The sequence below is a fragment of the Lissotriton helveticus genome, chromosome 5_1 (assembly GCF_964261635.1).
Source record: "Lissotriton helveticus chromosome 5_1, aLisHel1.1, whole genome shotgun sequence".
Lineage (NCBI taxonomy): Eukaryota > Metazoa > Chordata > Amphibia > Caudata > Salamandridae > Lissotriton > Lissotriton helveticus.
This window is the reverse complement of record NC_136065.1, coordinates 1,017,922,654-1,017,994,742: the sequence shown is the minus strand read 5'-3', so window position 1 is coordinate 1,017,994,742 and position 72,089 is coordinate 1,017,922,654.

Genomic DNA, 72,089 nt, shown 5'->3' with positions numbered 1-72,089 from the left:
GAGGTGCAGGAATAACACATGATGCAAGAGAACACATTCAGAGGGGCAATAACCCTACAGTTGCGCAAAAACTCACATAAGCCACCACCTGTGGCAGTCCCTAGGCCAACTGGCCTTGATGGGGCTCGGCTGCCCGGTGTCCAATGTCAGGGCGCGCTGCCATGCAGCGCCAGTCCAAAAGTACAAAAAGCCTAAACGTGGCAGCTGCCCACAAAGTGCTGGGCAGCTGAGAAACAACAAAACTGCGCCAGGCCCCTCACTGGCCCTTCGGCGCCAACTGCGCCACTGCTGGAGCCACACAGGCTCTGCTACTGTAAATAGCCAAACGTTGGAGCTCTCAGGCTCTAAATAACTAGGGGCCCCTTAGAGCCTCCGTGGCTCTAAACACAACTGGGCCCGCTGGGGACGGGCAACGACAATCTGCCCCGATATGCCCCCTTCGTTGGAGTCCCTCGGACTCATGAACACGGAAATGCCCCCGGAGCCCTCTCAGGACTCGTGTCCACAGATGGGGCCTTTGGAGCATCAGGCTCTGCCGAAACGTTGGGGCGGCCCACTGCCAGCTGGGGCCGCCCTAGTGCTCTCGCCCCCGGTGCCACTCTCCGGCACCAACAACAGCCGCATCGAGCCCCCCCCAGCCCTTCCAACTCACCGGGCTGTCTCCGGGGCGGGGCTCCTCCGGGCGGCGGCTCTTCCTTGCTCGCGGTGGGGGCAGGCACCGACAATGTGCCTCGCGCCCCCTCCGCTACCGCTTCGCCATCCAGGGCTCCCTCAGCATGGGAGCCCTGCACCGGCGCCACCAGCCGCCATCTCCTGGGCGCCTTCTTCCTCTTCTCGGGCCCGGCGGTGATCACTTGGCCATTCTGCGGTCCCAAGGGCGGGGACCAATCCCGTTGCGGCGTTTGGGGAGAGCCCCCTGATGAGGTCACAGCTCCTCTCTCTCTCTGCAGGGCTCCCTCGGCACACGGGAGCCCTGCCTATCGGTCGCCTCGTCTCCTCGGGGCTCCCTCAGCCGAGAGGAGCCCCGCCACGGCCGCCATTGTCCGCGCCTTCCTTCCTCCTCTGACGCGCAGCTTCTTCGGCCAATCAGGTCGCGGCTCTCGGGGACAGGCCTCCTGCCACGGCCAAACAGAGCGCGGCTCCTGCCAAGGGACGGCCAATCAGGTCGCGGCCCCTTCGTGGCTTCGTCCACGGCCGGGCCCAGGCGCACGGCGGCTCCTGGGCACCTTCAGGCCCCCGGGCAGCGGCGATCACGGCGTGGGCAGCCGAAGTTAAATAAAGTTAAGAGTAAGCGAGGTAGGCACTCGCCAGGGCGGGCAAAGCGCCCCTCAGCGCAATAATCAAAATAAAGCGCTCTAAAGCGCTATTGTCCCAGCGAAGCGCTCACAGGCGCTGAAGAGGAAAAACACAGCGCTCCCAGCGCTAGAAGGGCAATAAAGCGCTCTCTCAGCGCTAGATGCAGATGAAGCGCTCCCTCAGCGCTACAGGGACAAGTCCAGCCAAGTCCTTCAGGGGATGCAGCAAAGTCCCTCCAGGGTAAAGCAAAGTCCCCCATCCTTCCAGGACAGGCAGAGGGGTCCCCCAGAGGTCCAGGCATCCAGGGGCTGGGCAGCGCCCGCCCCTGGTAGATTCCAGTCCGAAGTAAGAACAAGACAAGAACATTTTGGAAGGGGCAGAGCCCCTTCTTATACACAGAAAAAGCTTTGAAGCCGTTGTGTAAGCGAGCCCTAAGCTCTGGGTGTATCTGGTTTCCCTCTCCTGTCAGCCTCAGGTCAGAGGTGACAGGGGGCCATCAGGAGGGAGAGCCATCAGGGGTGGGCTGCCAGGCACGGCACGGCACCACCAGAGCTCTTTCCACTCCTTCCTAACAGCAGATGGGGGCCTTTCATCTACGGCTTGACTCAGACCCCCCTCCTCCAGACAGTCCCTCTACCAACAGGCCCAGGCATGCCTGGGCCAGGCCCATCAGCCAATCACGTGCTAGCAGACTCACTACACAATTATGCCAACTTCTAAAAGTGGCGCTTCTGGACTAGATACCGCCATGCCGCATACACCATTCTGCAGCATTCATTCTCACGAGTTCATACATATCAAACTCGCCCCTGCACTCCCCATGCATCAGGAATCTACCATGGGCATACATATTCCCCATTCATTCCTATGGGAGGGCAGGTCACTCACCATCCATACACAGAAAGCACACGCACTTTACACTGTACCACAGTGAAAAAGTGCGCAGAGGCCTACAATCACCAATCCAGGTTCCAAAAACGGGCTAGGAAAAAGCAAAAAGTCACGGGGTAAACCTGCCCAAAGGACCGGGTCCAACACATCCCCCTTCCAGCCAAAACGCAGGGTAGACCAATCACTACACTGATGGTCTTCAATGCTTTGGGCGACAAAACCACGGAGACGGGCCTGCAGGGCAGGGCCACCTTACAGTTTTTCGCCACTCTGAACCCAAAGGGATTTCCCTCAACAAAAGCTCTCTGACACAACTAGGATACCCCACTGGTACACACTAGTCATCCACAGCCAGGACCAGGCCCTAGGCCATCCAAAGATCACAGGTCCTAACCAATCCACAGAGTGGGGGCAGAAGCCCCCGGCACACAATAGCCAATCTCCACTCTCTCCCTCAGGGTAGCTACACTACCACTGATCCTACAACCTAGGGACCACACCCTCAGGCTGACTAGAAGTCACGGCAAGAATGCCCGATCCTACCTCTACTCCACCAATGTTAGAACTGGGGGTCTCTAGTTGGCAGAGGCAAGTACCTTAGACCAAGTAGGGACCCTTGCTTCCAGTCAGGGTGAAGGAATAACCCTCACAGGGAAGCACTCACCAGAACACAACTCTCCTACCAGATCAGGACCTCACACAGTCCCTCTTCAAGCAGGTGGGGGGACACAGCACACAGCAAAGTCCCCTTTCCTCTACCTTAGTGGAAACAACAAACTGCAGGCGGGCCCCAGAACACACAGCAAGGGCAGCCCCCTCGGTCTCTTCAGCTGATTCACTTTGGTAGAGTCCCTCTTGACCTAGAAGTTTCCTAATCTCCCAACCTAGGATTTACACCCTTAAGTTGCACCGGGGTCAGAAGTACACCGTCCTTCTGCACCCCCTTCCAGTTCCACTATCACAGGCACAGTATGTCTCAGGCTAGACAGAGCACATGCCAGCGGCGTAGCAGCGACACACTCTCCTCCCGTACTCCTTATCACAGGGTGATTCTCAGTATGTTCCAGGCTAGACAGAGCACACGCCAGCAGCGTATCAGCAACACACTTTCCTCCCACCGGGGTCAGAAGTAAGGACACCGTCCCTCTGCACCCCCCTCCAGAGTTCTGCACCCTCCCACCTTGGAGCGGTACCCCTGGAAGTCAACAACCGGTCAGGACACTGACTACAGATGCCCTTCCTTCCAGGTCAGGCTGAACCTGAACCTGGCCTCCCCCCTCCTCGGGGAATGACCTCCAGAGGCCCAAAAAATGGTCGAGCACTCTAGATGGTCAAATGCCCAGCGAACCAGGACTTCTGCACCCTCCACTTAGGAGCGGTACTGCCCACACCAGGACCGCCGGAGTTCTGGTTACAGACACTCCCCGTCCTCTAGACACAGAAAGATCCTCCTCAAATGACTTGTGAGTACAGCCTAGGCCCCTGACCTGGCGCTCCCTTAGGGAACCCTCCAGGCCCTGAGATAGGGTTTCGGGCCAACGTGGGACACACCGTCCCACACTCACTCCGCCTCCACTGAGACAGGACGTGAGCCCCTACACCCCTACCATCCTAATGGGACCTAGCTGGGCTACACATGAACCTCTTCACCTACACAGGATCATCAGATACACAAGCCACTACTTTTAGAATCACTCTCTAATGTCTCTGTAAGACATCTAGCACACCGCCAGACATCCACCTTCTTGTCCAATGCCTCTGCAGGACGTCCTGCACACCACCAGAGGTACACCTCACGTGCAAGCTCCTTAAAAAAAACCTCACACGAACTCCTCCAGTTCAAGACACCACTCATCCACACACTCCCCCTCCAGACTGGTGAGACAGTTCCTCACTGCCTCTGACTCTCAACCTGTCACTCTCTTACTGAGCACCAGGCACCATACTCTGGGAACTGGGAATGGGACTTCACGCACTGGACACATTTAAGCTGCCACCACTGGATCCTACCATACTGGGGAATCCAGACACACACACTACACTCAGGGAATAACCACCCTCCTGAGCAAGCAATTTCTCCTCCACCCTCCCTCTCTTCCATCTACCCACACAGGGACAGGAATAGGGATTGGACACTGGACCCAGCAAGGGATTCCTAACCTATGGGAACCTCCCCTATCTACTGGCGTCCCGCCCTGTCATTTTCTCTCATCTGCCACTTAACATAAAGCGCAGGAACACCATCTGAAAATGACACTTTTGAGGAAAAACAAAATCAGAAACAATAATCCCAAATATGTGACTATCTGAAAAACGCAGAGTTTTTGTAATGTAGCCAGTTGTCGCTATGGCACTGGGCAAACGCAAGTCCAAATCCCACCGCTGCCACCAATGTTGGAAACCGGCTATTTCTGGTAGGCTAAGGCTTATGCCAAAGCCAGGCAGAAACCACCATTCCAGTCAGGGCAAGGAAGTCACATGCCAAGATAACCCCTGCTCGCCCTCTAGGTAGCATGGCGCGGGCAGTCGAGGCTAAACTCGGAGGCGATGTGTAAAGCATTTGCGTCAGCGCACAACAGCAACAACATACTAGGTACACCACAAAAGAGACTCCACACCAGGTTATATTAAAATAACTTTTGTATTGTCAAAACATATCAGATAGAAATTACACATGTACATTGTGCCAACTGGCACGGCAATATTCACAAGGGATTATTTACAAGACAGGGCCACATGGGCCACTGTCTGAATCAACACTTTGCAGATATAGAAATACTTGTCAGAAATTAGAATAAAAGTATATAAACTTCACTGTAACACAAAGTAACAGTAATAGATCACATCCAGTAACTACTGGGAACAGGTAAGTACCACCTACGCAACCCTAAACTCCTTGGGAGACTGTCACGCAGGGGACCAGGACCTCACTAGGACCACCTGTACTAAAAAGAACAACCACCTAAGTATCACACAGCATTTAGGGGTCTAAGAAAGAACACATTACCCATGATGTATGAAACACATTCAGAGGAGTAGTAAAGAAAAACACATAATGCATAAACCTACACATTCAGCGGGGTTAAGAATAAGGCACATGATGCAATAAAATACATTCAGGGGTGCAGCGCAAGAAGACACATGATGACTAAACATTCAGAGGTGCAGCGCAGGAAAAGAAAGACACATAATGCATAAAAACATTCAGAGGTGCCAGAGCAATACAATAGCGCAAGAATCACATGATGTCTAAAAACATTCAGAGGTGCAGGAATAACACATGATGCAAGAGAACACATTCAGAGGGGCAATAACCCTACAGTTGCGCAAAAACTCACATAAGCCACCACCTGTGGCAGTCCCTAGGCCAACTGGCCTTGATGGGGCTCGGCTGCCCGGTGTCCAATGTCAGGGCGCGCTGCCATGCAGCGCCAGTCCAAAAGTACAAAAAGCCTAAACGTGGCAGCTGCCCACAAAGTGCTGGGCAGCTGAGAAACAACAAAACTGCGCCAGGGCCCTCACTGGCCCTTCGGCGCCAACTGCGCCACTGCTGGAGCCACACAGGCTCTGCTACTGTAAATAGCCAAACGTTGGAGCTCTCAGGCTCTAAATAACTAGGGGCCCCTTAGAGCCTCCGTGGCTCTAAACACAACTGGGCCCGCTGGGGACGGGCAACGACAATCTGCCCCGATATGCCCCCTTCGTTGGAGTCCCTCGGACTCATGAACACGGAAATGCCCCCGGAGCCCTCTCAGGACTCGTGTCCACAGATGGGGCCTTTGGAGCATCAGGCTCCGCCGAAACGTTGGGGCGGCCCACTGCCAGCTGGGGCCGCCCTAGTGCTCTCGCCCCCGGTGCCACTCTCCGGCACCAACAACAGCCGCATCGAGCCCCCCCCAGCCCTTCCAACTCACCGGGCTGTCTCCGGGGCGGGGCTCCTCCGGGCGGCGGCTCTTCCTCGCTCGCGGTGGGGGCAGGCACCGACAATGTGCCTCGCGCCCCCTCCGCTACCGCTCCGCCATCCAGGGCTCCCTCAGCATGGGAGCCCTGCACCGGCGCCACCAGCCGCCATCTCCTGGGCGCCTTCTTCCTCTTCTCGGGCCCGGCGGTGATCACTTGGCCATTCTGCGGTCCCAAGGGCGGGGACCAATCCCGTCGCGGCGTTTGGGGAGAGCCCCCTGATGAGGTCACAGCTCCTCTCTCTCTCTGCAGGGCTCCCTCGGCACACGGGAGCCCTGCCTATCGGTCGCCTCGTCTCCTCGGGGCTCCCTCAGCCGAGAGGAGCCCCGCCACGGCCGCCATTGTCCGCGCCTTCCTTCCTCCTCTGACGCGCAGCTTCTTCGGCCAATCAGGTCGCGGCTCTCGGGGACAGGCCTCCTGCCACGGCCAAACAGAGCGCGGCTCCTGCCAAGGGACGGCCAATCAGGTCGCGGCCCCTTCGTGGCTTCGTCCACGGCCGGGCCCAGGCGCACGGCGGCTCCTGGGCACCTTCAGGCCCCCGGGCAGCGGCGATCACGGCGTGGGCAGCCGAAGTTAAATAAAGTTAAGAGTAAGCGAGGTAGGCACTCGCCAGGGCGGGCAAAGCGCCCCTCAGCGCAATAATCAAAATAAAGCGCTCTAAAGCGCTATTGTCCCAGCAAAGCGCTCACAGGCGCTGAAGAGGAAAAACACAGCGCTCCCAGCGCTAGAAGTGCAATAAAGCGCTCTCTCAGCGCTAGATGCAGATGAAGCGCTCCCTCAGCGCTACAGGGACAAGTCCAGCCAAGTCCTTCAGGGGATGCAGCAAAGTCCCTCCAGGGTAAAGCAAAGTCCCCCATCCTTCCAGGACAGGCAGAGGGGTCCCCCAGAGGTCCAGGCATCCAGGGGCTGGGCAGCGCCCGCCCCTGGTAGATTCCAGTCCGAAGTAAGAACAAGACAAGAACATTTTGGAAGGGGCAGAGCCCCTTCTTATACACAGAAAAAGCTTTGAAGCCCTTTGAAGCCGTTGTGTAAGCGAGCCCTAAGCTCTGGGTGTATCTGGTTTCCCTCTCCTGTCAGCCTCAGGTCAGAGGTGACAGGGGGCCATCAGGAGGGAGAGCCATCAGGGGTGGGCTGCCAGGCACGGCACGGCACCACCAGAGCTCTTTCCACTCCTTCCTAACAGCAGATGGGGGCCTTTCATCTACGGCTTGACTCAGACCCCCCTCCTCCAGACAGTCCCTCTACCAACAGGCCCAGGCATGCCTGGGCCAGGCCCATCAGCCAATCACGTGCTAGCAGACTCACTACACAATTATGCCAACTTCTAAAAGTGGCGCTTCTGGACTAGATACCGCCATGCCGCATACACCATTCTGCAGCATTCATTCTCACGAGTTCATACATATCAAACTCGCCCCTGCACTCCCCATGCATCAGGAATCTACCATGGGCATACATATTCCCCATTCATTCCTATGGGAGGGCAGGCCACTCACCATCCATACACAGAAAGCACACGCACTTTACACTGTACCACAGTGAAAAAGTGCGCAGAGGCCTACAATCCCCAATCCAGGTTCCAAAAACGGGCTAGGAAAGAGCAAAAAGTCACGGGGTAAACCTGCCCAAAGGACCGGGTCCAACAGTGTTGCAATATTTAGCAATGCCAATAGCTCAAACTTAATTAATGCGAGACCTATTGCATTGCAAATGCTTATTTGGTTCTTTTTTTGCCTTGCTCCTAATGAGGTGAAGAGAGTTCAGAGGCTCTCCTTCAATTTCCTTACTATTTTGTATTTCTTTGAAAAACTAAGAGACAGCAGTGTTTCCAGCTGAAATGAATTCATGTTAAGGATTGAGTAATGGTTAGTCTGCCCTTTCAGGAGACCTTTGGATTTATTGGAGTTAAGTTGAAAGAAACTGGAATTGTATTTAATTTCTTTCATTAATGGAAACAATTCTTAAAGAGACTCAAGTTGCATTTCATTTCTTTCCTTTATGGAAACAATTATTTGGGGCTCACACTGTGTGAATAAACAGAGAGTCCAGGACAGTAATGAATTGAAAATAAAGTGCCACTTCTGAGGCTGTGTTTTGTTTGGAACAGTACAAACACGTTTTGAAAAAGAAAGATATTTTTCCTGGGGTTTACAGAAAAAGCTATGAGGAATGAAATAGCTTTTTACAACTCTGGAAATGCAATCACTATGAAGTATGGTTATGAGCTCTTGTAAGAGGAATATCAAGAGCCTTCAGACACAGAAGAATGAATTTGCTTTGTTTGTTTTGTTATTGCCAATTAACAGGGGATACCAATACAGTGAGGTTTTGTTCTCTTTCCCTATGAAGCACGGCAAGTGCTTTCTTCTGGTCGGTAAAACTCGATGTGAAATGTTCAAGGAATATTTTACCAAGGAACAAAAAGAGGAATATATTTATATTGTTCCAATTCTTGGTCTTGTGTTGTTTTTTTTGTTTTCACTGGATAATCATAATTCATATATCTTATTTTGAACAGACTTCCATGTTCCAGTTATATTTATCTACATACATATATGTTCTACAGACGTCACCGATGAAAGTTAGATTATTTTACAGGTATTTGCATAGGGAGAAATGATGAATATATGTAACTCTGAGATAAACTATCATTAATGGTGTTATTTGCTTCTAGGTCTCCTTCCCTGCTGTTCCCATCCTTTCCTTCCCCCGCTTAATCATCTCAAGATTCTGTGCTTTATCAGCAAGCAGAATTGAGGTGATTGGGAGGAAGCCCCTTTTTGCGCAGCAAACCTATCCCGTGTTGTCAGCAGGCTGACAGAAAGCCATGTTGGGTGGCTAGTCATTCTACTAAGTCCTGCAGGAGTGCCTTAGAAGAAAGTTTCTAAATCTCTGGTCCACAGACCTCTGGCGTTCTGCAACAATTATTCAGGGAGACCGTAACTGGTTAGAAAATTAAATATTATTATCAAATTAATAAAGTACATAGACATTAAAAAAATGGAAAAAAAAAGTTTTGAAATGCTCTCTAATGGTGAAGGGATTCAAAATTAGAAGCCAAAAATTAAGTTAAAATCCTTATCTTGATTCATGGGTACAGCACAAGGACAGTCAACTGAATCCAGTGTGGACGATTGTTGGCCTCAATTAAAGCAGCTCTGTTATTCACTGAAACGCATGCATCAGGAGCAAAAAAATACACAGTGGTATGTTAGGCTTAAGCATATTGCTTGCTCTTTTAGAAATTAAAATGTTAAGAGCCATGGCCGTAGGCCATTTGTCAGGGGGGAGAGGAAGCAGAAGGGTCAGCATGCAGTGGGAGATCTCCACAATCTTTTCGTGCACGGCCTGTAATTTTGTCATGTAACCTATGAAATAGTAGCTCATGTCGCAAAATGTCCAACGTGTGTAGTGACAGAGTGACCTGCCAGAAGAGATTAATTAGTTAGTATGTTATTTGTGACCCAACAGTTCAAAGGGGTCCCTATGCAATGAGTTAGAACTTTCTTTGTTGTGTCCATCACATTTCAATGTTTAACGACTGCAATTGTGATCACAATCCACTGATACTCCTCAATTCAAAAAACAATTAGGAAGGGGTGATGCCCCCTCTTAATTACAATTCAAAATGAGTCGCTAAATACCATATATATATTGTTATATAGATTGTGATTACAATTGCAGTTGTGAAAAATTTAATATTGTTGATATATATATAGTGTGAACAAGGCAAGTCAGCCCGAAACGCGTAGCTGTTTTTTCTGTGAATAAATGTATCATCTTCCTGTACCTGGCTGGTCCATCTCCTTCGTTGCTGGCGTGCTGATGTGGCTGCCCAAAGCGAAACTGCAAGGAGCTGATTTTCATATATATATTTATATATATATATATTGACGCTCAAAAACCTCCTGGTTACACAGGAAGAATGCAGCACTCGCAGTCCAAGAGTCAAGCAAAAACTTTAATCAAGGAGAACAGGTAAGCACAGACGCGTTTCGGCGTGAGCCTTCGTCAGTGTGTCACTAGTCAGTATCATGTGTCCCATTAAAATAAACAAAGTCTTGAGTACTGACATTGACATAAGCATAGGACTACACCTCCCTGTGGCCACTATGGGCGCCATATTGGAAGGGTGTTTTATCCAAGTAGGGAACTTATCTAATACAAACGTGACTGTTCTCACGTTAGAAAATAAAGCCGTGGATCGGCTAGTGTCCTATGTTATTAGGTACAATGCCATATTCACATGTGTATTTACAAACAAACAGTGCAAAATCTCAGCAAAAGTCATTAGACACATTAAAAGAATGCTGTTACCCTTCGTGTAGAGATCATTCACATTTCAATATTCTAATTCAGCATGAACAATGAGAGCTGTTATTCTATGGAATGCTGGACAGAAGGGTACTCCTACAGATTAGTAGGTCAGCAAAAAAGAAATCAATACAAGGTGTATATACACACAAAGGGAAAGCAGAAACACAAAGACAGAAAAGGCACCATCTGGTGGGTATGTAAGTTGATAGTAGTGCTAGTCAGAGAAAACCTCACACAATAGGTCATGATTTACATTAACTATTCCTATGCATGTATATACATGGATTGCTATCTACATATCTACACATTTACATTTTTCCACACCTATGGTAACCTAACACCATCTTCAGATGAGTATCACAGTTATTATTTTACTTAGAAAAGAAATTAGAAATCAACATTCAAAGTTCAAATTATCACAGAATTCAGAAATTCGATAATCTCGGTCGGGAACAGAACCAGGATTTAGGTAAAAATGGTAAAGCATCATAGAAAACATATTAGGAAAGCATTTTCAAACAATGCGTTCATTACAATGTGCCTCTTGTTGTTGGACTTACAACTAATGTACCAGACTTTCCAAACGGAGGTGAATTAACTCTTACTCCTACACTCTCACTTCCCCAGGTGGTATGCTAATTCCTCCCCGCTATTGAGTCCCCCCGGATGTTTCGTGGAAAGATCTATGATGTATCTGGACTCAAGTCTGCGGAGTCTCCTGAGTCTGTCTCCTCCTCTTACGTTAGATGGAACAATATCCAATCCAAAGAATCGGAGTAGATTACGATCTTTGCTGTGTTCTTCCGCAAAGTGCCGGGCAACCGGATATGAGGTGTCTACTTTCTCGATTGCCCGTTGATGCTCCAGGATCCTCAGTTTGAGTTCCTTAATAGTGCTGCCTATGTAGCGTAAGCCACAGGGGCAGACTAGACAGTAAACCACAAACTGGGAGCTACATGTAATAAAGTGCTTGATAGGCACTTTCTTACCGGTGTCAGGTATGTCAAAAGATAGTACCCGTTTGCTGCCACTACAAGCCTTGCAGTGGCCGCAAGGATAGAAGCCCGCCATCTGCTTCAGGGAATTAGTTTTGGGTGTCAGTTTCTCTAGATGACTGGAAACCAACATGTCACTGAGTGACCTGGCCCTGCTGAAAGTAATTAACGGATGAGCGGGTAGGTCATCTGCAAGTATGTTGTCTGTTTGCAAGATGTGCCAATTTTTATTCAGCATAGTTTTCAGATCCATAGCTCCCCTAGAGTATGGAGTTAGGAGTCTGAATTTACCATTTTTCTTGTTCGATTTTCTGTTCCTCCCCATTACAGGATCGTTAGTTGCCAAGAGTTCAGATCTTTTCATTTTCCTCACTTTTTTTAGGGTATTTTTGAGTAAGGTGTTACCATACCCCCTCATGGAAAATCTACTGACACATTCTGATGCGGCCGCCTCAAAATCAGAATCCTTAGAGCAGTTCCTGCGGATTCTTAATAGCTCTCCGTAGGGAATGCTGTTCTTGAGTTGGGTGGGATGGCTACTGCTGGCAAAAAGAGTCGAGTTGCCAGCAGTGTCCTTTCTGTGCAGTGTTGTATGCATCAAGTTGTTCTCAATGTACACCTCCAGGTCTAGGTACTCCGCTCTCACCGGACTAACCAGGCCTGAGAAGTGCAGACTGAGATCATTGTTGTTAAGAATTTTAATAAATTCTTTTGCTGAGTCCATACCTCCATCCCAAACAATAAACAAATTGTCAATGTAACGATACCAACATTTTACATGCCCTCTCTCTGTGCCTGCTGTGCAGCTCCTGGGCACCTGCCCCTCCCACCAGCCAACGAAAAGGTTCGCATAGCTGGGAGCGAAGCAGGTACCCATCGCCGTCCCTGATGTTTGTATATACAGCTGGTCCTCGAAGAGGAATATGTTGTTGGTTAAGCAGAATTCTGTGAACTCCAGGATCATTTCATTGTGGCATGCGTATTTCATTTGCCGTTGGCCCAGAGCATGCTTGATGGCTTCGAGACCCTGCCTATGGTCTATTCGTGTGTAAAGGCTAGTAATGTCTAAGACCATTAGCAGGTATCCAGAGTCCCATGTTAATTGCTGGATCTTGGTCAAGAAGTCTTTCGTGTCCCTTATATAAGATTTCAACTTGATTACTAAGGGAAACAGAGTATTATCCACGAAGCGTGACATGTTCTCGGTCAGGCTGCCAATAGATGAAATTATTGGGCGGCCTGGAGGGTTTTCCATGTCTTTGTGAAGTTTGGGGAGATGGTAAAAAGTTGGTAGCATGGGGGTGTGGTTCCTGAGAAAGAGATTTTCGTCCTTCCCGAGCATATTGTGGTTGTACCATTTTTGTACTAGAGCATCATATCTAGTAATGCTCGTTTGATATACAGCATTCGTGCACTTCTTGTAGAATTTTGTATCCGCAAGTTGCCTCAAAGCTTCAGTTCTGTATAGGTCTCTACTCATAAGAACTACGTTGCCCCCCTTGTCCGAGGGCTTGATCACTATGGTTTCATCGTTGACCAGGCCCTTCAGAGCTTGGCGTTGACATTCAGTGATGTTATTTATTGAAATTGGCGGTTGCAATTTTCTGTAAGTAGTCAGGTCTCTTTTCATGGCCTCTGTAAAGACATCTATCGCGTCCCAGGATGTTTGGGGTACAAAAGTCGATGCAGGTTTGAAAGAGCTTTCCTCTCTTTCTTGTTCGACCCCTTGGAGGACAGCCCGCTGTGCGATAGTCAGGTGTTCCTGTTGTTGGTCGGAATGCTGATCCAATCGTAAATCCTCCAATGCCTCGATCGCTGGCAAGTCTCTAACGCTAAGTATATCCATCTCATTCATTTTAGAGCCCTTCTTGATGTTTTTCAGATGTGGGCGCAGCTTAAAGTGTTTGTGAAGCTTCAGCTTCCTTGTGAATCGAAACAAGTCGATCCTTGTTTGGGTATACTCGAGGTCATTTGTGGGACAGAAAGTGAGACCCAGACTTAAAACTTCCAACTCTGCTTCCGTCAATTGTTTAGATGTTAAGTTCACTACAGTTAAGCTGGCTTGGTCGATGTTACTCTCAAGATTCACAGTTACTGCTTTTTGTTGTTGTTCATCTGACGGCTCGTCCATCGGGAGGTCCTTGTACTTCCTCTGCCTCCTTTTCCCGCCGCCTGCCCTCCTCGTCCTCCTCCTCTTGTTGATGTTGCTGTTACAGGTACATCTGCATCTGCACCTGTGTTTGCATCCACATCTGGTGGTTTGTTTTTTCCGCCCCTTAGCCAGGTACTCTTGATTATCTCGTACTCCTCCTGAAAAGGGGTCTTCTTTGGTAGGGCTTCTTGTACATTATGTACAGCATCCTGTGAATCCAAAACATTCTGCCTCCGTTGTTCATCTCCTGACTCGTTCTCAGTTAGGTCTGATTCCGACGTGGCAGGTTCACTTTCCGGCATACTGCACATTGTTGTAGTCATGGTTCTCTTTTGAAGAGCTTTACGGGGTGCATCAAACCTTTTTGCATAAGTTAGAACACGACCAGTAGCGTAATCGTTGGCATCGCGCTCATACTTCTCTTGTTTGCGCATTCTGATCTTTAGCTCATATTTTGCCAGTCTCGCTTTCATCTGGTCTCTCATTTGAGATATGGTTGTTTTTGTTCCCGTGTCAGTTTCTTTCTCTAGCTCCTCATTGATGGTATCAATTTCTTCCAACACTTTCCCCCTATCGCTCCAGGCATATTTTACTAAAATTTTCAATGTACCCTCGCAATAGGATGCTGTGTGGTCGAACCAGTCTGTGAGCAGTTGGGGGTCCGGGTGTTCATACGAGGGTACCGTGTGCCCTCTCAGCCCCCTCGGTACTCTCTTATCCTCGATATAGTTTGTTAGGCTTGTAGCCTCCCACCACTTGCGCACTTCACGCTCGTGCAGTTTTTCCAGCTTAATGAAAGTGTCTTTTAATTTACGTTCCTGTGTTGTTTCTGCAGGCGTAATCGTTTTACTCGCCGCTTTTGTTGGTGCTCCTTTGTGTTTAAACATATCCTTTGCCGCGTTCATTCGTTCTGTGTCAGAGAACATTTTGCCGCTTTTGCCCTTGTTAATGGGTCTTAGTGACAGGAATGGTTGCTTGTTTTAATGTATTTGTTCAGCAACCTCCGTGCTCGTTCCCCCCCGTTTTTGCTGCTCTCGGTACTGCTAACGTTCTGTTAAGCAATTGCTGCTACAAGCTCACCATTCATGCGTGAGACGGATGCAGAGAATCTGCTCACCGGCAAGATGATCTGACGTCAGGGGCCCCGGAACCAATCCAGCGCTGTCCTTCCGCACCGCCCTTGCCGGTCTGGTTGTAATCTTTTTCGTTTTCGTTATTTTCCAGCAGCTACTACGGTGCACGGCGTAACTCCTCCTCGGTAAACGCTCACTTCCCACGTGAAGCCGTGCACTCACGAACGGGTGCTGCTAGCGGTTCGCAGGAAAACCGCATAACATTGACGCTCAAAAACCTCCTGGTTACACAGGAAGAATGCAGCACTCGCAGTCCAAGAGTCAAGCAAAAACTTTAATCAAGGGGAACAGGTAAGCACAGACGCGTTTCGGCGTGAGCCTTCGTCAGTGTGTCACTAGTCAGTATCATGTGTCCCATTAAAATAAACAAAGTCTTGAGTACTGACATTGACATAAGCATAGGACTACACCTCCCTGTGGCCACTATGGGCGCCATATTGGAAGGGTGTTTTATCCAAGTAGGGAACTTATCTAATACAAATGTGACTGTTCTCACGTTAGAAAATATATATATATATATTTATATTTATATATATATATATTTATATTTATATATATATAGAATCACTGACATATTATCGAAAGACAGAATATCTACATACAAAAATATCGACACAAAAATATCGAAGTCAAAAATATCGGAGTTATATCTTCATAAAGGTAAGTACAAAAATATCGAAATTAAAAATATCGTTTTTTTAAATGTATTAATAATAATGTAAAAATACTTTAAAAATACATATAATTTTACAAATATTAAATAAAAACATTAAAACATATTTATAAAATTATACCTAATACATATACATTTAAAATAAATTAAAAACTCTACATATAAATTAATATATATACGTACTCCACATATTGCAACAGTAGGAAAATCGTTGGATAGCGCAGGGGTAAAAATTACTATTCCCACTCCAGAGGGTGCAACAGTAGGGAAAGCGTTGGATAGCGTAGGGGTTTAAATTACTATTCCCACTCCAGAGGGTGCAACAGTAGGGAAAGCGTTGGATAGCATGGGGGTAAAAATTACTTCCCACACTACTCCCCCTTTAACACACAACACACTACACATACAAAAAAACACAATTAATATAAATTTCAATTAATCAATTAATAACAATTAATATTAATAAATTGATGTAATTATAAATGAACTAATTAACACATATTAATTACTAATTACTTAACAATAAATACCAACAAATAAATACAATCTATTTAATTAATTACATTTAATTATATCACACCCTATCCCCCTATAAACACACAACCCACTACACATAAATAAATCACATCACTTAATCACTTAATAATTATTAATTACCAATTAATTATTAATTAACAATAACAAAAACATTAAATATATTAGCACATTAACTCTAATAATTTAATTTACTAATTAATATTTGATTACCAATTAATTAATTAACAATAACAAAAATGTATATATATTAAAACATTAACTCAAAATAATGCAATTAACTAATTAATATTAATTAATTACCAAATATGTATTAATTAAAAATATTTACAAAATATATAATAATTAATTAACTAATTATTATTAAATAATTATCAATTAATTATTAATTAAAAATGTTTACAAAAATATATTAATTAATTAATTATTATTAAATTACTTCCCACCCTATTCCCTATAAACCCACAACCCGCTCTGATACTAAAACGCAAAATGTAAACAAAATTACTATTTTTCAAACATACATTACAAGACATATTTAACAAACATATAAACAACATAATAAAATACATAACACTAAACAAAATTTCGATATTAGTAAATTTCGATATTAGTAACATACATACCTTAAAAAACGATATTCTGTCTGTCGATATTTTGGACATCGATATTCTATACCATCGAAATTAAAACATCGATATTATTGTATATCGATATTTTGTCTCACTACCATATATATATATATTCATGCTGAGCTGAAAAATGACAAAAGCCATTTATCACTCCCGGCACAGTAGTACAGCTTTGGACTGGTAAAATACCATCCACGTCAACCTGAAATGAATATAAAGCAACCCCTGACACGTGTTTTGCTGTCATCTCTGCACTGGAAAAGTATTTTAATAATTTCGATTATTCAGTTTCAATCAGGCCAACCACATAGCAAATTAGATGCCATTTCTCGTTTGGGGTATGTGGTACATAAATTCGCAACAGGAACGCCTGGTAAAGGGCTCCTGAGAATCACGCTTGCCACTTTTAACCAACATTGTTTTTATTCTCTTGCATATTACTTTTACCTCTTACTCTGTGCACTTGCGTATTCCCCGGTCCACCACTGAATGTTCAGATTGTGTGGAGGGAAGGCATTGCATACACCAGCAGTGAGGAATCTTTTGCTACTTTCCGCAGGTCAGCAGACTAGCCGCTGATACCTGCCCTATAAAATCAGAAGACTGTTGCAAGGCGCAGTGGACGAGCGCGAAGACAGCAGCCATAGCACTAGTGAGTACTTTCAGGAGCGCCTGGTAAAGGGCTCCTGATAATCGCGCTTGCCACTTTTAAGCAGCATTGTTTTTATTCTTGTTGCATTTTACTTTGAATTTTGACTTGCTCTAATCGGCTCACCTCTTACTCTGTGCACTTGCGTATTCCCAGGTCCAACACTGAATGTTCAGATTGTGTGGAGGGAAGGCATCGCATGCACCGGAAGTGAGGAATCTTCTGCTACTTTCCCCAGGTCAGCAGACTAGCAGCTGATACCTGCCCTAAAAAATCAGATGACTGTCGCAACGCGCAGTGGACATGCGAAGCGGGCGCACCGCCGGCATGCCAAGGGCAAGCCCGTCTACGCCAGGACCGGGCCCAGGGCCAGGAACCCTGGCTCTTCTACATCAGCAGAACCTTATATCAGGATGACATACTCCAGTAACCAGCTGAAAGTGATTCGTCTTGTGACCAAATTACATTCTTGTCCTTATCTACACATTCGCACATCAGCTCCTCACCTCTCTTTTAGCTGCTCCAATTGTTCTTTTAATCTTGATACTTACAATAAACCAGCACCATCGCAGATGTATACCTTGCAAACAAATCATGAATATACTCACCTAGCCCTTATAAACTCACGTTTCCTTCCCAAACATACATATGAAATACGGTATTTCCTAAAGGACCAAAATTTTGACATACTATTTATCACAGAAACCTGGGGTGATCCATCGTCTGGACCTGATTTCTGCACAGTGACCCCTGACGGGTACTGCATACTTAGACACAATAGAATCACTAAAAAAGGAGGAGGACTGGCAATCTTACATCACAACAAATATTTAGTTAGGACGAAGATAATTCCCTCCATGGTTTGTGAAGCCATGACTTTCTTGATAATGTTTAGTCATTCACAAACCTTCAAAGGTACCCTACTCTACAGTCCACCAGTCTCTAGAGCGGAATTTCTCTCTACCTTAGGCAGCTTACTAGAACCGTTAGCAGGAGATTCTGACTTCACCATACTGGGGGATTTTAATTTTCACTTGGAGAGCCTTAATGATAATGACACCTCATCCCTCATTGCAGAACTTGAGGCTGTGGACCTTCTCCAGTTGGTAACCAGCCCCACACATTCAACCGGTCGTACGCTGGACGGGCTCTTTACCAGCAACAAGCAAATCTCTTTAAAGAACACCATGCATCTAGTTTGGACTGACCATTAGGAAGTCCTGTTTGACCTTCAGATAAAAAGACTCAACCCTACGCACATTAGTCCAATCCCACGATCACAGTTTAAAGCCTGGAGTTGCATTGATCAGCATCTCCTTAAAACACACTTGTCATCTACTAACTATGATTCTACACTAGACCCTAAACTTGCGTCATCTATTTACTCCGAATGGCTTCACAACGCCTTCAACACTCTAGTATCACTTAAAAATGCCTCTAAAAATAGAGCTGCTCCTTCGGCCCCCTGGTTCTCTGAATCACTTAGACTTGAAAAACAACAATGCAGGAACCTCAAGAGACGCTGGCGTAGAGGTTACAATATCACTGAAAAAACCTTCTACAAGGAAGCTTTATCCAAGTACAAACAGCTTATCATCTTGGAGAAAAGCAAATACTACCTTAGTCAGATAGAATCTGCCCAATATTCCACCAAGCAGCTGTTTCAGGTAATTACAAAACTATCAGGGTCGGTGACGAATTCCCCAATAGCTCCCAGCCAAGATCTTTGCAACGCACTGGCCAGTTTCTTTCAAGAGAAGGTCAGCAACATATATGACAAATTTGCCGCACAACCAAAAGCCGATTTCTGGACGGCTGCCCTCGGCAATGAAGAAAGTACCCCTTCTTTCCCGAAATTCAGTCAAGTCTCACCAAAACAGATCATGGACCTAATCTCCACCATCAAATCGGGCTCCCCCACCGACCCCTGCCCCTCTTCAGTCTTAAAATGGATTCTGGAGCTAATAGCTCCTAACCTAACAGATATTTGCAATGCCATGTTTCAAACAGGAATTTGTCCTCCTTTTTGAAAAAAGGCTATCATCAAGCCGCTGCCGTAAAAGCAGAACCTTGATCCAGCAGGAACAAAAAATGACCGACCCATCACAAGCCTTCCATTTCCAACAAAAATCTTTGAGAAATGAATGAACTCACAGTTGACCCAATACATTGAGGATAACAAGTTACTGGCCGATACGCAATTCGGCTTTAGAAAAGGCCATGACACAGACACTGCCCTCGTTAAAGCATCAGATGAAATCAGGACAGTACTAGACCAAGGTGGTGCTGCTCTTCTAGTGTTACTTTACCTATCAGGAGCCTTTGACACGGTCGACCATGCTACACTGATCGACCGTGTCTCAGCCATCAGTATCAAACATAGGGCTAAAGATCTACTGACCTCTTTTCTCTCTAACCGCACACAACTAATGAGTTTCGGCGACTTTAAGTCCTCCCCATTTGCTCTCCCGTGTGGTGTGCCACAAGGATCATCTTTGAGTCCTACCTTATTTAATATCTATGTTTTGGACCTGGCTTGGGTCATCAAAACCCACAGGATGGATGTGACTTCTTACGTCGAGGGCACACAATTGGTGCTCACAATCCATAAAGACGGAGGATGAATTGCAGCCAGCTTTCAAGACGGAATGTTGGCCATCAGTACCTTGATGGCCAACAACTGTCTAAAGTTTAACGCTGATAACGGAGGTATTGATTTTTGGTAATCTTTTTCCTGCATAGTCCCCTACTTGGTGGCCAGCCAATTTGGGACCACCTCCACCCCCTGTCTCGAAAGTCAGAAATGTAGGTGTCTTGTTTGACGACAAGCTACCTTTCTCATTTCATGCCAGTCCAGTTATCTACTCATCTTTCTATAACCTTAGGATGATAAAAAACTCCTACCATTCGCTCCATCTAGTGCTGGAAAAACCCTTATCAGCACACTAGTAATGTCAAAAATTGACTATTGTATTGGCCTCTTCCTTAATGATCAGAAAAAGGTCATAAATAGACTACAGATGGTGCAGAACTCGGCTGCTAGAATGCTAACAAGCACCCCTAAGTATCAACCTATTTCAAAGGTAGTCCGAAAACTCCATTGGCTACCTATAGGAAGCCAAATTAAATTCAAAGCACTTTGCATTGCATTCAAAGCCATCCACAATAGTGAACCAGAGTTCTTGAAGAAGGCTTTGTTTGTCTACAAGCCCAACAGACCCTTGCACTCATCAGTAGCCAACCTCCTGAAGGTCCCTCGAACTAAAAAAGTTGCCTGGGGTGACAGAAGATTCACTGTTGCCACAGCTAAATTGTGAAACACCCTTCCCCTTCACATTAAAACCTGCCTTACCCTACTTGCCTTTAGGAAACTAGTAAAGATATGGCTTTTTAACCAATAACTACCTGGTCCAGGTTTCTGGTCTTCTACATAGTCTGCAGCCCCGAGACACCCAAGGGTATTTGTGCGCTCTACAAATTGCTTAAATAAATAAACAGAAAATCCTCACATTATACCACTTGATTGAATTGGAGGGGGCTTCTATTCTGAAAAGCAGTATACTCAAGAGGTGTCAATTGCACAGAAAACCAAAAGTGGAGGCTGTTGCTCATACACATAATGGTCAGAGGGTACACGATCTGACCTATATCCGAGGGTGTTCATATGTTCCCACTGTCCTGCTTCAACAACAGGCCTTAATGGTGCCATACACATATTCTAGTTGGGCATCCAGAGGAAAGGAAAATATTAGAACTCCTTAACAGACACTTCTGGTGACCTACTCTCACCATGAACATTAAACAGTACATATATGTTAACATAGTAAGATTAAGGGCTTCCATATCCACTCCCCCTGCTCCTTGGCATACCATTTCCATGGATTTCATTGTTGAATTGTACAAAACAGAATAGGGTCATACTACAATTTTGGTTATAGTGGATCTTCAAACCAAAATGTTCCATTTTACCCTATGAGGGGAGTACCCAGCTCTAAAGAGTTGTCTGAGGTGTTCTTGCAAAATATAGTGTGCCTTCATGGTCTCCCATCCATCTTCATTTCTGACAGAGGTTCTCAGTATGTTTCCAAATTATGGAAGGGGTTTGGTAACACACTACAGATAGAACATTCATTTGTCCTTGAGCCACCATCCACAGACAGATAAACTGAGGGGTTGAATCAGAGTCTCAAACAGTATTTACGGTGACAGCTGTTGCATAATGCCACAAACTGGGATGTGTATATTTGGGCGGCAAAATGTGCCTATAACAACATCATTCACAGCTCTACCAACTATTCACCGTTTTTCTGTAACTATAGTTTTCATCCTGGTTTTCTATTACTTTCTTCCTTGCTCATACCAGTGGTTCCTGTTTGTACAAAGCTTTGTTGATCGTGCACATGAGATGCAACAGGCAGCACAGGAGAATCTAAAATAGGCTAAGGAAGAGTACAATAAGTATGCAGACCAACATCACTGGACACATCATATTGCTTGAAAGGGGTCATGCAAATTCAAACCTCGATATATTGGGCCATAAAAAAATCTCTATAAGAAAATCAACAACATTGCAATGAAATTGGAGCTGCCTTCCACATTGTGAATACATCCTGTATTTCATGTTTCTTTGTTTAACCAATCATGTTTGGAACTCAGATCTCCGCAAGACCAACTGCCGTTCGGCTCGATGATTGACCTGAGTTTGAAGTGGAGGTTATTTTGGACTTCAAAAGGATACAGCGTAAATTATACCATCTCATACATTGGAAGGGATATGGTCCTGAGGACTGTACCTGGGAACCAGCTGACTCATGCCGCTGCATCCCTTACCTTGCTTCCGGGTTTTCCCACGTTGCTGGTGGCGTTGATGTTTTCTTAAACCCGATTACCACTACTCTTCCATCATATCTAAAGGATTTAGCAGACTTTTTGAGACACTTCTATGATGTTAAATGGGAACAAAATATGGTTTTGATGACTCTGGATGTCTCAACCATCTATATACGAGTATAAGACATCAGGCTGGTTTGATAGCAACTGAACACTTTTTAAGAATGAAACCCATTAGATTTGTAGAACACAACAAGATGCTGTTAGAAATGATGGAATGGTGCCTAACAAGGAACATATTTCTGTTTGAGAATGAGTTGTTCCAACAAGAGCAAGGGATGACCATGGGCACCTGCCTTGCCCCCAGTTATGCTGATCTACATCTAGATAAAATCATGATGTGCCTACAATGTATTGACTATGTTTTTGTTCTGTAGCAGGGTACAGAGACAGAGGCTGATCATTTTATTTCGGAATTGAATGAAAATTATTTGAATTTAAATTTTGTGGAATATAAAAGCAAAACATCCGTAGAATTTCTTGATAGCAAGATTTGGGTGAAAGAAGGTATATTGGAAAGCACAATGTTTAGGAAACCAACTACTGGAAATACAATTCTTCATGCCAGCAGTTCACATCCAACCACATTGATAAAACGTTTACCATTTGGGGAGTTCTACAGAGCAAGGAGGGCTTGTAGCACCTTTGAGGAATATTACAAAGTAGAACAGGAGATGAAAAATAATTTCCTACAAAGAGGTTATCCATCTTCCATTTTAGAAGCAGCATCAAAGAAGGCAAGGAGTATGAACTGAGAAAATTTACTTTTTGAACCATCAAACACTGCTGTAAAATAATAAAAAACAGGACAACACAGAGTGGACATAGATTTATAACAACATATAGTGCAGAACACATGAAAATTCGTCACATTTTAAATAAGCACTGACAGTTTATTAAGGACGACCTGGTTATAGGTCAGCAGACAACAAAACAACCACAGATTACATACAGAAAATCTAAATCATTAAGGGATTATCTAGTGAGAAGTGATTGTTCAGGGATTACACATCAACAAACTTGGCTTCAACAAAAGGAAGGTTTAAGAAAATGCTTAAAATGCAAGGCCTGCCAGCATGGAGAAACTATCTTGATTTTAAGAACAGTTGTTGATAAAACTATAGAAGGAAAGGGAATTCTAACATGCACAAAAAGTTATGTAGTGTATATTCTTATATGTCCGTGCCAAATGATATATGTAGGGAATACTACACTACCAGTGCACAAAAGAATATTACAGCATAGAAGAGCTATAGTTAACAAGGATCGTAGCTATACAGTTGCCAGGCACTTTGAAAAAGATCACCAGAGCAATCTGACACTAATGAGAAATAGCTGCATAGCACAGATACCTAAAAGGAGAAGAGGTGGAGACAGAGAGAAACAATTAAGGAAATTAGAATCTTTCTTCATCTTGGAGATAGATAGCAAAGAACCAAATGGTTTTAATATCGATGAAGAACCTTTTATTTGCCTTTATTGAAAAATGTACCCCATGATGCACTTACCTCATTGAGAGCGAATGAAAGCTAAATGAACTATAGTAACAGAAGGGGACATGAAAATCAGCACATAACACTTTATAGTAAGGTAGCACTTTAAGTCATGCACTTATAACATACATTTTAGTTATTTATTCTCTAAAATCATATGCACTACAAAAAGGCATTAGCCAAGTGATAAGACTGATAAGTATATACAGCTCCATTTTGCCAGAAATATAGGGTATAAGGAGCAGGTTAAGTGTATTTTAGTGAAAAATGTCAAACAAAATTAACAAAGATGTATGAGATTTTTTTTACACCAGGCACTTTATAAGGTTCAGGCACTTTAGACACAAAGCACTTTAAAACTATTGACACTTTAGTATCAGCACAGAGATGAATATATTGAGGATATCCGAAAGACACTATTAAGAGCACTAGCCAAAGAAAAGAAATTACATGCTTACTATGATCTTTGTATATAGAAAATAATGTGTAAGGGGAACTTTTCCAATTACATACATGTTTTAATGTACAAATTAATAATTATTGTCTTTAAGTTATTGAATGAAGGACAAAAAGCAATGATCTTCCATGTTCCAAAACGGCGCTGATGTTTGACAGATATGGTGTATGGACATTCTTGAGTATTTGTACTCTCTCTATGTTTGGTTAAAGCAAAGTTTGAATGTATTTATGTTTTTAAAAAAATGTTGCTTGTTGTAATAAACAAGGCTGTGTGTGGCAGCCGAAACGCGTTGATGATTGATGCACTCATAATATAAACTAGAGTGAAACCCACAGGAGTACTGATTTCATCTTTCTACCGAAAGGTGACTTTTTCATGAGATATATAAATCAAGGTCGCACGCTGACCGAAACGAGTTATGACATTGGATTGTAAATAAAGTAAGCAGGAAAAAAAAAAGCGGAGTTCATGCCCATTGTATTCTTACCAAAAAGGCGGAGGGGCGCATATCGTGAATCATATATATAGATATATCCGAATATTTTTATGTACACTACATTGTTTACACTTTTAACACTTTCTTATTCAGGTAGCATGTTTACACGCACTTGCACTTTATTCAAGACTACTATAGAGCAGCAGCTATAGCCCACTTGGATTTGCTTTGTAACTCCTTAAATGCAGCTATAGCTATAGGTAGAAATTAACTCTGCATTTCACACCATCAACAACATCCAATGGGTGACGTATTCACAGATACCTGGACGAGTCTCCTTCATTTGAACGTTGACTGTTAACAGGCAAATAACAAATATGAAATGAGTCTATCTGTTTGATTTACATATATGCACTGGGATTTTTTTTAAACTATTTATGATGAAATAATTATTTTGAAATTTTCAAAGTGGTGCAATGCCTGGTTACTTAATAAGCCTGTAGGTTATGTTCACTGTATGATTTACACAGGCATTATTGGATGTGAGAATAGATTGGCGTCCAGCTGCATACAATATCATGCAAAAGCGGTCGTTTTTTAAATGTTCATGTATTAATGTGCATTTATATACCTGTATTGATTAAAAAAAATCTTTTTAAGTCATTTATTGTTGCATGGATACATGTTAGTGTATACACCCACTTGGGTAAAATTCTCTCTTATACACTAATGTATGTTGGATGTAAACACCTGGTAGTTTTATAACCAATGTTTACCCTCACAAATGGAGTTCCATTGAACTATTTAGCAAAAATATGTTAGTTAATTAATGTAATCTTTTATTTTAATGTATTTATTTGCTAATTTGCACATAATGCATTGTTGCTGCTGCTACTTTGCCAACAGGTGATTGAAACACAAAACCTCGTAAAACTTATCTATGACGATTGCACTTTAATTTGTATGTCACGTGTTTCTACTGTCACTTTAAAAATGAGCTCCTTCCTTTTGGCTTCATGTGATCAAGGCCTCTGGAAGGGCAAAAATCGTCATGGCGGTAGTGCTGGGCTCTTAATTCAAATAAATACCTCACACGCAATCTGGGTTTGTATTTGTCCTTCCTGCATGTCTGGAGTTGCGTGACGAAGTTCTTCTGTATATGTATATATCTTCATTGTTCTCTTTTTATATCGCTCTCCAGCCATGCCATATGATCCTAACTTAAGAGGGCTTGATTAGCACTTAAGGTATGATGTGATTTTTTTACACGGTATCACTCAGGAAATAGAAAGAGTAATGTTTGATTACTATACAACACATTAGTCTTTTTTTTATTTCTTGCTTTTAGATTTTGGCATTTCCTGTTAACCTTGTTATCTCCACACTAGACGAAGGAAGGGAGCCACACAGGTATTAGCTCATTACTTGGTATATACACATTTATAGGAAGTGTTAGAAATCTACTAATAGGCATTTCTTTGATTTATTCTTCAACACAAGTTTTGTCATTACTCCTGATTGTCACATTGGGCAAGAGTGGTCCTCTGTTCAATGTCTATGCAATCAGAATTTATATTAACATCTGCATAAACTGATTGATAGTGGTAAATCAGTTGTAGGGTCTAACGAGAGTCTGCCTTCAGCTTGCTCAAACTCCTTAGTAATTGCTCCTACAGTTTTTTGGAGAAAGCCGTCCAGCGTGGTACAAGTAGATTTTGGAGCCGATGTAGCTTTACGTTTACCCATAGTTCAGTCAGCCCAGATTGCTGGTGTAATGTTGTGACCAGTCAATGAGTGAGGGAAAATACAATGATATAGTGGGCTTTTACCTGTTATAACTCTACACAACTAGGATTTGTCTATGATTTATCTTGAAGTCCTGAAATCTCAGACAAAAAAGATATGACAGAGAAACTGAAGAATTCCGTAGAATTAGATAATATAAAGGTGTTTCCCACTCCCTCTCCCACTCCACAAGTTTTTACCTGGAGGACTACACCCCAGCTAAAAAAGATGGTAATGTCGTTATGGCATCGTTGTCAGCAGTGCAAATAACGGCCTTATCCCAGTAAATCTTACCACACAAAGAGAAGACCTACAAATAATCCTTTATCCCCCTTATGTCCTATAGTATCACGGGGCGGGTGAAGACAAGACGGGATCTAAGAACACGAAACAACAAAACCACAGAGCCTTCCAAAAGATGATATTAGGTAACCCTCTTCACCAAACGCACTGCCGGGGGCCTGACACAAATATGAATGCCTTCCACGAGCTGCACAATGACCTCCACACAATACAGGGAGTAACTGTGCTACAATCCAAGTGGCCTGAACAAAGAAAACCTCCAGAACAGAGGAGCAAACAAAACTGCAACCAGGAGTGACCACTCACCAACTTAAGGTATTCCTTGGTCCGCAATCCAGAGGAAAGGGGGGTGGCCCAGCCGGGCCTCACTGGTCTATGACGGGCTAAGACGGGCCTGCCTTGCCCCAGTCTTTGCCCGGGCCGAGCCCGCACGCGTCCCGTACTGCAGGGTGCCGCTTCCATTTATGAGCTAGCACTCCTGTCCGCGTCACGCCCCCCAGGTGCAGGCATGAAGGTTGCGGTAAGTTGGAGGCTCCCATACTGCGGTACGCCTCTTCTGTTTATGAGCTGGCGCTCCTGTGCCGCGTCACACCCCTCAGGTGCAGGAGGGAGGTTGCAGTAAGTTGGAGGCTCTGATTTATCTATAGAGGGAGAAACTAGACTGGTCCCGATAGACACGCCTCCTGCAGCACAGTCATCAGTAGACGTCTTCCTTTTTCTCTTCCCTTCCCTTTCAGTTGGGGGTTGACTTTGACCATTGTTGGGTTAATGTTAATGTTAATGTTAATGTCAAGAACGATTTGTAGAGCGCACACACACCGATTGGTTTCATGGCGCTATAGGAAAAGGCAAAATTCGCTACTCGACAGGACACTAGTTGTAGGCTTGCTTATAGAGCCAGGTTTTAAGTGCTCTTCTGAATTTCATGAGGTCCGGGCAGGCTCGGATTTCCAAGGGGAAGGAATTCCAGAGTCTAGGGGCGAGTGTGGCAAATCTGCAGTCTCCTGTGCGCTTCTGCCTGAAGGAGGGTGTGTGAAGAAGTGAGAGGTGGGCTGAGCGTAGGTTGCGGGTGGGGGTATGTCTGACTATCAAGTTGTTTATGAATTTAGGACTTTTGCCGTGTAAAGATTTAAAAATCAGACATCCCGTTTTGAAAGTGCAGCGCTGAGACATGGGGAGCCAATGAAGCTTTCTAAGTAACGGAGTGGCTGATTGCCTTCTGGGTAGACTTAGGATCAGTCTGGCTGCGTGGTTCTGTACCATCTGCAGTCGCTTTAACAGGTAGAGTGGCATACCAAGGTAAAGGGAGTTGGCGTAGTCGAGGTGGGACAAGACAGTGGCTATCACCACCTGGGTGAGGGCCTCTGGCGTGAGGAGGCGACGGACCTTTCTAATTTTCCTGAGTTGGAAAAAGTTGTTGGAGACTACAAGACCCTCTTGATTGATTGGAAAGTTGGGACCTAGCTTCATGGCCTCCTCTGGCTCCAGCAGAAAATCCAGATGAGATTTCCAACAGTTGCAAACCCTATGATTTTACAAATCTCAGGATTGAAATCGCCTCTAGTCTCTAGTGGAATATCAATCAGCTGCATCTATCAAAGGCGAGAGGGGTTAAAATAGAGGAATGAGAAATGTTATTGGGAAACAACAAGAGAGAGATTCACCTCATAGAGCAGATCACCAAAAGGTTGGTTAAATCACATGTAGTTCATGAAATGTAGCAGGCTTAAATCAATCGTAACTCAAAATGATACTGAGAATATTAAAATGTTTTAATGCACATTTGCAAGAAACACATGTAACTTTGATATAGAATAATTTTCTTCTAATTGGTATCTTGGTACTTCATATATTTTAGGTCATGGGATTATGAATTAATGAAGATAATATTCTTACTGCTATCAGTAATGTGCTTAATCCTGGACATGGATTGCTTCAGCAGCACAACTCACATACTTTTAGGATCATTTCAAAATAGTTTACTGTGATTAGAACATTGGACTGTTTGGAGCTTCACTGATGACAATGAAGTATCTCAGGGCCAATAATAGTGGCTTCAGAACTTCTGGTCCAACATTTCACTGCTTGTCTTTCTGTTTAATTTCAACATTCTACCCTCAGTATGTAGAATGTTCTCATTGTCGTATAGCCCTTCTAACGTGGGCTTTACAGATTCTTTGGTCTTTTCCTTCATCATAGCTCAAGAAGAAGACCTTTAATAACTTTTGTAGCACCTACAGCAGCCTACAATGCTTGTATAAATAGCCATTAAACCAAGACCAGTAATTAATAGCTTTAGAATATCAAATTAAGTAAATGGAAGATTTTGTAACATTCCCTTTTGAGTCATTAGAGGAATATGAGAACAAAACATAGGCTTTACAATTCACACCCACAAAACTAGATGAGATTAGGCTTCGATTTTCAGGTAAACTACATTCCAATTTAGCAGTGCTTGTGATCTTTGATTTCTACCCAGGTACACACATTATGTTTGGCAGTTAAACTAATTAATTTATTGCTAATTTAGAAGCACTGATGCATCACCTTTGCATATTGACTGAGATATTGTCCTACAATTAGAAAGTGATCCTTGTTAATGAGCTTCAAATTGTTTCTGAGCACTAAACCAGGACATGTGACTAATTTCTCTAACCAATTCCTTACTTTGTTTTTTGACTAATAAGTAGTTTGGAATGAGGCTAATGTCTGAGCCTGTGTTGTGGTCAGATACTGTTTCTTCAACATATCACATAGTTCAACAAGTTAGAGCAGAGAATGTCTCTTTATATCTCTATGATACACCTACTCTTTAAAATATGAGTCATTTATTTGACGTTTTTTGGCGGACAAGGACCAGATGAAAGTCAAAACATATGACAACAACTAGCCTTACATGACGTGATTGGATTATTAACTATTAGACATGATATGCTAACACATTCAAAATGTCATCGAAAATGTAAACCAATGCTTTAAAAACACAGTTGTTTAAGATGAAATTAGACAGCAAAAGTTTAATTTGTTTCTCAGCAAATTCTCTGAGTGTAAATGAGTTTGTTTAAAACGTATACACTGCTGACCCAGCACATCACAAACCAATATGTACTAAGTGCGTACAATAAAAGCTAAGCCTATTTCATTTTATTCATGCTTGTGTTAGAGTTTTTTTAAATGTGCAATTATGGGTAACAATTCATTTTGAGTCTTGATTTTTATGGTGAATTCTAGTTGTAAATGTTGAATAAGTAAAATTGCACTTAAAAATAGTTTGCTGAAGCATTTAAATGTGTTTAATAATGTATTTTAGTGGTGCCACATTTACATGAAGTCTCCATTTTTAGGTCTCGCTAGCGAACGCAGCGCAGCTGCATCGCTAACGAGAGTCTATTGTCGTTGCTTCCCTTCGCGAAGGGAGACAAACCATTCGTGCGCCCGCCACCGGACAGGCGATGTGCACGCGCATGGCGTCTCCCACCGCGCGCCTGATTTAATACGGCTCGGCCGCTCACTCGGTGTTCAAAAGAATGAATTGTAGTGAAGTCATCAACAAACCAACATAAGTGGGTTGTTGGAGGCGTCAATTGTGTCCTTAAGCACCTCATCATCGTTGTAGATATCTGCTGTCATGTTTTACTGGAACCTGTCATTATCGAGTTCAGCAGTTCAACAGAACAGACTTTATTTGTTGGGCGCTCTTATCCAGAACATTCTCAAGGAAGGAGGAGTAAACGGCACTGTATTTTATACTTCACTAGGCCAGAAAATATACGTGGAGGACCCAGGATTGTGCAAAATGCTTCATTGAAAAATAATGGTATTGCAGGCTGGCTCGAAATGCGCCACGACCTGAATATCTACTAGTTTACTCGTCTTTTAGCTTCAGTACATAATTAAATGCAATACACCAACATTGGGGCAGTTGGTGAGGGGGAGAGCCCAGGGCAATGTCATATCTAAGATACGTTGCTACTGCTCTATTTCTCAGCACTGGGGAACAATTCAGCTGCCTTGCTCTGCACATACACCTCCATTGTGCAAAGCCTTGTGGGTGAGGTCTAGCCCAGGTTTTGCACTGAGAGGGTCCCCTTCCAATCAAGATACTGTGCTTGGCCATACTTTAGGGCATTTCTCACTATGAATGCATGATGTACAGTGAAGAATGCAGGCAAAGCTCGAAAGTGTGGGATAAAAAACAGTTTCTCCTACTTGGCGCTTTACTCGATGAGACATATTTTTTCAGCACCGAACACTACCTAAAAATGTCAGTAGATAGGCCTTTGTGTTAAAAATCATGAGTTGCATTCAGGGACACTGCAATTATACGACAGGAAAGGACCAAACTATGCAGAGGGAATTACTTTTGTAAGTTTTGTCACATGTTAAAATGGTTTGGCAGAGGTTTCACCTCAATAGAACCAGTTTAACACTGAAATACATTGATATGGAACTAAAGGAGGACCATTCAGACTTTCCATATGGCCTTATACTGGGTTGCAACACAGGTCAATGAGATTTTAGTAACTTTTGATCTAGAAACCGTGGCCCTGTTTGTAGTGTGGGAATGCCTATGAACCAGCCAGGGAACACCCGTCCGAGTCAAAGTAGTGCATGGTACTACTTTGTGTGAATTTTAGGCATAGTTCGAGTGCAAAGTTTTACACTGTAAAGTAAATAACAAATCAAAATTATGCGCTGGTTTGCATCACTTTTGGACACTTTACCCAGCCGCAGCTTCTACCTCCCAATGGAGCGTGTAGGGGAGAAGCGGCGGGGGAAAGAGGGTGTGATTGGGTAGAATGTTTTTTTTAAATCACTTACATCCGCCTCTCCTGCGTCCTCTTCCTTCTTGGGAGAAACAGGAAGCTCCAGGGCTCCCACGCTCCCGCAGCCAATCACAACGCTGCAATGCAGCGTTGTGATTGGTCTGAGCGCCGTGACACAGCGCTCAGCCAGGGGCTGGAGGGGTGGGCATGTTCTCCATCCAACCTGCATGGAGAACTGGGAAAGTGCGCATGGCTGTTTTGGGCGGGCCGAGAGGGCCGACCAAACACTCATTTTGCACTTATGAGAGTTGTACCCTCCTCCCCTCCTCTGCAGCCCCAACCACTCATGCAAGCTGCCACAGCAGGAGGACAAAATAAAATGATAATAACGTTAGTTACTGTCATTTTATTTTTTCCTTTCTTTTGCTGCATCAAGGCAGTGAGACGCTCCTCCTCCTTAGCGGAGGAGCAACCACTGACTTTACCCAAGCCCAAAGTGTTGATAAATCTGGTCCTTGGTGGATAGTAATTTTTTTTGATGTCTTTTCCGAAAATGTTTAAGATAGGGAGACAGTTTTTTTAAAAACCATGTACTAAACAACAATATGAAGAATCTTTACTAGTAGACTTGAATCCGAAAAATTAAATGTAATCTATTCAACATGGTAATAGCCCACTTACTCTTTAAGCTATACATCTAGTATCACAGAAAAAACGTAGGGTCATCACTACAGGTTTATCCATAATTTGTGCCACATCTCTGAGACCATTTTAGGAACAAGTCTGGCAAAAGCGATGTGGCTCAAAGCTGCTATTGTAACATGCTGATATTTTTAGGTAGCTACTACTCCTTCTTCAAATGATTTGTGGAAGAAGATTTGTAATACAGTGGGAAAACATCTGCATGAACTTTCAGAATTCAAGGGTGGAGGAGCCTAGGTATGAGGCAGGGGAATGAATACTATGCAAGAACATGAGATACGAGATTCACTAAAACATGATTGTCACGGGGGTCTTGTCTATCCGAAGCAGGAGCGGGGCGAGGACTTTAACAGCTGTTCCTTTCCGCCCCGCGAACAGGATGCCTACGGCCCCTTTAACCCCGCCTGGGCCTTCCCGGGGGTGGAAACCTCGGCCATGACGTCACTGCCACTTGTCCAATCCGGATCGGAGGAGGCGTACAAACTGCACCAGCAGGAAGAAGACGGCGCGAAAGCCGGGGGAGGACTGGGAGCAGAGACGCCGGAGCCGAGCAGCAATCCCGACAGCGAGCCCAGGACGAAGGAGGAAGAAGAAGACGGCCAGCCCAGTGAAATCAACAAGCCTGGAGGCCACCGACAACACGAACCGCCCCGCCGCACTTCAGGAGAAGTGTGGCTAAACAAGGTACGGGACCGATTCCGTAGACTTGCCTTTTCACAGGGTGGGACGGGGTAGGTGTGGTTGAGGGTGGTCATGGGACTGGTTGTGTGTGGTGGTTTCGTTTCTTCAGTTCAGTAAGCACGCTTACAAAGCCTCGCCATCCCACTACCTGATTCTGTTGTACCAAAACGCCGGTGACGGTCCCTGGTGATCCCCTCACTCCCCTCCCTCTTTCATATTCGGATCCCAGAAACATAGCAGTGACCCTGGGGTTTGTTTCTTTTCTTTTTGTCCTCGGTGGAGAGTTCCCTAGAAGCCCCGACGAGAGCGCCTGAAGTCAGGAAAGGAAGCCAGGAAGGACAACTGCCTACGCCACCCTCCATCTTTTCCTTGTCTTGTTGTTTGGTTGACACTTACCAATCACCCAGAAACAGGCTGTTAAGACTTTTTTTGGTTATAATTATCCTAAAAAGAAATAAAGAAGCATATATGAAGAACCTTTAGTGGTTAAGCGCTCATTTCCTCCTAGACCCCCCCAGTGCATCGGTCATAAATGGCGAGCCAGATAGGAGATTAACAGAAAGGAGCCACCGTCTGACACAAGATGGAGAACCTCATTCACCAAATGAAGGAGGGCCAGGCCAAGCTTGAGTGGGCCATAGAACAGACATCCACACAGGCTGACGCGGACCGCACGGCCTTCACCGCGGCTATACAGAATCAGGCTGACAATTTACTGAAACTAGCGGAGGACCAAACCCAGCTCATGGCAGTCCTGGGACAGGGAAGAACCAATGCCCCCCCTCCTGGAACGGTCAGACCCCTACAGAAGTACGCTCCCGGGGACGACCCTTTGGCATTTTTTTTTTATTTTGAAAGGGCTGCTAAGGCCAGTGCTTGGCCCGGGGACAGATGGCCTTTTTACCTCGCCCCAAGCTGCATACCAGATGGTAAACAAAGACGGTACCACCACCTACGCAGTGGTAAAACAATACATTCTGGACCGTTCAGGAGTGGATGAAGAGACTCACAGGTTGAAGTTTCGACAAGAACGGGGGTCCCCCGGAGATCTCCCCAAAACTCTTTTATAAAATAAAAGCATCAGCTGATTTGTGGCTCAAACCCCAGGACGCGAATATGGAGGATGTGATGAACAAAATATATCTCAAACAGTTTCTGGAGGCTCTGCCTTACGGTAGCCAGCGCTGGCTAAAACAACATGCTGGGTTGACTCTTGAACATGCCATCGAAATGGCTACCTCCTATGCTCGCACACAAGGGAGGCCTCCCATAAAGGAACCTGAGAGAAACCACAAAAACCTACCGGGGAGACCAGATAAGAAGTTAATGAAAACCCCAATAGAACCCCCACGAGCGCGAATCCCTCGACCTGACTTTCCATCTACTTCAGGCCCCCAGTGTTATGACTGTGGGGAGTGGGGTCATATAGCTCGGTATTGTCGGAAGAAAAGGGAAAAAGAAGAGGAGCCTATGGATGTGAGCTACGCCCCTCGCTCTCTCCTGTATGCCCAGGAAACTGGTCCAGTCTTTTATGTGAGTGCGGTCATTAACGGGAAGGTAGTAAAAGCATTGCTTTATTCTGGTTGTAAGCATTCCGTAGTAAGGCAGGAGTTAGTCACCCCTTCTTGTATAATGCCAGGGAGAAACGTTCATATCAGATGTGTTCATGGGGACGTTAAAGAGTATCCCTTGGCTAAAATAACTCTTTGTAGTAGCTCAGGGAATGAGACAGAGGTGGTGGTTGGGGTTTTAGCCACTCTACCTGAACCGGTTATTATAGGAACGGATAGTCCGGGATTCATATCCCTTATGTCAGATGCCATCAAACATACATCACATGACACCTTCCTTACGTCAGAACCTTGGGTTCGGGACACACACTTCAGGACGGCTCAATTAAACGACGCCAGTCTCACTAATGCGTGGCAAACAGCTCGCTCGAATCAGGACCCTTTCACTAGGTCTTATCCTACTTTCATCGAAAAAAATGGACTGTTGTACAGGCTAGCCAAAACCGATGGGGTCCCCCAACTCTTGGTCCCGACAGACTTCAGAGACCAAATCCTTTTTTTTGCCCATGCACATTTATTAGCGGGACACTCGGGTGTTGAGAAAACAGGGGAAGCCATACTTCAACATTTCTTTTGGCCGGGAGTATATGCGCAAATACAGCAATACTGCAGCGAATGTCAAATCTGCCAGCGACGCAGCCCCTATGTACCTCCTGCCGTACCCCATAATCCCCTACCTATCATAGGAAAACCGTTTGATCGGTTGGGGATGGATTTGATAGGTCCATTACCCAGATCCGCTCAGGGGCACCAGTACGCATTAGTCCTGGTAGATTATGCCACTCCCTATCCGGAGGCTTTTCCCCTCCAGGCAGCCACATCCTCCGCCGTAGCACAAAGACTGGTCGAGGTTTTTTCGCGAATGGGATTTCCCCGCGAGATAGTTACCGATCAAGGTACACCATTCGTGTCTCGTTTAATGAAACAAGTCTGCAACCAACTCCAAATCACCCATATTAAAACATCCGTTTACCATCCCCAGACAGATGGCTTGGTCGAGCGTTACAATGGGAGTTTAAAGCTTACCCTAAAGAAACTTCGGTCTGGGGACGGTAAACATTGGGATCAATTACTGCCTTTGGCTCTTTTCGTCCTACGCAGCCAAAAACAAGCCAGCTTAGGCACATCTCCTTTCGAGCTTTTGTTCGGACGGAGCCCAAGGTCCCTATTAGAGATAACAAAAGACAGCTGGGAAGGAGAATGAGCCCAGGAAGCTGAAGTATTGTTGGATTACACTCGTCAGCTACAAACTAGGCTCCATAAACTAAGAACCATGGCCCATGACCACCTAGCCATAGCCCAAGCAAAACAGAAAACATTCTATGATAAAGGCAAAAAGTGGAGGGAACTGGATGTTGGGGATTGGGCCTTGGTCCTCTTACCCACTTCTACTCATAAACTAAAAAAAGAGTGGCAAGGCCCCTTTAAAATCATTAGGAAGATAGGCAGAACCACCTATATCTTGCAATTGACCGGGACCAAGACACAAATGTATCATATTAACTTATTGAAAAAATGGCTGGGAAAACCCCCCCAAGCCGTTCATACCCTTACCACCACCACACATACTGTTCATGATACTCCCATCAACCCCGACCTCACAGATATGCAAAGAGAGGAGATACTATCTATCTTACTTCGGTATTCGGATATCTTCTCAGACCAACCAGGGAAAACACCGATAGCAGAACATTCCATCCCTACACCCCCAGGCGTCGTAGTTAAACAAAAGCCCTACCGTATCCCTGAAGCCAGACGATGTGCCTTCCAAGACGAAATCAACCAAATGCTGAAATCAGGGGTGATAGTGCCATCAAACAGTAATTGGTGTTCGCCAGTAGTTCTGGTTCCAAAACCGTATGGCAGCATCCGGTTTTGTATAGACTTTAGAGCTGTGAATAGGGTGTCCAAACAAGACGCATATCCGCTTCCTCGAGTGGATGAGCTACTGGAGCGCCTTGGTGAGGCTCGTTATATCACCACTATTGACCTCACCAAGGGATATTGGCAGATACCCCTAAATCCTGCCGACCAAGAGAAAACAGCCTTCTCTACCCCATACGGACACTTCCACTTCACCGTCCTCCCGTTTGGACTACACGGCGCCCCAGCCACGTTCCAAAGGGCTATGGATACAGTATTGTCACCTCACCACCCATACTCTTCAGCTTACTTGGACGACATTGTCGTTTTTAGTAAGACCTTGGAGGAACATACCAAACATCTCAATAACATCCTCTCTAGTCTTAGGGACACTGGCTTCCACATAAACGCCAAGAAATCATGGGTTGCCTTTAGGAAGGTGAAGAATCTAGGATATGTCTTGGGTAACAGGCGGATAGATCCCCAGATCGAGAAAGTAAAGGCTATCTTAAGTGTTCCCTATCCCAAAACCAAGAGAGATCTGAGAGCATTTTTAGGGCTTGTGGGATATTGTTGGAGATGTATCGCCCATTTTGCTAATATATCAGGTCCCCACACTGATCTCTTGCGAAAATCGCAAACCTCATCCAGACTATCAGGCCCCACAAACAAAGAAATGACTGCCTTTCACACCTTGAAAACCATCCTTACTTCCGCTCCAGTATTGGTGTCTCCCGATTTCCTTAAACCTTTCATCCTCAAGACGGATGCTTCGGGAGTTGGGATTGGCGCTGTTCTCTCCCAGGAGGATGAGGAAGGTCTGGAACGACCTATTCTCTACATCAGCCGAAAACTGTTTCCCCGAGAGGTGGCCTACTCAACTATTGAAAAAGAATGTCTGGCGGTTTGGTAGGGACAAGCTCAGATATTACCTCAAAGGCAGACCTTTCACTTTATATACGGACCATGCCCCGCTGACTTGGCTTCAAAGAAACCGTGGCCACAATGAGCGTGTACACCGGTGGTTTTTCGCCCTGCAGCCATACCAAATTGAGGTCGGACACTGGAAAGGCATGGAGCAAGGGAATGCAGACTTCTTGTCCCGTTATCCTCTTTCCCCCGATCGGGGAAATCCCGGGGGTGGGATGTGTCACGGGGGTCCTGTCTATCCGGAGCTGTTCCTTTCCGCCCTGCGAACAGAATGCCTACGGCCCCTTTAACGCCGCCTGGGCTTTCCCGGGGGTGGAAACCTCGGCCATGACGTCACCGCCACTTATCCAATCCGGATCGGAGGAGGCGTACAAACTTCACCAGCAGGAAGAAGACGGTGCAAAAGCCGGAGGAGGACTGGGAGCAGAGATGCCAGAGCCAAGCAGCAATCCCGACAGCGAGCCCAGGACGAAGGAGGATGAAGTAGACGGCCAGCCCAGTGAAATCAACAAGCCTGGAGGCCACCGACAACATGAGCCGCCCCGCCGCACTTCAGGAGAAGTGTGGCTAAACAAGGTACGGGACCGATTCCGTAGACTTGCCTTTTCACAGGGTGGGACGGGGTAGGGGTGGTTGAGGGTGGTCACGGGAATGGTTGTGTTTGGTGGTTTCGTTTCTTCAGTTCACTAAGCATGCTTACAAAGCCTCGCCATCCCACTACCTGATTCTGTTGTTACAAAACGCCGGTGACGGTCCCTGGTGATCCCCTCACTCCCCTCCCTCCTCTTTCATATTCGGATCCCAGAAACATAGCAGTAACCCTGGGGTTTGTTTATTTTCTTTTTCTCCTCGGTGGAGAGTTCCCTAGAAGCCCTGACGAGAGCGCCTGAAGTCAGGAAAGGAAGCCAGGAAGGACAACTGCCTACACCAGCCTCCATCTTTTCCTTGTCTTGTTGTTTGGTTGACACTTACCAATCACCCAGAAACAGGGTGTTAAGACTTTGTTTGGTTATAATTACCCTAAAAAGAAGTAAAGAAGCATATATGAAGAACCTTTAGTGGTTAAGCGCTCATTTCCTCCTAGACCCCCCCCCCCTCCAGTGCATCGGTCACAATGATGTAAGCAGAACTAAAGCATAATCAAATTATTTACTAACCGTAATCAGTTGAACACTTTCCAATGCAATTTAAAAGAACAGCCTTATAACAATGAAATAATATATTACCTAGTGGAGCTCGCCAATTTTTTTGATTTGCCTATAACTTTTGACCTCATGCATGGATTTACACAAAGTCAAACAATTTACCAGCTGAGACAGTTAATCTTCAGCCTGCCAAGTTTAATAAAAATCTGTCAATGAGAAAAAAGTTAAGGTTGGAGTGAAAAAAAGAAGGGTTTCCTCATTACAGCTTCCATATGAAATTTTGCTCACAATTAAAGCTGAATGGATTTACTCCAGTCTTGGTATGATAGTAGAACTAGACTCCAGAAACGTGGTTTGGTATACATTCATTAAATTGTTTTTTAGATACTAGCACCTAAAAGAGTTGCAGAGCGCATTTTAAAAGGTTAACATTTTTATGTATGTCTGCTGTTTGGGACTTGCAAATGTTTTTTTTGTCCAGGAATAAAAAAAAATCTGATTGGACAACAGCCTTTTCTCCTGTTCCCTCTTTTGGATCTGTAGTACCTGAGTTGGTAATGCAGGTCTGAGAGGTGCAAATTCTAGATGTCAGGGAATCACAAGTAAGAAATACGACTTGTGATCTGAATGATAAGATAAGAAAACATTTATAAAGCGCACTATACCTGCAGGTATCAAGGCACTAGGCAGACACAGTAAGGGAAGGAAGCGCAACAGCAAACTAAGAGGAGAATAACCATGTTTTCAGGAGTTTCATGAAAGCAGGAAGAGAGCTTGTATTGGCAATTGCTGGGGGGAGTGAGTTCCTGAGCTTGGCAGCAGCCACCGAGAAGGAGCAGCCGCCCCATCTGGATCTGCAAAATCTAGGCGAGACCAGTTTGTATTGCATAGATGATCTCAAAGTCCTCCCTGGAGTATACCGTTCAAGCAAGGATTTGAGTTGGGACGGACCATTGCTATGCATGGCTTTATATACCATACCTAGGACCTTAAATGAAAAACGCTCCCTAATAAGGAGCCAATGTAAGGAAGGGATCCCTTCTCTGATAGACTGATGTTTGGGATTGTTTAAAATTAGCCGTCCTGCTGCATACTGTACTACCTGGAGCTTGTTCAGAGATGCAGCTGTGATATTGAGGTATAGGGAGTTACAATAATCGAGACGAGAGGTAATCAAAGCGATGTTAGTGGGCCGATGTAGTTCCAAGGGAATGAGTGGAAGCGCGTTTCTGAGTGTTCTCAGAATTAAAATACATGTGCTAACTGTATGATTGACTTGAGCATCAAAAGTCAGACCCCCATCTAAAATTACCTCCAGATTTTTAGCTGTTTTAACCGGGGCTGGAAGAGGCCCGCATTCTGTTGGCCACCAGGCCTTAGACCAGATGGAATTCTGTGGTCCGAACATTAGTACCTCGGTCTTGTCAGTATTAATCTTTAGAGAATTGCCCTCCATCCAACAAATGATGTATGACGCACATGTATTGAACTTTTCTACAACTAGATGCAGGTCGTTGGTAATAGAAACAATGATTTGGGTGTAATCTGCGTAGGAGAGCACTTGTAATCCGTAGGATCTCACCAGTTCAGCCAGAGGGGTCACATGTAGATTAAAAAGAGTGGGGCTGAGCAAAGAGCCCTGAGGTATCCCACATGGGAGATCAAAAGCTTTTGTTGTAAAGCCTCCGCAGCTAACTGTGTGCCTTTTATCAGTTAGAAAGGACTGGAAAAGCTGCAAGGCTTTTCCCGTGACCCCCACTTCCTGCAAGCATTGGACCATGTGCACTGGGGAGACGGTGTCGAATGCTGCCGATAAATCGAGCAGAATCAACACCGCTGAGCCCCCTTGGTCTACCTGCATCCGAATGTGTCTGGAACCGGCAAGTAGAGGCTGCACTAAAGAATGGACTCCAGCTGCTGATCATTGGACTAGCAAAGAGAGGGCTGTGTCTGTGGTGCCCTGCTTGAGGGAAAAGTCATCCCGAGCCCCAGACAGAAGAAATGACTCCAAGAGTCAGTTGACTGTCTTCCTGTTACAGCCAGAGGACCAAACAATCTGAAGCTGCTTTGGCGAGTTGGTAGCCAAGATTGCCTAACCACCGCTAACTGCCAAAGTGCAGTCTGGATGATGAGTCTTGACACTCAATACTGGCACCTGGGACTGCTGGACCCGGGAGAATCATAAATATGCAGTTTGGTTGTCAGAGAATTACTCTAGCCTCAGTTGAAGGGAACCACTTGTTTAGCTGTAACCAGAGACTAGTAGATCAGTGGCAACTGGTTTTTGATTGGACTTCAACTGGACTTTAAAGGACATCAATCCCTGTGGCCAAAGTTATCCCACTGTATTCGCTGATAAGGGGGTGCCCCCATGAAGTCCCCCATCACTGGATCAGAACCTTCAGCATCTTTCAGCACCTTCAGCTTTCTTCATCCATTGCATCAGTACCATTACATTTATGTCTATGGTTGCTTGCTCATAGAACCTGGAACTGGACTGGAGACTGCCTTGACTGCAAGATAATTGTCCTGACAAACCTCATTGGCTCCTATGACTCAATCCCTGCCGGGGTTGGTCGCCCAGGCCAGACAGAAGTAGAAATACTCAACTTTGGAAAGGTTTTCGAATATTTTCCAGGTAATCTTTAGCTGCGGTAGTTGTCAATGCTGGTTTGCCATTTCAATAAAAAACAGTGATTTATTATTTGTTTAAATAGTTATATCTCTGAACCCTCTTGTAGATTTTCTCCATTTTGGTGCCTACAACATCATAAAAACAAGCATTTGCAATGCAATAGGTCTCGCATTTGCGAGAGTTTAATCTATTGGCATTGTAAATAACAATGCTTATTATTTATGTGTTTTGAAAACCTGAAAGTGGTACATAAACATGCACTTTGTACTTATAGTTGTTGCTTACAAGAAGCAAGGCTGGCAGTAACTGCGCCTCTTTTACTGCCAGCCTCGCTTCTCGTAAGCAAGGGCTATAAAGTGCAACGTGCATTTTTACGCACTGCTTGCAGGTTCTCAAAACACATAGATAAAAGGCATTGTCATTTACAATGCCAATAGCTCGATCTCTCCAAATGCGAGACCTATTGCATTGCAAATGCTTGTTATTAATTTGGATGTTTTTCTGATGTACTGTTCAAACTGCTCCAGCTCATCCCCCTCCCCCAACCGATGACCTCTGCATGACATCTTTCCCCCACAGTCTTCGCAGAGCTCAGTGTACTGTGATGAAACTCGTTATTTTCCTTCGAGTGAATGTATTATGAATTCCAATTTCTTTGTGTTCTGAAAGTAACCAATTCAAGGTCCCTCCACTGCAGTTTCCAAATGTGGGCTCGGTAGAAAAAATTGGTGTATGGATCTTTGTCTAATAAAATGTTTCATATTGTTCTGTATCCTGACAGTGACAGCACAGAAGCTACCGGAGACTTATGTCAAAATGGGCTAGTGCTATGCACTTTATTTAACATGTCAGACTCTGATTTGTCTAAATTGTGTTATCACTAGTCAAACCACTGTGTGTTTGCAATATTTGCCTAGTTTGTATTAAAAACTTTTTACAAAACCCTTTGGCTCTTGAGGCGAGCCAAATACTTTCCTGTTCCTCCCAAGACTCTGTCAATTTCTAAAGAGACGTTCTGAGTTCCTCCAGGGAATCTGTCTGATTCACTAGAGACTTTTCACTTTCTACTAGAGATGCTGTCAGCGTTCCTTGACAGAGAATTTCCTTTTCTGTCAGACATGCTGTCCGTTTCTCTATTGTTTGTTGTACATTTGGGACTCAGAATTATTCTGATGCCTGATTATGTGCTTTGCATTTATGTCTTAATGGTATTTCATTTGTATTCTGTACTGCTTGATTTTTGACATTTTGTAATAAAACCCTTTAACTTTTCCTTTGATCTAGAAGTCAGTTAATAAGCGGTCCCAGTTACTATTACCCTTCTAAGTTTATGCTGGTCCTGATGTTGAGGAGGGTAGTCTCCCTTATTGATGACCACGAGTGTTGGAATGGAATCACAAGAGGTAAAATCTGGGGTGATCAAAATGTTGGTTTGTCTTAAGTTTTGGCGTTTGGGGTTCTGCTCCCACACCTGCTATGCTTTAAAATCTGTTTGTTGGAATTGAAGGTCAAGTTTATACTTGGCTCGACTGCTACCCCTAGAAAGTAAAATAAGATTAATTTATTTTAGAGGTTGTTCACCTGCTATTTGCCTATCTTACCTGGCCATTTAGCTGTTTAGTCATATTGCAAGGCTCAAGATCTTATTGTTACAGACAGCAGAAATAATGCTCAAGTTACAGCGACCTTGCGAGTTCAGCCTGCCACCATATCTCTTAGGCTACCTCAATCATACAGGCTCGGTCCTAATACAGAAGTGGTGATCATAATGTCATACAAATATATCACTATCGATGATAATTACCCTCCAATGAGGCATGATATAATAGACAGAGAAGCAAGTATGCTCTGGCACCATGGAAATAACAGCAGTAATAAGCATTCCTGGCTCGGAGTCAATTATTGCAGAAATATCAGCATATACATTTATTTTGGAAATGTACCTACTACTTTCTAATACTTCAGCTCATTATTTTCCTTTTACCTGCAAACCCCAGTTTTTTTTATTTTTTATGATAAATAAACATTTATTTCCACAAATATCTGTTCATTTTATACTGAAAATACACGTATATAGCCATACAATGTCAGCTTTTCCCCTCTTTATATGAATAGTGGGTATGAGAGGTGGCCAACAGTTATCAGCTGTATCAATATTACAACAGGATCAGATACCAGTTAGGGGATGCCCAAGAGATTCCAGGATGGAGATGACGGAGTGTCGCACATTTTGACAGGGATTGCCTACATTGTACCAGATGTGACAATCAGATGTCAGAGACAGTCACCAATGTTAAGACATCCTGCTTTGACAGGTGTGGTCACCAGACACTAGGTTGCCCACCAGATGAAAGGATATCTGTCAGACTGGGCACCTACACATTGTCCCTTAAGGTCCCCCACCATCACTTAGATAAAGATAATCCACGGAAATAACATCAGTTATTTCTCTATGTTGGATCCCTTTCATGTGTCTTGCTCTAATGTGCTGGTGAGGCATTCATTGGCAGGGCTATAGGTGTTTCCAATGCTTGTCTTTTTTCCCTTTAGCTCTTTTCCAGGGTCCATTTGTTACTGGGGGCAGGTTACCCCACTTTCAAGGGCGATGACAACCAACCAGACATGGCAGAAATGCGGCCTATTGATTACCATACTGGTGACAGCCATGAATGATGAAACCAATGAGATCTCCATGCCTGTCCAAGTTTCCCCCTTCTGCAAGTCAGCGAATAAAAAGGACTGTTTTTTCAATGTTGGGAGACCCTGATTCGCCATCAATTTGTTTTTAAACTCTTATCCTAGAAATGTCATAATAATTGAAGAGGACCCCTGAGAGAAGTGAAGTGATGAAACTGCTGACACTCCTAAGGTGGTCACTCACTTCTCTTTAAGAGAGGAAATGACACAAGAAATGGGGAACTGGTCTTAAAAAGTTGTTTCCATTTCAAAACTCTAAAATCGTGCATAGGTTATGTCACCTGTTGAAGACTGATATGATTTGTCCTGAAAAGAAGATGTTAGGAAAGCTGTCTTGAAAGACAGAGAAGCACACTGAAATATTAGGTTAAGGGAAAGACCATTTTGAAACCAGGGATATCTATCTAGTTTAATACCACAACGAAATGCTAAGTTTGTCTTGTTCCTTGCCTGAAATATTCTGTTACGCACAAGTTTCTGATAGTGACCACCAGACACCAGGAATAGAATGACCGCCAGATGATAAAGCAGGGATATTCATCTTATGCTGGAGACTCCCCCTTCACACCACAGTTTCCTACTTAGAGTGTGCAATGGCCACCATATTCCAGAGATTGGATGCTAGCCTTATGCCTGTGGCTTCTCACCTTCTATCAGGGTCTTTTTGTGCCAGGCGATCCCAGCGTATGTCAGACAAGGGATAGATTCCAGTTGTCAGTGAAGGTATGCCCAAATTATATGAGGCATCCCGCTGCTTATGCAAGATGTGGCCAACAAATGTGACGGATGCTCCCCTGACATTTGTTTCAGATACGCAAACATACACAAACAGACATGGTTACTATCACAAATATACAGAGATGTACAAGGACACAACACATGCACACAAATACACATAAACATATCATACATCAGTCCCAATCCCGCAAACCAATTTACCAGTGTGTTAGTGTTAGGGGCTGTGTTAGAATTGGGGGTCTATAGTTGGCTGAGGCAGTTACCTTAGGCCACATAGGGACCCTTACTTCTAGTCAGGGAAAGGAGGGACACCCTCTTTGATAACCCCTGCTTACCCCCTGGTAGCTTGGTACAAGCAGCTAGGCTTATCTTCAAAGCAATGTGTAAAGTATTTGCAACCACACTCCCAGTAACACAGTGATAACACCACAAATGGACACCACTCTGATGTATGAAAATAACGGTATCTTTATCAAGAAGAAAAATATGGTAAGATCAAACCATAAAAATCCAACATATGTAAATTCGTAATATTTCACTTTGCCAGTTATTAGGCCAACAAACATTTGTAGGTTCTTGCGGTATTAATGAGCAGTTCACGATGTTCAAATGCAGTCCTAGTGCAATCCTATGCAGTTCATATCATCAGAGTAATGTAGTTAGTAATGCAAGAATACTGCAATCCTCAATGCACGTAATCAGGCAGTTAATTATGCAAGAATAATTCAATCCTCAATGCAGATAATAAGGCAGTTCGTAATGCGAAAATAATTCAATCCTCAATGCACATAATAAGGCAGTTCGTAATGCAAGTATAACACACTCCTTAATGCAAGTATAACTCACTCCTTAATGCAAGTAATACGTCAGTTCGTAATGCGAGAATAATTCAATCCTCAATGCACATAATAAGGCAGTTCGTTATGCAAGTATAACGCACTTCTTGATGCACGTAATCAGGCAGTTTGTAATGCAGGAATAATACAATCCCTAATGCAAATAATAAGGCAGTTCGTAATGCAGGAATAATACCAGGTCAATTGACGCGATTAGCACAGGCACCACTAGGCCCCCACCACAGCCAACAGTCCTGAATTTCTGAGGGCGGCCCCGGTCCTGCCGGGCAGGTCCAGCCCGCTCGAGGACTCAGTGCGTCTAACGCAATGTAGCGGGAGAGAGACAAGAGCACTTCTCTATTCCTCCTGCACGCCTCCCCAGGCCACACACGCTTGCGGCTCCCAACTGGAGTCCAAGCCTTACCTGGGGATGCGCTGCCTCACTCTCTCTCTCTCCCAGCTCGTCGGACATACTGCTGGGTGCTCCTGATGACGACGCAGCTCCGATGCAAGGCGACGCTGTAGCCGGACAGGTTGCGGCGCTGCCTTCTCCGTTGTGGACGCTCTTGGGAAGATTCCTCTTGCGAATAATGATCACGATTACCTCACGACTTCCTTAGCTTTACAAAATCCTTCAGCATATTGCGGCTCGGGCCGGCGGCAGCGATCTTGATCCGCAGCGTCCGTTACGATGACGGTTCGGGCCAGAAACAACTTCACAGCAGCATAGGCAATGATTCACGCTGTGGGGGCACTGCAGTCACAGGGCACTTTCCAACCAGCACCAAGGACCCCACACAGTCTCAGGCTGCACACGCACAAAGTGTCGCAGAGACTCGGTTTGGGTTTCGGGCCACACGGTCCCGGGGTAATGCTTACAACGGTCTCAGGCTGCAAAAAGCACACGCACACATCCCCCCTGAGACACACTTGGAAACTTTGATGTTCCAGAGTTTCCACACCAGGGAGCCAGCTCTACTCGGGCCCTTGGGAACAAGTTACTTCGGGACACAGCCCACAGCAAAGTCCTTTCAAGCAGGGAGACACAGCACACAGCAAAGTCCCTTAGTCTCTTCTTAGTTAAATCAGCAAACTGCAGGCCAGCCCCAGAACACACAGCAAGGGTCAGTCCTTCTCTTCAGTCCCTTCAGATGTTCTTCCTTGGCAGAGTTTCTTCTTGACCATGAAGAAGCTTCAATCTTTTTCAGTCTTGATCAGTCCAACGTTCAGGGGTTTCAGCTCTCATAGTTATACCCCTAAGTGTCTTTGAAGTCTTTGTGTTCAGGGGGGCACTGACCCCTGTCCTAACCAGTTCTGGTTGTCTCCCTGCCAGTGACACTTTCTTCCTTTAATTAGGGGGTGTCTGGTTCCTCAATCACTCAGCATGAGGTGGAGCTATTCTTTTATGGCAGCAGCCCAGGCCTCTTCACCTCCAGGGGCTACTCCTACCCCCAACACTCCAGATGCATGCCAGCCTTTTGCTGTCTCCTACTCCTCCCCTGGGTCAAGACATTTCCCAGACCCTATCACATTCAAATCCAGACAGTCAATCCACAACCAGGCAGAGACACACAGAATTGTTAGAACATAGAAAACAGTCATTTCTAAAAGCGCGGGTTCTAAACACACAATGCAAAAACCACCTTCACAAAAATGTCACCTCTCCATCTTAAGCCTATGGGAAGATAGGCTGGAAACATATTACATAGCCTTACCCATTCTGTCCTATGGGGAAGATGGCCTTGCAACAGTGACAAATGAAATGGAAAGTATTTCACTGTTAGGACATGGTACACACCTCAGGACATTTCCTACCTTTCACAGACACTGCACCCTGCCCAAGGTGGTACCTTGGACCTACCATAGGGGCGTCTGGTGTGCAATGAAAGGGAAGGCTAAGATCTGGCAAGTGGGTACACTTGTCAGGCCAACATGGCAGTTAGCAAACTACATGCAGGCACTGCAGTGGAGGGCCTGAGTTCTCTCTTTAGGGCTACTTGTGTGGGTGGCACAATTAGTGCTGCATGCTCACAAGTAGCATTTGCATTACCAGCCCTGGCACCCATAGTGCGCTTTACTAGGGACTTTGCAAGTAAGCCAAACATACCAATTATGGACAGCCAATTACCATAACACTTTATATAGGAAGCACGTGCACTTTGACATTGATCAGCAGTGGCAAAGTGCCCTAACCATCTACGCCAGTAAAACGCAATCCATCACAGCATCAAAAATAGAGGAGGTAGAGACAAAAAGTCAGGGGTAATCACGCCAAGAAATGCCAGGTCTAACAGTCTGCTAATGTCTTCACAGTGTTTTCTTTGGCTTCAAAGCACTATTATGTGCTGCTCAGGGAGGGCTGCATGTGAAGGCCACCTAGAAATGTATCTGGGCAATCGGACTCCCCAGTTTCAGGAACCAGGGACCTGCCTCCTGAACACAGGAGAAGCATGTGTGAAAGCACTTGGGCAGCCAGGGGCCAGGCTGGTGGCACAGAAAAGTAAAGGAGAAACAGTAAAGCACACAGCAGGAGGTGCCCCACACTTACTTGCATAGTGTACACAGCTAAAACGCTCACGTCCCTCCCTCCTCTCCAGCGGGTCTCTTCCCCATCCACCCTTTTGGACCAGAGATCCATGAATACGTGGACAAAGAAACAGTCCGACATCATGGGGGATGGGGACTCCAGGGGAAAAGTCTTCTTGACTCTGCTTACACTATTGTACTATGTTGTATTGTACTGTAGCATTTGGAGAGTGCTTACTATCATTATGTGGGGTACTGAAGCACTTCCCCAAGTGATAGCAAGTTAAACAATGCAGTGTGTGTATTGGGGATATTGTTGTTTTGGTTTTGACTCTATATGGGAAGTATTGTCATGTTGTGCGTGATGACCACCGAGGTGAGATTAACTTTTTGTGGGATGTAGCGCTCGTCAGTGTGAAGCTTGAGGGTATGTGAGAGATAGACACTCAGATTATAATTAGAATAAGGACTAACTAGTTTAGCAGCATTGTGAGAAGTTGGCCTGGTAGGGGATGTTTCCAATTCTGGAACCACCTACTACCTGACCAAACAATCCCTTATGGTGTCTGGTTGTAAGTCAACCTTATTAGACAAGCTATCCTAGGGGTAGCATGGACTAAGCAGCCTAAAGGCTTAACTTAAGAGGTCGTGTTAAGCGAGCTGTTTTACCACATACAATCCTGTAATATCAAATGAAAGGACACCACACAAGTATATATTATAAAAATATATGTGTTTATTACTAAAAACAATCCCCAGTATTCTTTATGAATAAAGGGGCACAAGCGTTAAATCAAAAGCACTGTTTAAACATACAAGTTGCACAATTATGGATGAGGGCGGGTGGCCACTCAAACCATATACTAAACAAGTGGTATAAGAGAGGCCACTCGAACAGTGGTTAGGCCTAGGGCCTAGGGAATCGCTGGGAGCAGTCAGGACAAGCAATGCTGAAGTCGGGAATGGCCCTCGGGATTCGGGAGATGTGCGGAAAGCGCACGCATGCACCAATGTTAACCAATGGTGCGTAAAAGTCATAAAGTTAAAGTTTAAGGACACTTCCGCTGGACCTAGAGGAACAAAACTTAACACACAGACCCTAGAGATGTGCACCAGTGTGGGAACACCGGCGGAGCAAAGTTACCTCACCCACAGGAAGTGGGTGCACAGGGTCGAAGTGGCGTCGGGTTTTGACACGCAGGCTCTTGGTGCTTGAAGCTGAAAGGGCTGCAGGCGGGTTGAAGATGAAGTGTCCGGTGGAGTCCAAGGGTGGACTCAAGTCGAAGGGTACCTGAAAGCAGAGGGGACAGAGTCTGGGTCACTCAGCAGTGACCAGGGTGGAACCAGGACGGAACCAGGCAATGTCGGGCGCAATCAGGTGGTCGTCGAGGAGCTTCTCTCCGCTGTCACGTGGGCTCTGGGGCATCTGCGACGTCCAGGAGCAGGTCACGATCTGTCCCACGCAGGCTCTCACCGTCGGTGCAGTCGGCTTCAAGTTTGGAGCAAACAAGCCTTGGCAAGAGCAATCCACGCGGGATCGGAAGATTGCTTCTCACTCGGACCAGGAAGGTCAGAGTCGGGGCTCCTTTTCAGGGGAGCTGGTGTGGATCTGGAGCAACCAGATTCACGAGTCTTCTTTGTAGTTTCGTCGGCACAGGGACCACTAGCCAGCTGGCAAGTGACCGGCCCAACGCGTTGAGCCAAATAGAGCAGGAGGGCCCCACGCAGCACTCATCGAGTGTGGAGGGCTGAACTTCGGCTCAGGAGTAGCTCAGGGTGGGGCTTCTCAAACCCCGGTGCACAGCTTTGAGGGTCACTCGTGGGCTGCACGGTCAGCGTCTCGTGGTCAATTCAAGATGGCGTGCCCCACGCTTCCGGTCGCCTCCACGGGTCTCAGCTCTGCAGGGACTGTGGATCGGGCTGTTGGAAGGCAGGCAAGCTTGATCTCGTCGATCTCAGTCGCTCGAGTTCCGGCGGGAACTGCAACTAAGTAGACGTCGAGGGCTGGATGGTGCCTGCTGCTGCAGGGTGGTCACTCCTTGACCACAAGGGAGATTCTTCGGGCTTCCACGTTGAGATGGAGGTCCAAGGGTCCAGAGTTTCCTTTCTAATGTTTCTTCCAGGAAATCTGATGTGCATTGGCACTGCTCCCACTCTTATTCCAATCTGGGGGGCGTGATTACCTGCTAGGTCCCCTCCTATGGGTGGGACCCAGGAAGTGGGTGGATATACCCCCTTCCTTTGATCCAGGCCGCCCTGGCACGAGGGCTGGAGTGCCCCAGAACCGGTTTGGCCGGATTATGCAAGGGGCAGCCTTGTGCGCCCCAGGCAGTGTCTGGTTTCTTTCAGACCTCCCTGCTACAATCCACTATCTCCTGTCTGGAGGGCGGTGACACCCTCCTGTGACAGGAAACCCTTTGTCCAGGACCCATTTGGTTGAGTTTCGGTCAACTGCAGGGGTCCAGACATTTGTCTGTGGCAGAGGCATCCATTTTGTGGATCTTAAGGTCTTTGGAGAAATTAACCGCATTTAAGTGAAGTAACATGTCTTACCCCTCTAGAGGGGTGGAATGCTATCCCCGTCGCCAGAACTGGCGAGGGGATAGTATTCCAAATCGTATGACACCTTACACGACATGTTTTGATAAAGCCAAACCAGAGTTGCTATATAACCGCGAGGATTATAAGGCACTTAAGAGTATATGGTATGGCATTATCCTGAAACAGCTTAGGGAGTTGTTCCCGACAGCTGCAGACAGGCTCAGCTCATGCTAGAGCTCCATCTCACATAAAACCACGCACTCTGCCTCCAGGATTGATGAGGCCTTCCATAGGAGTGGCTCACAGGTTTACATGTGTCCAGATATAGGTTTAGATATAGGTATACTATATCTAAGCAAGGGGTGCTTATACCACCTTACCCCAGCTGAGTGATCAGCCAGTTGTGTCAATTTAAGAACCAGCCAGGGGTGGCAAAATATATGCTGCAGCCCCTGGTAGGCCTTGGTGGCTCCTATGCCCTGAGCACCTATAGTGCATTATACAGGGGCTGACAAGGAGTCCATTTCCAATTGTGGTATGTACCTAGGGTACATGGAATCCATTTTACAGAGAGAGCAGATGGCCTGGGGCCCTGATTAGCAGGGAACGAGGTCAACTAAGTCAAAAAACCAGCTAAACACAGGCAAAAAATCCGGGGTAACCATAGTCAGGTAGCCACCTTCCTACATAACCCCCCCCCAAACGAAAGGAGATAAGGCTATCCTTGGCCAGGTAAGCCTATATTGCCTGAGTGGCCATATAAGGAAGTACCTGCACTAGCATGGGTACCCCCTGTCTCATGGTCCACTAAGCAGTCCCTCACCCTTTGGGTATTAGAGGGTCTCCACCATAGGGAATTACTACCTTGGGTGTGTTTATGCAAAGTTAAAGGCTGGTTTGGATATGGAGTATTGAAGTGAGGCTCTACTAAGTTAGGGCTTGGCTTCCTCCAATTATCTTCCACCATGTGTGCCTTTCTTTCTTTAACTGAGTTGCACTGTGCTCTCAGGGTCAACCTCTGGCTACCTAAAGCTGGAGGCTGGGTCCCTCTGTTTGGCTTGCTGGAGGGACAGTTCAGGTTTGGGCCCCTTGGGTCCCAGGTTTGGCTGTGCCCAACAGAATCCATCTGTGGGAGGTCCCTAACTGTTTTTAAGGGGGCTCCCTCAGGAGTATTTAAAGTTTTCACCTTACTAGGGCTACTAGTTTTGGTGCACCTAATCTTTTGATGGGGGTGCTTTATTTGACAGGAGGCCCTCTGGATCTCACTGTCCTTCTTGTCCTCTGCAGCCCTGGGCTGGCTAAGGCAAGGGAGAGAGGGGCAGGTTACCTGCTCCAGACTGGGTCCCACCTGAGAAGGGTCCACTGACATCAGGGGTTCTGTCAGGCTAGGCCCAACCACCTCTGGGGCAGTTTCTTCGTCAGGGGTAAGATCAGTTCCCTGAGGAGGCTGATCCTGTCCTAAAGTCTGGTGAGGGGGAGATTTCTCTTCCTCCTCCATGCTCTCAGTTTGTGTGGAGTTATCCATCATTTCAGGTTTCACAACACACATCTCAGTTTGAGTTTGGGCTGTGGCCATCACAGCCCCACCAACCTTTTCAGGAGGAGACTCAGTTTGGGTTTCTGCTGTTACCATAACAGCTTTGCTATTCTGTTCAGGAAGAGCTTTTGCTAAAGATGGGGCAGAGAGTTTCTCAGCCCTACCAACCTTTTCAGGAAGGACATCTTGCATTGGGGCTGTAGCCATTACAGCCCCACTAACCTTTCCATTGGAATTTACCATTCTAGAATGGGTTTCCTGTTCAACCTCAGCCCAGGCTGAGATCTCCAAATCATTACCAAGTAGGCAGTCTACAGGCAAGTTTGGTGACACTGCCACTCTCTTTGGGCCAATGACACCTCCCCAGCTGAGACTTACTACTGCCATGGGATGATTTGTTTGGATTCCATCAATGTTTGTAACCTGGTATGTGGCACCAGGTAAAAGTTGCTTAGAGGGGACTATGCCATCAGCCACCATGGTGATGCTAGCCCCTGTGTCTCTAAAAGCTTCAACTTTCAAACCATTGATGATGGGTTCTTGTCTATACTTGCTCAAAGTATTTGGGCAAGCAGAGAAGTTGGCAAACCCCATGCCAGTCTCATAAACAAGATCATTGGGTGATGGGGACCTGGATAGGCCAGGGTCCACCTGAGCTCCAACAGTAAACCCACCCAGATTCCTGGGTGTGCTTCCACTTCCTGGGGGATTACTGCTGACAGTAACAGGAGGTGTTGAAGCTGGCTTTGGAGGTATATTTTCTTTATTGTTATTCTTGGGACAACAGTTGTCTGTTTTGTAATGCCCAACCTGTTTACAGGCATAACAATAAGGCTTTTTCTCTGTTGAAGAAGTGTCTTGGGACCCACCCCCATTCTTGGAGTTTTGGGGCCCTGGGGAAGTCTTTTCTTTATTTTTATCCCCACCCTTATCTTGAGGCTTGGTAGACTCCTTCTTCTGGTTACTGTCCTGATTCTTAGGCCTAATCCTGGTTCTGACCCACTTGTCTGCCTTCTTTCCCAATTCTTGGGGAGAGGTCAGATCAGAGTCCACCAGGTGCTGGTGTAAGAGCTGGTTCTGACAATTACTTAGGATCTGCTCCCTCATAATCAAATTATACAATCCTGTAAAGTCATGTACTTTGCTGCCATGTAGCCAACCCTCCAGAGCCTTAGTTGCACAATCAACAAATTCAGTCCAGTCCTGAGTCTGTGTCTTCTGGGTGTCTCTGAACTTCAACCTGTACTGTTCAGTGGTTAAGCCAAACCCATCTATTAGGACACTCTTCAGGACTTTGTAATTGTTTGCATCCTCATGTCTGACAGTGAGGAGCTTATCTCTCCCTTTCTCTGAAAAGGAGTACCATAAGATTGCTGCCCACTGTTCCTCAGGAACCTGCTGTACCATGCAGGCTCTCTCAAGAGCAGTTATCCACTTGTGGATATCATCCCCTTCCTTGTAGGGGGGCACAATCTTTGTCAGGTTTCTACTATCATAGGACCTGGGTTTCTCTTTAGGAATATTGCTGCCACCAGTGGCATCTAAGCCACACAATTTTTGCTCTCTTGCCAAGGCAAGTTTAGCTTGAGCTAAGGTAAGTCTAGCTTGACTCAGGGCTACCTCCTCTCTCTCTATTTGGAGTCTGACAGCCCTCATTCTGGCCCTATGCTCAGTCTTTTGAGAGGCAGTCATACCTCTCTCAGATTCTCTGGAGGCACTAGAAATATGAGAGTCCCCTGAGGGAGATCTCACTCTTCTGTTGCCTGGGAGAATAAGACTGTGGGATCTGGGGAGGTGCTGGCCCTCTCCATTTCCCAGTAGGTTTAAATTGGCCTGGCTAAGCCTGGCAAATCCAACCTGGCTACCCTCCTGACCCTGGTCTTCTGTGTCCTCAATCTCTGAGTCCTCATCCACCTCTTCTCCTTCTTCCTCCTGAGGGGTACCAGTTACAGCTGGGTTCTCTCCATCTCCTGACCTTAGGGGAATTCCCTTCGCCCTTTCTAAGTCATCCTGTTCTAGAATGGCTATCAGGATTGGACAGGTGGGGCTTCTGCCCCTTTTTAACCCTCTTGATTTGCACAAGGCAACCAAGTCCTTTCGGGTTAGCTTGTCATAGCTGGAAGTTGCCTGGGTAAGGTCAACTGTCACAGGAGTAGACCCTGAGGCTTTTCCTGTGTCAGACATGACTCTAGTGTGGTGTAAGTGATGCACCTACCTACACTAAGTGTTTTCCTACTGTACCTTACTAGTGAGTTGTAGTCAGGGTGTGCTAATCCCTTCAACCTACAACTACTAAGTTCAGTAGAACTTAATATGCTAAGCTTTTGATTTTATATGTACCCAGAGGTACTTGATGTGATCTTTCAATTTGATACAAAGATTGCAATGGTAAAACAACAGCAAGCTCAAATCCGCACCGCTGCTCACCAATGTGAGAAGTTGGCCTGGTAGGGGATGTTTCCAATTCTGGAACCACCTACTACCTGACCAAACAATCCCTTATGGTGTCTGGTTGTAAGTCAACCTTATTAGACAAGCTATCCTAGGGGTAGCATGGACTAAGCAGCCTAAAGGCTTAACTTAAGAGGTCGTGTTAAGCGAGCTGTTTTACCACATACAATCCTGTAATATCAAATGAAAGGACACCACACAAGTATATATTATAAAAATATATGTGTTTATTACTAAAAACAATCCCCAGTATTCTTTATGAATAAAGGGGCACAAGCGTTAAATCAAAAGCACTGTTTAAACATACAAGTTGCACAATTATGGATGAGGGCGGGTGGCCACTCAAACCATATACTAAACAAGTGGTATAAGAGAGGCCACTCGAACAGTGGTTAGGCCTAGGGCCTAGGGAATCGCTGGGAGCAGTCAGGACAAGCAATGCTGAAGTCGGGAATGGCCCTCGGGATTCGGGAGATGTGCGGAAAGCGCACGCATGCACCAATGTTAACCAATGGTGCGTAAAAGTCATAAAGTTAAAGTTTAAGGACACTTCCGCTGGACCTAGAGGACCAAACTTAACACACAGACCCTAGAGATGTGCACCAGTGTGGGAACACCGGCGGAGCAAAGTTACCTCACCCACAGGAAGTGGGTGCACAGGGTCGAAGTGGCGTCAGGTTTTGACACGCAGGCTCTTGGTGCTTGAAGCTGAAAGGGCTGCAGGCGGGTTGAAGATGAAGTGTCCGGTGGAGTCCAAGGGTGGACTCAAGTCGAAGGGTACCTGAAAGCAGAGGGGACAGAGTCTGGGTCACTCAGCAGTGACCAGGGTGGAACCAGGACGGAACCAGGCAATGTCGGGCGCAATCAGGTGGTCGTTGAGGAGCTTCTCTCCGCTGTCACGTGGGCTCTGGGGCATCTGCGACGTCCAGGAGCAGGTCACGATCTGTCCCACGCAGGCTCTCACCGTCGGTGCAGTCGGCTTCAAGTTTGGAGCAAACAAGCCTTGGCAAGAGCAATCCACGCGGGATCGGAAGATTGCTTCTCACTCGGACCAGGAAGGTCAGAGTCGGGGCTCCTTTTCAGGGGAGCTGGTGTGGATCTGGAGCAACCAGATTCACGAGTCTTCTTTGTAGTTTCGTCGGCACAGGGACCACTAGCCAGCTGGCAAGTGACCGGCCCAACGCGTTGAGCCAAATAGAGCAGGAGGGCCCCACGCAGCACTCGTCGAGTGTGGAGGGCTGAACTTCAGCTCAGGAGTAGCTCAGGGTGGGGGCTTCTCAAACCCCGGTGCACAGCTTCGAGGGTCACTCGTGGGCTGCACGGTCAGCGTCTCGTGGTCAATTCAAGATGGCGTGCCCCACGCTTCCGGTCGCCTCCACGGGTCTCAGCTCTGCAGGGACTGTGGATCGGGCTGTTGGAAGGCAGGCAAGCTTAATCTCGTCGATCTCAGTCGCTCGAGTTCCGGCGGGAACTGCAACTAAGTAGATGTCGAGGGCTGGATGGTGCCTGCTGCTGCAGGGTGGTCACTCCTTGACCACAAGGGAGATTCTTCGGGCTTCCACGTTGAGATGGAGGTCCAAGGGTCCAGAGTTTCGTTTCTAATGTTTCTTCCAGGAAATCTGATGTGCATTGGCACTGCTCCCACTCTTATTCCAATCTGGGGGGCGTGATTACCTGCTAGGTCCCCTCCTATGGGTGGGACCCAGGAAGTGGGTGGATATACCCCCTTCCTTTGATCCAGGCCGCCCTGGCACGAGGGCTGGAGTGCCCCAGAACCGGTTTGGCCGGATTATGCAAGGGGCAGCCTTGTGCGCCCCAGGCAGTGTCTGGTTTCTTTCAGACCTCCCTGCTACAATCCACTATCTCCTGTCTGGAGGGCGGTGACACCCTCCTGTGACAGGAAACCCTTTGTCCAGGACCCATTTGGTTGAGTTTCGGTCAACTGCAGGGGTCCAGACATTTGTCTGTGGCAGAGGCATCCATTTTGTGGATCTTAAGGTCTTTGGAGAAATTAACCGCATTTAAGTGAAGTAACATGTCTTACCCCTCTAGAGGGGTGGAATGCTATCCCCGTCGCCAGAACTGGCGAGGGGATAGTATTCCAAATCGTATGACACCTTACACGACATGTTTTGATAAAGCCAAACCAGAGTTGCTATATAACCGCGAGGATTATAAGGCACTTAAGAGTATATGGTATGGCATTATCCTGAAACAGCTTAGGGTGTTGTTCCCGACAGCTGCAGACAGGCTCAGCTCATGCTAGAGCTCCATCTCACATAAAACCACGCACTCTGCCTCCAGGATTGATGAGGCCTTCCATAGGAGTGGCTCACAGGTTTACATGTGTCCAGATATAGGTTTAGATATAGCTATACTATATCTAAGCAAGGGGTGCTTACACCACCTTACCCCAGCTGAGTGATCAGCCAGTTGTGTCAATTTAAGAACCAGCCAGGGGTGGCAAAATATATGCTGCAGCCCCTGGTAGGCCTTGGTGGCTCCTATGCCCTGAGCACCTATAGTGCATTATACAGGGGCTGACAAGGAGTCCATTTCCAATTGTGGTATGTACCTAGGGTACATGGAATCCATTTTACAGAGAGAGCAGATGGCCTGGGGCCCTGATTAGCAGGGAACCAGGTCAACTAAGTCAAAAAACCAGCTAAACACAGGCAAAAAATCCGGGGTAACCATAGTCAGGTAGCCACCTTCCTACAAGCATGTACAGTGGGTCGCTGTGAGCCCATACCCAAAAAAGGGGGTAATCAGAGAAGGCCCAGTAATCCATATAACGACATGAGACAGGTAGAGATTCTGTCGAATGCATAAAAATATACTAAAAGGGCAAGAATGTGAATTGAGTACATGAGCAGTAGCTATGCACCATTTTCTTTTTTATATTTTATACCATCTACTGCTGAACAAATACACCACATGATGGGGGCTAGATGGGGAAAAGCAAACAAGGCTGGCAACCTGAGCAGAAACTACACAAACTTTGAAAGGTTCAGAATCCACCTACTCCTGCTGAGCCAAAGGAAGCCAAAATGTGATCAGGGATTTATGCTTTTATGCCCCAAGCAAGTTCTCAGGCTCCTGCTTGATGGGTTTTAAAGGCAGGTGAGCACCATTCGGGCGACCTTATTCAAGTGGTTGCTCAGACATCAGCTAGAGGTACACTATCATAGAAGCTGCATAAAAACCGGACCTACAGAACATTGTTATTTATATAAATGTAATTGCCACTAACAGTTGAAACAAAAAATGTAATGTAAATTAACAATTACTAAGACATAAAACAAGTTTTTACCTGGGGAAAAATGTGCTTGCATTTATCTACTCTAATATGTGATTCATCTTAACTGTGAACCCTCATAAAATATTTGCTCAAAGTACTTTAAGTAGCCACAAATAATTCTCCAGTCTGCTTTAAATGGATTTAAAACTACTCCTGCGGAAATCAAAACACAAAAGCCCTTCTCCAAAATCCACGAAAAAACACACAAACATGCACACACACTCTCTCTTTCTCTCTGTCTCTCTCGTCTAAAATACAGGTTTTACAGCCTGATTCATCAAGCCGAAATCGGCTCGCAAAGGGCCAGATTCTGAGAATCTGGCCCTTTGCGAGCGCTATTTTTGCATTTGGGATTCATCATCCCAAATGCAAAAATCGGTAATAGCGATTTCGCTATTTTGCGAGGAATTACATTTAAGGAATCTCTATTTGAGATTCCTTAAATGCAATTCATCATCCATTTAAAATTTGCGAATTCGCAATTTCAGCCCGCTATTTACCGCGAGGTCAAACCTCGTGGTAAATAGCGAAAACTTAGAAAATTGCTTTTAAAAGCATATTTCTAAGTTGCATGTTGCACACACACATGTCCTTTGGACATGTGTGTGCGCAACACCTGTTTCAATTTGCATTTAAGGGGTGCTTCAGGGTGTTCTTTGGACACCCCTGGCACCCTTTAAATCGCTATCTTATTTGCGATTAGCTAATTGCTAATCGCAAATAAGGAATACTCCCCATTCATTCCTATGGGCCTTTTGGCCCATAGGAATGAATGGGGAGTTATTCCTTATTTGCAATTAGCAATTTACTAATCGCAAATAAGGAATGTGTAGGAATCGCTATTTATTTAGCAATTCCTACATGAATCCCGTTTTGCAAGTCCTTAATAGCGATTCCTTATGAATCGCTATTAGTGGCTCGCAAAACGGGAGAATGATGAATCAGGCTGTTAGTGCTTTATATTTTCAAAGCACAAAGTATTATGCCATCGCCCAAGGGTAGAAAAGGGGCATGAGGCCTCTTTCGGGTGTAGAAAAGCTAACCACACCTACCATGTTCTAATCCTGTGCCACATCTGATCAACAACTTTGCAGCTAGAGACGGCGCATGCAGATTCTGAGAAATAATAACCCTGGGTTACCGTGGAAGCAACGCATACGAGTAATTTGTGCATCATTGTAAAAACAAAAGTTTAGTTGGGATGAAGGGGTCAAAATAAACATAAAATCGTGGAAAAGTGATTAACATGGTGTACACACCGCATCAACTGCATGTTCCCTTGTCTATTTTCGTCTATTAATGGCTTAAATAGATAAAAATATAACAAATAAAGAGAGTAACCCTTCTCAGACCGAGGAAACATGGCTCTATGAACAAAAAGCAGAAACTTCTCCCGGGGCCTACACTTCATACGAAATCAATGCTTCTCTTGCTCATTAAGGACATTCACTCAACACCACAGATACCACAAACACTGTAACACACATCACACTGGTTTAAGAAAAAATATATTACATATATAATATTTTATTCCATATTCATCAAAGACAAAAATGATAGTCTTCATAAATCACTCATTAAAAACTTTAAAATTGCCATTTATGAAATACATAATAGCAAGAAAGATTAAAGTTTTAAAAAACTTTCAAGGAGAATATATATGTATATGTAGACAGCACAATTTGTCATTATCTCCAAACACCTCTACTTAATCCAACACTGGGGGTATATTCACAAGAAGGTGTGATAAGTACCGCAAGAGTAGCGTAACGCAACTTTGAACAACGCAGCCTATCGCGAGAAAATAACCCTGTGCCAACATGGAATTCACAACGCGGCGGTAGCATGCAATAGTCAGCAGATAACTCAGCAAATGTCAATGTGAAAATCAACACCACGCCGCAAAAATGTGATACACGAATGCAAAAAAACAAGCAATGAAGCCAAACATGGTACAAAAAGTAGCGGAAACCAGCCACAGGCCTGCAAATCCCACACGTCTGGCAGACAATGCACCATAAAAACCACAGAAAAAATACACCACATACAAGCCAAAAACCGTAGCAACATGGATGCACCCTGACCCAGTGCAGAGGCCAACTCGAACCCCGCAACCCCCACAGACTACCAGCAAGGAACAACGGGGTCGGGGAAGGCCAAGGAGAAGAGGGAGAGGAAGACGGGGTGCAGACCGCAGGAAAACAAGACCAGCATCACGGAGGTGACAGAACACTACCAGCAACTGGCCCACTAGCAGACCACCTGGATTGCAGTTGGAGTGCCGAGGAGGTCAATCCAGGAGGCCAATAGGCGATGGCATGAGGTGACTACCTAAACCAGGCACCAACCTGCTGCCAACAGGAAGGCAGCAACGGCGACAGGAGGTGGCTGTCCAGCGCCACTGGAGGAAACCCAGGCCACAGTCATCAGTGTGGAGACGGTGCAAGGAGTAGGGATTATAGACGCAGCTCGAGAGGACCTGACACAACATCAACAGGGAGTGCAACGAATAGGGACTTGGGGGACGGGGGAGATGGGAACAATGGCATACATGCACAATGATGCGTAGCACACTGCACACCCACAAACACCATGGACCGTGTCCCAGATCCCCTTGGCACCCTGCAGCACACACACATAGCACAAACACCACACCCACATTGACCACAACATGGCACAACGCGCATAGCCGACACTGCAGAACAGAGGACACAACTGGCTCCGCACATGCTCAGAAACATGCCCACCAAATCTGGCAGAGCCGGAAACAGTGAAATGGAAATATACGCATACGACCTCACATCCGTCATGTAGTCCAAATGTACACTTACCCGCAGGAGAATCCAGCACCCCCCAAAGAGTCACAATGTACATTGCCAAACACCCTGCATGCAAACAAGCACAATGCGCCAACATATATGTCAACACTAAATCAACATGAACCTCCCCTTCATATCGCAGAGGGGCACGCAACACCTTCAGCAGAGCACAGAACACAACACATCTGTGATGCCGGAGAGGACCACCACAACATCGACGCCCTTCAACAGCCCATGGATATCCCACGCAACCCTCACCAGGACCCCGCCCGCCAAGCTACTCGGAGGAGAACACCGAGCCTGCAACATACCACACAGCAGGAAGCACCCGCAAGCACAGCTGGTTCACAAAACTTCACCCACCCACATGTGGCACCCCAATGCCATGTGTCAGCACGCCAAAAGGAGGCGGCCCAACAGGTGTGGGTGGGGTCAGAACCCATGGAATGCGAACAAGGGCACATACATAGGGGTCTATCAGCCTTCAGGGCCCACCCACACCCAACTAAGGAGACCCACACTGCCATAGAGACACAAACAGATGCACATGCACAGCACAGAACCACGCCCAGGGGCGCTCAAATAGCAGTCACACACCCATGTTGGCTGTGCGTACGACGGCCCTGGCCACTCCCCTTACGAACTGAGTAGGTGATGACAAAGCTACATGTCCAAGCTCAAAACCGCTGCCTGCTGTAATATGTCTGCATCCGATGTACACAGCACAACGTAATGTCATAGGGCCCAGGGCCCACATGCATACTACAAGACCACAGGGACACATACAGATATCATGTTGAACTGGCTATGGGCACACTTGCCCAGCCCCTTTATTGACAGGGCCACATGTACAGTGACGCCTGTGCTGAATGTGTGTGGGGTGAGTGTAAGCCATACAGCACGGAATGTCTGGTGCTGGCAACCACTGGAACATTGGACACCGGTGCAATGGAAACAGAAAATAGGCGCAATACAGAGTTAACTGATGAGCAACAAGGAGTGAGCCAGAGAAAGTCCAGAGGACAGCCAACATGCAAACAGTTGTTTCCATGAGTTGCAGTGCACTGGGGTTTGGACACTAGAGATGAGCGCGCTCATGTGAAGATAAAGTCTCGGATTGTGTCCCTTCGATATATTCCTGATGCAAATGCAGTGGGGTGTGTTAGACCTGCATCATCTTACCCATCAACGTCTCAGGGCCTACACACTGTTTGAGGTGACATACCTGCGCAACCGCTCCACAGCACAAAACACAATCAGCAACGGACAATGACCTGCGGTGCACTTAGTCACTGGCACCTGGAGTGCTGAGCAGGACATCAGGCCAATGATGGCATCAACAAGAGGCCTGAGCAACTCTGTAAGTCTGTCAGGACCACCGTTTCAACTCTGGCAGATGGCGGTTGGAGGTAGTCCTTGCGGTGGTGGCGTGTGCCTCCTGCGGTGATGCGTCGTCTGGGCCGGTCTGGAATCGCTTTGGTGTGTGAGTCCTGGTTGGACGATTTTGGGCCCGGAGTCTGCGTACAGCGCCAGGCCACAGAGAAATGGCGTTGATGACCCCACGGCCTATGCTTCAGGGCCCATCCAATGTCTCAGGAGAAGGGGTCCCGGACTTAACCAGCACAGAGTTAGTGGCCCCGGATGCACTGCGGCCGGCACAGGCACCCAGCCACGGGACGGTGTGTTGCGGTGCAGTCAGATGGGCCATGCAACCTGAGCGGGTCACCATCAATGTCCGAGGTGTATGATGCGGAGGATTTCCGGGGACAGTGGAAGGTGTCCTCCAGTGCAAGACACTGAAAGGTTTCATTTTATCCGGAAGCAGTAAATGTAGGAGTGGAATGCGACAGCCTCGTTGCCACCACCAATTTGGTATCAGCTACATGAGGATGAAAACTGCCCCCTAGTCCATAGACTCAGACGCCACCAAAGTTCAACCAGAGAGTGTCCATGAATGTCGGGGAACAGACTTAGGCATTGGGGCTGAGTGGGGAAGCAGTCAGTGATGATGCCGGTACACTGATATGAACTCCGCCATTGCTGAATTATGACTCTGTGACCTACTGGACCGCAGTGTAGGCCGGAGGCAGCGGTCAGCAGCGGCACCCACAGCCACATGTCTTTGGCTCACGATGCACAGCACTAGTGACACCAGGGCAGTTGTCAGTAGTGTATGAACACCTCCATAACGATGATCCTTTACTCTCCACCAAGATGCTAGGTGTCAACCTCTTACTCCTCTCCTTGCATACAATGAAATGTGCCTTTGCATACTCAATGTTCAGTTCAGAATCTATGACCTACTCGAGCGCAGCCTAGGCCGAGAGCAGTGTAGGCTGGAGGCAGTGGTCAGCACGGGCCATTCACTGAGTGTCGCCGGCATATGTTGGTGGCCCCATCGGCCTGTGTAGTTCAGGTTCAGTGGCACCACGTGTTCAGTCACCTCCGTGACTGTGACCTGGCTTTCGTCCGGACTGTACTGCATCTTCCTCTTACTCCTCTCTGTGTGACCACTGGTGTGTACTCTGCCATTCGTGAATCGCTACTAGGTGCCGGATGTGAGACCTACTGGTCCGCAGGGTAGTCCTGGTCCCTCATCCACGTGTTGCCGGATGATGCTGAACAGAGTTTGTGGCAGCACGTGTCGCCTGATGGTGTTGAACAGAGTTTGTGGCAGCACGTGTTGCTGGATAGCGTTGAACAGGGTTTGTGGCACCACGTGTCGCAAGATGCCCATATGGAACTATGCCTCACTGATCGGGGGGGGGGGTCTGGTGCTGTGGCCGCTGGTCCGGATTTTGGGTCACTGCCATTCATTAGCCAGGAAAAAGTTTCACATATGGGACCCACTGGGCCGCAGAGGAGGCAGGTAGAATATGTAAACGAGAAAGGAGTAATGTGGGCCAACGTCGGGGGGACAGCGGTGGTCTGAAAGGCTGTCCGGGTCACGGGCCCCAGGCTTGGAGGCTACACTGGCACGTGGTGGGCCCTCCTTGGCACACGCTGGTGTCTGCTGCTGATCAGTGTGGCCTGGCTGCGCAGGGTCGGCAGGCGCACAGGATCTCAGGCAACTCCGCTAACGAGGACGGCATCGGCCTCGTGGCAGGGTGGGAGGTGCCACCCTGGCAGAGACGTTGGGCTTTCCGGAAGAGGACCACGCCCAGGGCTACGTGCTTTTTATTCACATCCCTACGCTGGCCTGGCGAAAGCCAGCCCATCCCACTCTGCTCACACTTATGGGAGGCGTAACAGGCAACATTTCCGCAAGGACCCCCACTGGCTGGGGTGACATGGTTGCGTCCACTGTGGGTGTGTTCTGCATACTGCGGTCTGTCCAGCACTTGGCCGCCACTATTGGCATTGTGTACTTTCCCACATCCTTCACACATGCCTGCTTGCCTCCTCTCCCCACATTCTTCCATTGTGTGGCTGAGGCGCCATGAGGCTGATTGGTCATGTTCACAGCTTGCCCAGGTTATCATTGTAAGTTGTCCAATCGTGTCTGGTGGGTGGGCATGTTGTTGTGCATGTTGGTTGTGAACTTGTGACGTGTGTATTACCAGATTTGTGGATTGTATGGTTGTGGAGTTGAGGGGAGTGGGGTGTTAATTGGGAACTTGCCTAGGAGCAGTGCATTTCCCTGGGTGCAATCCTGGGAAGGCTGATTGCTGATGGAATGCCAGAGGGTGAAGGGATCATGCACATGGCTGTGTACTGGGATGCGACATTGGTGAAGGTCCCAACGTGTTCTGATGTTGCCTGCACATAGATGTGTGACGTGTGCTTCCTGTTGCGCTGATTGTGTGTTGTGTCACCAGGGGGCACAGGTGGAACATGTGTGCAGTAGATTACCCCCAACACGTGCGTGCATCCGGCTATGGTGTATGGTCCTTGCTTGGTCTCCAGAGGTTCATGCGCATTGTATTGGCCGTACGGGGCTGGGGTGCCAGGTTGATGGTGTTGTCCATGACAGGTGTGGGGAACTTGGATGTCGCTGTCTGTGAGACTCCGTCTACTCTGGCGGGTGTTGGTTGGGGTGTGCCAGGGACCAACAGGTGCAGCACGGCCAGCAGCTTGGTTTGGGGTGGGATGTTGGTGGTCCGCTGTGTTGGTGCCGTTGACCTGTTGAGCGATGACTGCCAGGATGCCTAGGATGGTTGTCCCTTTCAGCCTGTAGTGGACAGTAACATTGTCAGATGTTGTGCCTGTGAAGCAGGTTTCCTGGGGGCCGCTGTCTTTGTCTGCGCTGCCTCTGTGGTGGTCCGGAAGGGGGGGGGGTGCCGAGTGGGTGTTGTGGCCCTCTTGGGTGTCCGGGCTGCATGTTCAGTTGCTCCATGGCATCTGTTTCCCTTCCGATGACGTCCTGGGCTGGGCTTCCTATTGTGGCTGGTGGTTGTGAATGTTAAGGCATGGTGTTGTCGTGGCTTTTGGCACGGGAACGCCTACTCTGCATCTCATTAGCGATAGTTGCGGGGGTCCTCTATGGAGATGTTTTTTGCGGCTGCTATCGCAGGAAAACTGGTGCTGTGGGCTGTTAGCACCTGCTTGTGAATGGTTGGGTAAATTTATTACGACTTTGCGATAAAGTGCTGTTAATTCGGCGATAGCTCCTTGTGAATATACCCCTGGGTGTCTATACATTCATTCACACGTATCTTAAAACATCCAGCACATTTTAGATAGTGATGCAGTGTCACTGACACGTTGCAGTGGTATACAAAAATCACTACCACCTGCTTCAGGACAAAATATATATATTCTACGCGGTATGTTACCTTTACAACGCAACTTTTACAACGCACTACCATTACAACGAAACTTTTACAACGCAAAAACCATTACAACGCATGTATTTACAACGCATGTTTTTACAACGTAGGTACCTTTACAACGCATACCATTACAACGTAAGTATAGGTAAGTATATAATTATATTTAAAATGATATATGTTTGGGTTTTTTTAAGGGGTATTTTTAGGGTTCAGGGTCAGTTTTGGGTTTTTGGGTAAAGGGGTATATTTAGGGTTCAGGGTCAGTTTTGGGTTTTTGGGTAAAGGAGTATTTTTAGGGTTCAGGGTCATTTTGGGGTTTTTGGGTATAGGGGTATTTTTAGGGTTCAGGGTCAGTTTTAGGTTTTTGGGTAAAGGGGTATTTTTAGGGTTCAGTGTCAGTTTTGTGTTTTTGGGTAAAGGGGTATTTTTAGGGTTCAGGGTCAGTTTTGGGTTTTTGGGTAAAGGGGTATTTTTAGGGTTCAGGGTCAGTTTTGGGTTTTTGGGTAAAGGGGTATTTTTAGGGTTCAGGGTCAGTTTTGGGTTTTTGGGTAAAGGGGTATTTTTAGGGTTCAGGGTCAGTTTGGGGTTTTTGGGTAAAGGGGTATTTTTAGGGTTCAGGGTCAGTTTTGGGTTTTTGGGTAAAGGGGTATTTTTAGGGTTCAGGGACAGTTTTGGGTTTTTGGGTAAAGGGGTATTTTTAGGGTTCAGGGTCAGTTTTGGGTTTTTGGGTAAAGGGGTATTTTTAGGGTTCAGGGTCAGTTTTGGGTTTTTGGGTAAAGGGGTATTTTTAGGGTTCAGGGTCAGTTTTGGGTTTTTGGGTAAAGGGGTATTTTTAGGGTTCAGGGTCAGTTTTGGGTTTTTGGGTAAAGGGGTATTTTTAGGGTTCAGGGTCAGTTTTGTGTTTTTGGGTAAAGGGATATTTTTAGGGTTCAGGGTCAGTTTTGGGTTTTTGGGGTATAGGGGTACAGGGTAAAAATAAAGTAAAATTAAATTTAAATTAAATTAATTAAATTAAATGAAATTAAATTAAATTACATTACATTAAATTATATTAATTTCAATTAATTTACATTAAAAAAATTAATATATACTTATCAATACTTACGTTGTAATGGTATGCATTGTAAAGGTACCTGCGTTGTAAAAACATGCGTTGTAAATACATGCGTTGTAATAGTTTTTGCGTTGTAAAAATTTCGTTGTAAAGGTATGCGTTGTAAAAGTATGCGTTGTAACGTCATACATCCATTCTACGCAATGGAAAATCCTTATAGAATCACTGCACCAACGTTCATTCTTATCTTGCTCTCTTCCATTATATATCATGTGACTATGCATCACAATCCTTGCAAGAGTGATGCTTGAGTTGGGAAATCTTATGTCAAATTACTTCTCTCCCCTCCTCGTCACTCCCTAAAATGTCATCCCAAGGAAAAGGATCACACTTCAGCCTTAGAGGGGTTGAGAGTTGATGAATGTGGCAATAATATAGTGGGTGGTGACATCTTGAGCCCAAAATAGCGAGGTGCGATAAGTCTGCCCTAACTGAGGACCCCTGGTGGAGGTACAATTAAGGGAGTGATGATTGTGAAATGCTCGGTAGGCTGTGTGATCCTTTTAAGAGGCTTGACTTTACAGTCAAAAACACTGATCGATTTCTAAGCAATTACTCTAAAATCCCTTCCAGTAATTCATGTCAGCGATGCAGTCCCCCTTTACATTTTACATATGTTATTTTGGCTCGCTTTCCCTAAAAGTATTCGCTTTTCGCAGATGTACTTTTGTAGCTTTTTTAATGCATCATCTGGCTCTTGTATAGTGCCTACTGTGAACCGAGCCACCTCTAGGTGTCTGGGTGAATTCATGACGCTGCACGACCAAGAGCTCTGAAGTTGAAGCTGTAGGCAGTGGAAGGTTTTGACAGTGCCTATCAATAATAGATCATAAAGATGTTCAGGTTATGTGCTCACCACACAGCATACAGAGCGATGGTCACATATCTGCCAATTGAAATTACCATTTTATGCGAAAGCTGTGGAGGTATGCAGCCATCAGAATATTGACAGTGCCAAAGGAAAGGAATGTGTGTGTGAGATAGAGCGAGGGAGAGATGGCATAGAGAAGGGGAGATGACTCCAGGAAGTACATGCAGAAGGGCAGTGTGAAAAGATGGTGATGAAGTGAAAGGAGATTGTGCGTGAGATGGGCGGATAGGGGGAATTGAGAAAAATGTTAATAAGAACAAGGCTGTAAGTGACTAACAGTGTGAGACTGCTGTGGAACGTGGTTTGAAGGGGAGAGCGGGAGTGACCGAGATACTCCGAACACTACTCCTTCCACAGACCTTAGTAATGCTTAATTCATAATCTCATGCTCTCACGAGTGAACGTTTTTACATTCTAGTTATTCACAGTAAAACATTCTCACTCATTTATCTGATAGTGCTAACAAGCTTTGGCAAAACCAATAGGGCTGGCTTCTTATAGGCATATGTTCGTTATTGTTTGATATCTACGGATCTGATATTATTAACCTTCATTTTGCTCAATATACACTTAAATACATACTTGAAGAACATGACTAAAAGTCTAAGGGAAGAAGTATACGTTTAAGGGGCAGACAACAAAACCACTGGGTTAGCGGAGGCCCTGCATTATTTATTTATTTTTTATTTATTTATGGGTATTTATTGGCAGACATCTATCAAGCCAAGCCCAGTCTCTTGGCGCTAGCAACTGGAACAACTAGGCCCAAAGGTAGATATGCAGCAACGAGTAACTTAAAAGCTAGGTTTTTATAGTTTTGCTATATTTCAGTGATTGGAGGTCAGTGCATATCTCAAAGAGGGATCCTTGTTCTAGAGGGAGGAGCTTTGGACCCCGAAGTCTCTCCCACCCCATCTGGAGAATTTGGTGTTGGGAACAACACAAATGGCTTTGATGCAAGATCAAAATGTTCTGGAAGGAATGTAATCTTCATTTTTTGTCAAGGAAACGGGGTCTAGGCTGTGGCATATTCTGTGCATAAAGCAGCACATTTTTAAAATAATGGGCTTCTGAACCAGGAGCCGATGCAATTGGCGAAGATGGCCCGATACAGATACATTGTTTACAATTAAAGGTGGTTCGACAAAGTCATTTTGCATCTTTTGTAAGTGACCAATGTCTTGTTTTGGGAAGACTTGCTATCCAATCTGGATTGAACAAGGATGTTGGCAACCGTGGAATGGGTGGGCCTTAGTTACACTGGCAGTCTCGATATCAAGGTGAAGCCTGGAGACTAGTTTTACTCCAAAACCACAAATTGATACAACTTGTTGAGGGCATGATAATGATTCTAGCCATAGATGACTCTTACCGCTCAGGGGAAGTTTCAATACAATTCAAATAATGTAGTTAAAATAAATGTGCAGAATTAATGTATTAATGTGCAAAGCTTAATGGAATTAAAAACGTGTTTAAGATTGTTGGAAATGCACTAAGCATTCACATTTACATGTACTATACCTTAAAATGACTGAAGCAATAATGTTTGACAAGCATATTCACTAGTTTTGCTAAAACACACAGTAATGTTTAACTCTTGACCATTCTATGATCACATTTTTCCTTTAAAACCAACTGTTGCATAATTTGTTTCATATAACACTGCTAAATGTCTCTAGTTATACAGAAAAGGATGCTAAAGTTATGAAATACTGTCGTTTTTGTAAAAGAATCAATAGAGCTTCACATATAAAACACAGCATTTAGCACTGAACTTGACCTCTTTGAACATATTTGTTTATTGATATCGTACATACGGGAAATGTTTTCTTTTATGCATCAATGTATCATCTAAAGTCTGATTTTTTTTTAAATTAGACAAAACTAAATTGCAGCGTGTGAAAAACAATCTGACCAATATACCAGTACTTCCAATCCAACGCGCCACTAAATAGAGGAAAAAAGGCAGGAAGCAGTAAGGGAAGTGAGGGGGGAGGAGGAGGATGGCAGAGGTGAAAACAGGCCAGGAGAGTGGAGGGCCCCAACAGTGTGCGTGCAGGGTGGTGAGGCCTCCAGCGGACCTCTGTAGGAGGGTGCAGAAAACGGCCCCGGTTAGGGTACAAGACACAGGGTACACTTGGTTGCCCTCAGCATAATCACGCATCAGTTAGGAATGGAGCCAATTTGTGACCACAATTTGAAGGCCAAAAACCGACACATTTAGCGAAAATAGAAGAGGGACTGCAATTTTACTTCAAGGAAGCAGACAGAATGACAGCGCTCCTCAGCAGAAAATTACAGAACAGGCAGATAGAATATACTTAAATGCTATTTTTTAAACCCAGTAGGTTGCTTGTAAATTAAATTGCTTTCATGAAACAACTGATAACTATCCCTACTTTGGGGGGAGGAGCCTAGCCCGCGAGCGTCATGGTCGCCCTTTAGCTCGGCTCCTGCAGCCCTCCGGCCTGATTGCCTATCCTGTCTTCTATCCTGTCCGGGGACGACACATTTTTGGGGAATTGGAAACAGAACGACTTGTTTGTACTTACCATCTGGCCCCGGGGTCTCGGTGTGCAGCGGCTCCGGAGTTATGTCCTCTGCGAGATCGGGGCCTCCGTGAAACTTAGACCGGGACCTAGCCGGTGGGATCCGTCGGCTCTCGGCCCCGGCCGAGAGCGTGAACCAGTGATGGGAGCCGTTGTGCGAAGGTCCCGGCGATCCTGATCCGGGCCTGCCCTGGTGGCCGCGCGGCCGATGTGGGTGAGAAGCCCCGGGACCTGATTCTGTGAAGGGGTCTCCCCCCGCCGCTGCTTTGTCCGGCGGCCCTGGTCCTCGGTGCCCGGACTCCGCTTGTTTGGGGCGCCGTTGCTGGTGTTGGCAGAGACCCGTCTTGGGCAGACATCCTTTTGGCATCGAGGCCGCCCTTGCTGGGACCCCCGGAGCTTGTAAAGTCCTACATTTTCGAACTGTTCTTTCCGGGGGTCTTGGTGGGCGGCGACTGGGCTGATTTCACGAAATGGCGGCCGACCCTCTGGAACAAGAATCACCCTGTGGCAGCGGGCTCGTGTTGCCTAATTGTGCGGGGATCGGATCTGGTGAGCGTGAGCCTACGGTCAGAGATATCCTGGAAGCCCTGAGATCCCTGCACGCATCCCTGGCCCCGGGCGTCTCGGTGGGTCCGCCACGATCTGCCGCCATTTTGGGCGGCCGTTTCTTCTTGTCGCCCTCTTGTTTCAACGACTGCATTGCCTCGCCCCCCTCGATTGACTTGAGTGTCTCCACCACTGATCGAAGATCGTGTTGTGTGCCGGTGACTTTGGGGCGCCCTGTTTTTCGGGGTTCGGGCCCCGGGGACTTGGACGCTGTGCCGCGGCCCTGTTCGACATTAATGCCTGGAACTATTGGTGGACTGCCTCCTGTGCCTGCTCCGATGACTTTGCCTGTGTCTATAATAGAGACCACCTCGCCCGCTTCAGTGGCGAAACTGAACTCCTGTTTTTCATTACTCGTACTGCGATTGTTGATGCATCTACACTTTCTGTTTGGACTTCTGCTCCCTTGCGGATCGATCTACCCCCCATGTAGCTATGCTAGTCACCATTCTACTCGATTATATGCTGGTCTCGTATTTAGTATTTGGTTTTACATTGACATGTGGTGGGTGGGATTTGTCGCTCGAAAGGGTTGGGGGTGATATGTACGACTCCTGTTTGATTCCTGGTATACGACTTAGTAGCACAATTGTTTCTACCCGTATAAAGGTGGGAGGTCCCCTTCTCAGTATGTTTTGTGGCGCGTGATGGGGTGTCGTCCTGGTCTGTTTTTGGCTGTGCTTGTTTGGTTGGGCGGAGGGCGGCGGCCGACCATTCTGATTATTGTTATTATGCTCCTCCCTCCTGTCTTCTTCTTTCTGCTTCTGTTCCCTTTTTGTCTCGTTTTTCTTTCTTTCTTCTTGCTATATTTCGGGTTCTGGTTTAGGGCGACAGGCACGCTGTTTGAAGGGTAGGCCATAGCCTTCTACAGGGGTGCAGGGTGGGGCGGGTGGGTTGGGTTCTACTTGTTGTTTGTCTTCTGGTTCTATGGCCCTTTTGTATCTCTTTTTCGTGAGGCCGCGTCTGTCCCGACCTCCTGTGGGGTGTTTCGGGTGGGGTGTGTGGCGTCGTTAATCCTCCTGCTATGATTAGGCTGCCTTTCTCCTCGATCGCCATACCCTCACTTGTGCTGCTACTCCTGTTGTCTCCTATATTCCCGCCACGGGGGCCTGTGTCGACGTGTCTTCTTCCTTTCGTTTTTATATTTCCTTCCTTTTTTCATTGTTTCACCTTGTCCTCCCTTCCCTTTCCTTTCCCCTCCTCTTCCCCCTCCCTTCTTCGTCCCCTCCCCTTTTCCTTTTTGTTTCCTAGAGCTTACTATGACGGGCTGGTTTTGATGCACTGTTTTTCCGATCCCTCTGTTTTTGCTTGGTTGTGTCTTGGGTGGCGGGCATGTTACGAGGATAATGCTCAGGGGCCGATTATGTCTCACATATCCTGCCTTTCTTGAGTGCATTGTGTAGTCCCCCCTGTATTGCGGCCCCATGCCCCCTTATTGATGCTGAGGTTGGTTACGGGATATCGGATGTCTCCATACTGAAAGTGAGCCTGTCATACGCCTTTTCCCCATATTATAAAATTAACCCCTATTTACTCCTGTGTCCTGGCCCTTTGGTTCCTACGTCTCTTCTCCCCTTTTACGATTGTACAGCCTCTGCTTTGTGCTGACTGATTCTGTAATATTTGCCTTGAGACCTCTGATTGCTTTGCACATTGCGGCCGGCCGGCTTGGTTGTAGGCCTCGACTTGTCTCTCCTTTTGATGCCAATAAAGGTTTTAAAAAAAAAACAACAAAAAAAAACTATCCCTACTTTGTAGAAAACCAAATAAACACCTCCCACCGTTTTCAGTCGACTCTCTGTAAAAACCGGGACAGGAGCCAAATTTCCTGAAATCTGC